Source organism: Protopterus annectens, chromosome 2.part1 (genome assembly GCF_019279795.1).
Source record: "Protopterus annectens isolate FY-2018-M chromosome 2.part1, PAN1.0, whole genome shotgun sequence".
Taxonomy (NCBI): domain Eukaryota; kingdom Metazoa; phylum Chordata; order Ceratodontiformes; family Protopteridae; genus Protopterus; species Protopterus annectens.
The window spans coordinates 1,897,058,382-1,897,130,470 of NC_056729.1; positions in this window are offsets into that span (position 1 = coordinate 1,897,058,382).

Consider the following 72,089-nt stretch of genomic DNA (forward strand, 5'->3'; position numbering starts at 1 on the left):
ATTCTGTTGAATAATATCTCTGATGTAAAGAGAATCTACTGACATTTCTACACACATCAACATCAAGTGTTATTTGACAAACAGGGATTTAAAGGGTTAAATGCCCCTTTTTCTTTAAGTTCATTTTTAAATTGATGTTTTAAATAGATTAAATTTAGTTCATTGATTAATTGTTTTAACATTTTGTACTTAACTGTTGTGATCCATTGGTACCATCATTCTGATGAAGCTTTTACGAAAGCGGAGATTAAACATTTTGTACGCTAAAAGTTGTGTTGGTTCTTCTGTCACCTTTGTGGAATTTTTGGTGTTTATATTTATATATAAGTATATATTTCTAAATATGTATATATATATATATATATATATATATATATATATATATATATATATATATATATATATATATATATATATATATATATATATATATGTTGTATCTGTTTAGATATTAATATATTTACGCACACTCATACATCTAGATGTTTGTATACATTCTCTGTACTGTTGCATGACTGGGGGATGTTATGTTTCTGAAACATCAGATTTATTTATATCTGGCATGGCCTAGTGGTAAATCACTTTGTCTATGGTGTGTAGTGTCCTAAATTCGAGCCTTGCAAAGGCTGTTTATTTTGTTGGTTGGCAGAACACAGGCCGTTGGATACAGAGTGATTAAGGCACTTTAAAGCAGTTGTAAGCGGGTTTGCATGGGTTTGAGTGGAGGTAAGCACTGCTAACTGCCAGTTACAGTTTCTTATACTCAGCTACTGAATTGGTTAACCTGTGTAGGCATTCCATACCCCCGCGCAAACAGGCTTAAACCCGCTTACTTCTGTTTAAAAGTGCTTACTCCCATGTACCCCTGCGCTAATTTCTTTAAAAGAAAAGAAAATGGGGTTGATAGGAAAGTGGTGAAAAAAGGGGCACAAAGAGGGTAAGACAGTAGGAAAAATAGCCAGGGATGTGCAGGAAGGGTGTAGGGAGGGTCCATAGCTGCCCATTTCTTCTACAGCAACACCTGTGCATATACACTGAATTTGGAGATAGATTTGGACACTCAAACACCTGGGTGGGGGTCAGGCCAACAATAATAAGTTGTGATGCCAATTAGACCAGATTATATGTGTCCAGTGGACACCTGTGCAAAATGGACAGCTATGTATGGGGTGAGATTTTTTGGGGGAACAGATTGCCCTTTTTTCAGGTGAAAGTGGGATGTTGGGCAGCGTAGTAGGTATATTTGGGGAGGTAGGTTGGGTAGGTTAACAGACAAGGCAAACAAGACACATACAGGGGCAGTATATGACATGTGGGGGGTAAACACCTTGGATGGGGAGGGATGTTTGGAAGTCGCAAGCCCATGAGTCCCCAAATGGAAACAGTGGGACTGAGGTCCCCACCCATGGGCAGTCACCACTGCAGCTTCACGGCCACAAAGGTGGCTGTGCTGGGGGCTGGGTAGGAGGGGCAGACTCACCCTCTATTGCATCACATGGCCTTCAAGCTGGTGTAGCTTATCTCAAATCTCCTTGTCAAGTTCACTGTGCAGCACGGCCCAGACCTGACAGCAGGTCACAGGTACCTCTCCGCCCCAGCTCCCATGGGGTGGCCGAGCCTCATCCCCTGTGGCAATTCCACTCGAAGGTGGTGGAGGGCCAACAGAGGAGGAGGTCTCATGCTGGGCCTCAGAAGTGCTGGTGCCCGGTGCCATGGCCAGCTGAGGTGGGACAGGTGGATCCACTGGGACCGGCCTTCCTATACAAGCTATGTTGTTGCAGTTTTAAGAAAGATATCGGTTAGTAATAGTCAACAGCATTCAGGATTAGTTAGAACAGCATGCATAGGTATTCCCATTAACCCAAGACACCAGATTTACAACAGTTGCAGAGCGAGCAGAACACATGCATATGTGGGACAACAGTGGCCATTACAACAGCATGCAGGTTTCATTGATAGTAACAGGCCACCAATATGGGAGTATTTTAACATGTCACACTCATATAACCAAATGTGAATATTTATGAATCAGTAGGACATATGTCCCAACAAAAGTTTGGAGTGTACACGTACCCATTGAGGTGTGTAATTAGGTTATTGGAGCCCATATGGTGGGGGTGAGAGAGATAGTTGAATTAACAGCTAATATACCTCTGTAGTTGTCACAACTTTCTTAGTCACTGCAGTGATCTGTCCCTTACATGCATTATTACATTACTCAATGTCCTTACTTTGTACAATGGTATGTTTGTAGATTAGCATCTACGTGGACTGTGTCTTACGTATAGTCTGCACCTCTTACCTGGTATAGCTGTTGAGAAATCACTGTTAACACTACCTGACAATTTCTACACATACTCCCAGATTCCATGCTTGTAGACAAGTATATAAATGAACTGTGTTGTACCTACAGTCTACATCTCTTACCTGTTATAGCTGTGGAGAAAATCTTTGTTAACACTACCTGACAAATTCTACACATACTCCCAGATTCCATGTTTATGTTATACACATACCTAACAATCTGTTATTGCACACACTCTGGTCAAGGCTTGACAGGATGCAGGTGTTAATGTGACATATTTTGAGAATAACTGTCATACACTTTGGGTGAGATGCTACAATGACAGGTTTCTTTTCATATACATTCTCTGACTATGTTCAGGTCTGACTATCAGTTATATGTCAGTAAAAGCTGCCTACATTTCTTGGATCATCACACTGATTTGCCAGGGGAACAGGTTACCGGGCAGCAGATTTGGGCCATTTATCTGGACATGCTGGACAGATCAAAACAGTTAAGGGGTATGACTATGCATACAGCTTACTACCTGCACATTCTGCCACAGTCTGTACAGTTGATGGTTATGAGTATGCTTACAGCTTACTATCTTTACATTCTAGCAAATTCTGTACAGTTGCTGGGTCTAATTATGCATACAGCTTTCTGTCTGAACATTCTCACAAACTCTGTACAGTTGTGGGGTATGATTATGCATACAACTTGCTACCACTCCCGGGATTCAAACCCCTGCTGTGTGTGGTAAAAATATTACAGTTGACATCACAGTACACTGTGCTATCAGGGAATTGGTGTGAAGCTTTCCAATGTTTTCTGTCTAAGTCTTCCTCAGTTGTACAATATGACTGACCTCTTGGGACTTCCAACATTGTTATACTGAACTTCCTACACATTTTATCTGCGTACAACAGTGTGGTTAACACTGCTTAATACAACAGTACTGTTTATAGAATGCAACACTACAACAGCATATGAAAGCAGAATGTACACAAGCACTCAAGGGGTTATACTTTTATTCACAAGATATGACACCTTTATTTCCACACAACCTATATGACAGTCTTCCTGCCATATTGCCTAGTTTATTCAGTACATCTTATACACAATACATTTTTATACTGGTACAATGCTTTCTAGAATTTTTATATTTATTTGTTATGACAGTACATGCAAGGTTATTACTAACCTGCCTTGCGACACAGCCTTTGCAGCCTACCAGCATGGGCTTGCTGGTTCACAGCCCGCTCATCTGCAGCTGTCAGAGAAATACAGTGATATTTAGCCATTACCTATCCATAGTATACATAATCTAGGCAATCATTATCTACGTAGTAGAATGAGTACTCAGTGCTGGAGCATTGGCTATCTGCTTGATTCTTGGAACCACTGCCCCAAGAGATCCCCCTCTGCTGCTTCAGGTCAGCATGGTGATGCCTGATCTGCTCACCAGTCTGGGGATACCACTGGCACTGGTGAGGTCATGGGCGAGACTGTCCCAGGCCCCCACTTTATACTGAGAGCCCTGGTACTGGCCCTGCAGTAGTCTCTGCTCCTGGTGTTTTACCAGGAGCCATACCATGAAGCTGGACTCCTGGGTGCCTCAGCTCTGTGCTCCAAATTGAGTGCCTTCCCCAACTCCAGCCATTCTTCCTACACTAGGGAGCTGCAACCAGTTATGGGAAGTATTTGCACCTGTGGGGTTTAAATGCACCTGCTTTCCTGCACTTTCCCATGATTGGATGGTTTTGAAAAGGCTAAACTATGGGCACACCTGCTTACCTAATGTTGGCATTGCTTAAAGGGGTATACCACTGGGCAGATTGAGGTAGCCTGCCTACACATTGCTTACACCAAGTAAGCTGAGCTGTGCAATGCTTAGCATTGCTTAATATTTAATCAGCATTATATTTTTCTTTTGGCATTTATTTATTATTCGTTACATGTTATATCTATGTCTGGTACCTGTGATTCATGTGTACGCACACTGTATGGGGTCCTGGGGACTTCAGCACTTTATACAATAACACCTCACATCTGGCCTTACTGCAGTACTCCAGTTTACATATTTATGTTATGCAGCAGGTTATACAACATCACACTGTACATAGATTCCTTTCACATGTTCAGTATGATTTTCTTATGGTGAGGATTTGTTTGTTGAAACCTCAATGTTGTGTACTGTTGTGATGGCTTTGTTCTTAATTACTGTGATTGTAATGTACAGGGTCTTGGGTTTGAGCCTTGCAGAGGCTGTTTATTTTGTTACTGGGCAGAACACGGGTCATTGGAGACAGAGTGATTAAGGCACTTTAAAGCAGTTGTAAGCGGGTTTGCATGGGTTTGCATGGAGGTAAGCACTGCTAACTTCCAGTTACAGTTTCTTATACTCAGTTAGCTTCTACATTGCTTAATCTGTGTAGGCAGTGCTTACCTCCGCAGAAACACATTTAAACATGCTTACTAGTGCTTACATATGCTTACTACTGCTTATTTGTGCTTAAACCTGCTTACTAGTGCCTTATTCATTATGACACTGACACTTCACATGTGCATTTCCTGCAGTACTCCAGTTCATAAATATATGTTATGTGTGGGTTTTGCAACAAAAATATTGGTTACAATGTGCTTTGCCATGCAAAATAGACTGTGCTGCAGTGGGACTCGAACCAGGAATGCCTGCTCGTTAGGCGAATGCTCTGCCCACTACACTATTGCTGTGCTGCTTCATTTGCATATATCTTCTTTGTTATCCTCTTCAACCTTTTAAGCTGCTTTAACCATAGCTAAGCAATGGGTACACCCACGCACCTATGGTTAGCTGTACTCGGATTTAAAAAAAAAAAATTGAAAGGGTTTCTTCATTTAATTTTTATGTATTGTTGCTGTTGTACACACGGCGGAGTGTTAGTGGAGATATGCGGACACCTATGAGTGGTCTCGCTCATTTCTTGCCACTTTCTGCTGTTCAACATTGCAGGGACATGTTTATTCTGAGAGCTCTGCTCTCAGACATGCCCCCTGCACTCGTACATTCTCCATGTTAGTGTACGAGCTCGGGCAGCGGGCCTTATTAATATGCATGGTGCACTGCCATCCTGCTCCTAAATGGGCACTTCCGTGCAGGACTAAGGTAGTCCTGCACAGAAGTTTAGTAAATCTGGGGGACTGTGCAGGAAATGAAGATCATTGTTTTAAATTTATAGTATTGGAAACTTTACAGATAAATGAAAGGGGTGGTGTGTGGTCTTTATTATTAGAAAGACATGAATTGAACTGGTAGCTATGCTTGAATGTTACATGCTGACCAGGTTTGAAAGGGGAGGTTTCAGTTAGTAGTATTTTAAAACTTAAAGCACTGGAGAGATGACTTGCTTGACTATTGAAATATGAATGAATACATATGGAACGTTTTAAAGCTAAATGTGCATATATGTTTATATTATATTTTATTGTATGTAGAGCTGCTGTAAAAAAAGATTTGTCATGGCATTTTTAATCATGAATTGAGTGGGGCGTGTGTCTTAGTATGGTTTTGTAATGATTGACAGTTTTAAGGGGTATATATTTATAAAGCTGAAGTTTTGGTGCTGAAACTTCTATCTGATGAAGTTTCTTTTTCTATGAAACAAAAGCACTTATAATTTTTTTATGAATACTTAGGGCAGGATTCACGAAGGCTTGCACAGAGTCTAAGAGTATAGTAAGACTCCATGCAGCCAACATGTCCGCCGAGCGATCCAGGAACAGCCGGTAGGGACGTGCAACAGTGCTCCCAAAACGAGTCCTACACGGACAGGGCTTGGATATGCAAATTACCTCAATTGCAGGTGAAAGCTATGCAAATGATGTAAATTTGTGATCCAGGAAACCCGAACCAGTCCGAGTAAGAGTAGTGTTATTTGCAGAAATGTACTCAGTTGACAACTGAGTACGGTTCTGCAAATAGCAAAACAGAGCCATGACAGGTCCAAAAAAGGATGCATCCAGTTGAGGAAGCATGCCAATGGCCAAAAATACAGCCATTGGCAATGTTCACTGATGCAAAATAAAAATAAAATAATTTTTTTTTCATCCTGATCCCCGGGGTTTAAGCATAGCGCAGTTCCGCGCAAATACGCTGCACTGCAAAAACCAGAAAATCAATAATTAAGATCCACAAATGTGGATATTATTGTTATTCTGAATTTACAATGCAAGGGAATGGCAGGCTGAAGACAACATGGAGGTTGCTAAGGGGGGAAGCTCAGTCAAAGAGATGTAACCAAGCATTAGTAGGCAATCCTATGCAAATTAGGGTTAGGATAGTGAATCGCAAGTTTACATAGCAAATGAGCACAGTCAGTGGAGTGTAGGAGTAGGATAAGGGGAGTAACAGAGTAGAAGATAGGTGACATCATGAGGGGGGTATGTATGAAAGAAGTGAAGCTCATTGGAGCAGAGTGGCATGTGTCAGCTGTCATTTACACATCAGTGGAAGAGGTGTGTCAACAGGTAGGCTAGGTAAAGACAAGAAATTGAAGGTGTATGCCGTGGATAACACTAAAGTTTCTTGTAGAAGTGATTGCAACGTGTTTGTGCACAGGTGTGCGCCTGTATATCCGAGTAAGACTGTGTGCATGCTTGTACGCCTGTGTGCATGCATTTAAGCCAGAGTAAGCATATCTAAGGTTGTTTAGAGTTGTGTAAGCACCTTTGCGCCGGTGTGTGTGCATTTTAGCAAGAATAAGCAAGTTTTAGTCAGTGTAAGCATGTGTGCGCGCATGTGAGCTGGTGTGCATGTGTTTGTGCTTGTGTGCACGGCGTTGTCCCCCTGAGGAAACAGAAAGGGAAAAGGAAGCACAACAAACAGTAGGAAGTTAACCAGGGAGTACTAGCAGAGCCAGCAGGTGAAAACAATCAGAATTAGCCAATTACACAGGCAGTACACTAGCCCAGCCCAGCCCAGCACTTAAAACTCTGCAAACAGCATTCCACTATGTTTCTCTCAAGAGACACTGCAACACTGCAGTAAGCTAATAGAAGTGAAAACTGAAAAAACTTTACTGAGACAAAGAAATGTTAGGGGCTGCCATTGCTGTTATAAGGCGACATATGCAACATGCTGAGGGTGGTGACAATGCGAATGCTGCTGGACAACCCACAGTGAGGAGATGGAGAAGAGTGTACAGGCCCAGGGTAACCTACCAGGGGCTACATGAGCTGGAGATAGTGGAGTGCTATAGAGTGGACAGAGACCTCTTGCAGCAAATTGTTGAGCTGTGCAGGCCATGCCTCACACACAGAACCAACAGAGGGGAACCCATCCCAGTGGAAACCAAGGTAAGTGTTGGACTAAGAATATTAGCAACAGGTACCTTCCAGAGACCAACTGGTGATATGATGGGGATATCACAGGCATCAGCATCCAGGGTACTGCACCAGTTCCTGGATGCCATGTCAGCACATGTCGGTGATCATGTATATTTCCCCAATTCCCATGAGGTATTGGCCAGCAGTATGCGTCTCTTCCAGCAAATAGCGGAATACCCTGAGGTAGTGGGTGCAATAGACTGCACGCACATACGCATCAACGCCATAATGAGGCACACTCACAAACACAAAATGTAATCAAGCGTGCGTTTGGCCTGCTCAAGTCATGGTTCCGGTGCCTGGACACATCTGGTGGAGCTTTGCAGTACTCACCAACTACATGTATCCAAATTGTCATGGTATGTGCCATGCTACATAATATGATCCTGTGAAAACAGCTGCAGAAGGAGCAGCATAGGGCCGGGCCAAACAGCCCCCCACCATTGCCAAGGCCATCAGAGGCAGAGCGTGACTCAGAGGAGGAACAACCTGTGCCTGCTCCAGTAGGCAGAAGGATGCGATCCCAATATGCTTTGGCCTTGGCAAAGAGGCAACGCATAGCACATACACTTTCTCAGTAGGAACCCTGGAAATGATACCTCTCTCTGACTTGCACAAATAGTAAAAGGGATGCCTAACTTGACACTACCTGTTTCCAAACATGTATAGGGAGTGCAGTATGTGCATCCGACATAGGCAGCCCGGCAGCACCACCTGAGGCATGATTGCCATGTGTTAAGCAATATAAAGCAGTGCTAAATAGCTTTCACCACCATTTAGTATATGTAAAGCAATTGCACACACTAACACTAGCACAACTGTGGTCAATGTTGAGCAATATTGGGCAATGTTCTGTAATGTTGGTTAACGTTGAGCAATGCTGGACAAGCCTAGTCTACATTGGGCATAGCTGAACAAATGCCAACATGCTCGTATTTGCTCTACTGGCCCTTAAGCAGTCTGGTCTGCTCAGTATAAAAATATAAAGCAGTGACAGGCCTCGAATCCAGGATACTGTGCACTACAGTCATACTACTGAACCTCTAAACTATGACAGTATTTCACTGGTCAGCCTGTATGAAGAAATGTTGATAAGTCTATGCAACGTATCTCATGGAAACCCTGCAGGCACAGCATAATCCCTGTCAAGGTATGACACAAAGGTGAGCCCTGCAGTAAGAATAGAACCTGATTTTCAACACACATATAGTATAATTGTTAATATTGGTCATGTTCACACGCATCAACAATGTAGTGGACTTCAGACAACAACATACTGAAAGGTCACACTGGGCATGCTCACACACGAATAAATGAGACAAATGTCAGGTAACAAAACACTGAAAGGACAGACTGGGCATGCTCACACACGAATAAATGAGACAAAAGTCAGGCAACAAAACACTGAAAGGACAGACTGGGCATGCTCACACACTTGAATAAATGAGACAAATGTCAGGCAACAAAACACTGAAAGGACAGACTGGGCATGCTCACACACTTGAATAAATGAGACAAATGTCAGGCAACAAAACACTGAAAGGACAGACTGGCCATGCTCACACACTTAGGCCATGTCTGAGTATAGCAGTGCCACACATATCCGGCAGTTGCATGTGTTAACACAGGAACCTCTCAGTATTCACCAATCTGCCATGTGCACACAGTTATATGACAACAAACACATATATAATATATTGGAACCCTGTCATAATAAAATATGTTCTGCAGATACTTAGGTTGTTCATAGAAAGTGTGAAAGCAAAGAAGAGAAAAAACCTGCAATCAGTATCATCAATAAACAATGTGCATCCCGAACATTACCATAATTCAATACCATAATAAGTATAGGTTGATACTAGCCTATCTGCCATAGGGCATGTATAAGCCTAGCCAGAGTGTGTTTGGCTTTCACAGCCCTGTTACATTAGTAGACTGTGCCTGTGAATAGTGGGTCACACAAGATAAGCCTTTTACGTTTGCTTTATTGTGCCTCTGTCCAGCAGGGACCCAGAAGAGATTCCAAGGGTAAACATACGATCACCCATCCACTCGTCAATATGTCTCCTGTAGGGGGTCAGTGGGGGGCTCAGCCTATGTGGGACTGGGATCCCATTCCAGAGTGAGGGGAGCATCTGTGATAGAAATGTGTCCCTCCAGCATGTCCTACAAATATCTGTGCTGAGGTGTAAGTCCCTGGAGCGTGTAGCTCTAAGAGATCCGGATATCCTAAGGTAGAGCATGTCCATTAATTCTGTGTTGGACATACCTGTAAACAACAGACACAGATCGCATCCGAGTAGGTGGTAAGCGACTGAGTAGAGCTGGAGTTACTTTAGCTGAACTGCACAGGGCATCTGTGTGAGTCCCTAGATCCACTTGGTGAGGTACTTTTGTGGCCAATACAGTTGCTGCAGGTGTTGGGTAAGGTACATCCCAAATGGGGCATTGTATCCAATCATGGGCCTCATGAGTATAGGGGCACAATGACTTTACTTGATCTAGATGTGAAACCTGTTGGGATAGGGAGGGCTATATAGAATGTCTGTCTAACCACTATAACAATGCGATTGTCAAAGGCAAGATTACAAACTACTCATGTCCCCATATCCCTAACAACTTCTACCATACTTAATGTATTAACACCTATGTGGTAATGTGTGGGCACTATGTGATTCCCAAAGGGGATGACTATGCATTTAATGGTATTCAGCTGTAGGCCATGGCTCTGGCACCAGTTATCCATCTCTGTGAGACCCTTTTGGAGGATGCTTGTGCCAGATGGAGAATCAAATATGGCACCCAGTTTGCAGTCATCTGCGATCCTCCTGTGTTAGCCTGTACGTCAGAGGAATATATACTGAACAAGACAGATCCCAGGATTGAGCCTTGTGGGATGCCATGTGTAACTGGTGTAAAGTCAGACATAGCCCCTGCAATACATACCATGTGGGTGCTATCCCTGATACACTTAGCAATCCATCTTGTGACATATGTGTCGATATCTAAGCTGGTGAGCTTATGTATGATGCCCGAGTGGGGTATTGTTGTGAAGGTGTATGCGAGGTCCAGGTAGACTGTGTGGACTACCTTCCCTATGTCTATGGACCTGGTAACTGTTTAAAGAAGTCGACCATGTTCAAGAGGCAAGATCTGCTCACAACAAAGCTGAATTGTGTAAGATCCAGTGCCTGTAGGTTCCCTATGTCTGTGTGTATGAGTACCATGATGATACGCTCCATAGCTTTGTAGACCAGGCTAGATAGGCTTATAGGGCAATAGTGTCTGGGGTCTGTTGTGGCACCACCTTTGTGGAGCGGGACCACTGTTGCTGTACACCATTCCTTGGGTACATATCCTGTAGTAAGTCTGATATTGAACAGTGACTTCATGTGAGGGTTATGTTCGTCATGAAGCTTGTGTAAGATGCAGGCCAGGACATCGTCTGGTCCCATTGATGCTGTGTTGTCTGCCTTGGAGAGGGCAGCACTCACTTGATCATCTGTGATGTCAGGGAGGCTACACTCTGTTGGGATGGACATTTGCTCATTAGGGGGGATGGGGGGGGTGACATTTGCACTGAAACTGTTTGCCAGGATGATGGCAATGTCTGTGGGTTCAGTGTATGTATTGTCATTTCGCAGTAACACACAGCATATCTGGGAGTTGGCACCCAGGTTCATGACATAACTAAAGAAGGCCTTGTGATTGTTCTCAGTGTGTGGTGCAATTTACCTTTCGAAGGGGGTCTTAGATGAATTCATGAGTGAACGTAGCTTCTTGCTAGTACTGATCAAAGATGCCTTCCCTTATTGGGATTGTGCTCTATCATGTAGTAGCCCCCTCCTTTTGTTGTATAGCTTATTTATGGCCGTGGTCCACCAGACAGGTCCCCTGCCTTTGGAGGAGTGAGTCTTGTTCTTATTTGGGATAGCACAATCCATGCATTCCAGTAGGTGTCAATAGAATGTGTTTGTAAAGGATTCAGCAGACTGAGCCATACTTATCTCTGTCCCAGGGTCTTTGAAGGATACCACCTTGGTTTAGAGGAGTGTGACGTATGCTGTTGGTAAGCACTTCACCGAGAGAACCTAGGATGGGGATGGGGATGGGATATGGATGTCCAGTGAGATAAATGTATGGTCTGACCTTACCAATGAGGGGCCTACCTGTGGTGTGGAACATGGAGTCCCCATGTTGGTGATGATCAGGTCCAATATGTTTTCCCCTCATGTGGGTGTGGTGACCAGTTGTGACATAGCATTTGTATTTAGAAATTCTAGCAACCATTAGGCGAGGGTGTTGTGGCTTGAGTATTATTCCCAGTCAATGTTTCTGTAGTTGAAGTCACCCCATATAATGGTGTTTGTAGAGACCATCATATCCTCCAGTGTTCCCAGGAAAGCTGAGTGAGGTTCCTGAGTTCGGGAGGGTGGTCTGTAGCAGGCTACAAACTGAAACACAGTTTTGCCCACTATTAGTTGCACATGTATGGGCTCTGATGCTTCCTGCAGTGCTACTAACCTGGAGGTGTGTGTATCTGTGATGTATACGGATACTCCCCCTAAATTTGTTGGTCAGTCCAAGTCTTGTGGCCGAAAAGCATGGTATGAAGTATAACTTGGTAGTACTGGTGTGCATTTGGGAGCCTGAACCAGGTGTCTGTTACTGTGCAGATATCGACATTCACCATACTGAGGAGAGTCTTGAGTGCATGCATTCTGGGGTCTAGACATCTGGTGTCGAGCAGCATTACCCGTACTTTCTTTTACCTTGTATTGTCCATGGAGGTGGGTTTGTCATTTGAGCCTTGCCAAAAAAAGGCACTGTGGGGGTGGCAACAGCCATAGCCAGTATTTGAAAGTCCAGGGGTGACAGGTGCAAGCTGTCCATAGCGAAGCTACGTGGCATGTCGAGCATGTCATCCCAGGCTGACAGACACTGGATCCCCTCTGAATGACACCAATATGTTAGCTAAATGTTACAATTGATCAGCTTGTCTGTATACTGTGCCATCATTCTTGGTGAGGGTAAGATGCTACACAAGGTCAGGGTCATACTGGCCTGGGTTACATGATCACAGACCTCCTCTATGTCCCTTGTCATGTAGTCCAGGGAGGAATGTCTGAGGTAAGTCACACCAGCATGGACAATGATGGAGCCATATTTGTATTTGCTTTGGAGTGACCAGAGTGCATGTTTGATGTGGCAGAACCTGCCACCTGACAGACAGCACAAAGTGTCCTTCTCCTTGTTCAGCCTGGTGAGTGTGACGTCAGTGTGTCTGACAATAGAGTCATCTATTACAAGTGTATTAGGTGTGTTTTTACCCCTAAGGGCAGTGACTGTGTGGCACACTGACTTTGTGAACCATGTGATATGTGGGCAATGTCGTGGGGTAGCAGTTGTCTGGGTGTCTGCTTAGGAGGTCTCTTCTGCTTAGGCAGATATTATGTAGAGCCTCCGAGTATGTAATTGTGTGATAATGTAGTTTGTTTGCTGTCGCTATAGGTCTATGTGTGACGGAGTTGTGGTGTGTGTGGTTACCTTCACCACCTGATAGACTGTGCTGGTGATGGGTCGAGAGAGCTCAGCTTCCCGTTTGTCTATATAGTTGCATCTCCCACATATATCTGAGTTTGTTGGCAGGAGGTGAGGGTTGTCTGTGTACGTAAGGCAGTTGTAACATTGCCTCAAAATTCCCATATTCACCAGCTGGATTGGAGAGTACACGTAAAACCAACCGTTGGACATGCCAGGATATTATAGTTTCATAGTTTCATAGTATAGTACTAGGCTATCTGCCCTGGGGCATTTGTAAGCCTAGCCATAGAGATGTGGCTTTTGCCACCCCATGAAATGGTACAAAAAAATGTACAGAATAAATTTAGAATACTGTGCCTCTGTCTAGTAGTGACACAATGAAGGTCCCCTTATATAATAGAATTAGTTTACTGTGCCCCTGTCTAGCAGTGACACAGATGTGACTCCTAGGGTAAACTTACGATCTCCCATCCACTCATCAAGATTTCTCTTGAAGAGAGTCAGTGAGGGGGCTCTGCCTAATATGAACTGGGATCTTGTTCCAAAGCATGGGAAGCCTCTGGGTTATGAATCTATCCCTCCAGCATGTCCTATTCATACTTGTGCCGAGGTTTAAGTCTTTAGCTCTCATGGTCCTGATGGATTTGGATTTTTTGAGGTGGAGCATGTCCATCAGATCCTGATTGGACATGGCCTTGTACGTCAGGCAGAGAACACCTCTGAGCAGGCGGTATGCTACTGAATAGAGCTGAAGTTTCTTTAGTCTGGCAGAATAAGACATATGTTGGAGACCCTTGATCCTCTTGGTGAGGTACTTTTGTGGTCTCTCCAGCTGTTGCAAATGCTGGGTGAGGTACATACCAAATGGGGCATTGTACTCAATCATGGGTCTGATGAGGGAGGAATATAGGGGTACAATGACATCCTTGGATCTGGATGTGAACCCTTCATGATAAGGTGTGCAAGGTAGAATGTTTTTCTAACTACTTTGGCAACGTGGGTGTCAAATGAGAGGTCGCTGTCGACTTGGGTCCCTAGGTCTCTGATTACTTTTTCCGTACTCAGTGGGTTGCTGTCTATGTGATAATTTGTGGGTACTTTGTTTTCCAAAGGGATGACTATACATTTTTTGGCATTTAGTTTAAGGCCATGACTCCGGCACCAGTTGTCCATTTCTGTGAGGCCTTTTTGTAGGCTGTGTGTGTCTGCTGGTGTATCGACTATGGTGCCTAGTTTGCAGTCATCTGCAAACTTCGTCAGCCACAGCCCTCACATGTTTGCTTTAACATCTGAGAAATAAATGCCGAACAAGAGGGGACCCAGGACAGATCCCTGTGGGACACCACTTGTGACTGGCTTTGAGTCTGACATTGCTCCAGAGATTTTAACTTTATGGGTTCTGTCCTTTAGCCAGTTTGCAACCCATCTAGTGACATAAGGGTTTACTTTTAAGCTGGCATACTCTCTGTTGACTGATCAAAAGGGATCAGTAGGGTGTTAAGTGTGTAAAAGAGTATAACAGGGGTTTAGTGCTCAGGTATGTTGGTGTGTTTGAAAGATTATCTGCGAAGGAGTCCAGACAGAACCATGACACTTCCTTCAGCTATGTCATACACAGCACTGTGCACACATATATGTCCTGAGTCAGGGCCAACTGTACCTGACTGACAATGCTGACATCCTGTCAGACAGGCCCATACATACATACCCACCTCCCACTGACAAATGTCCCTATCATCATACCATGAGATATCACATATAGAATGGGTAAACAACTCTTTCCAAAGCCGAAAACATGGCAGCAATTGGATGACATTTTTCCCGATATGTGTCATAAGTGAACTACAGAACAAACAGACCCTGCACCTGAACAGTCTGTTGAGCCACACCCTCTCTACAGGATCTGAAACTGTTGAATGTGTTACAGCAACATATGCACACCCCACAAGTGTTGGTGCACAACAGACCATGGGAACTATAGTCCTATAAGCCTATGACGTCTGATCTGCAAGGCTACTGAGTCCATCATGACTTGAAGTCATAAACCGAGCTATTGGAAGCCGACAAACACATAGCCCTACCAACTGTGGTATGATCATGGGCAGATCATGGTTCCCAAACCTGCTAGACTGTTTGCAAGGCAGCCACCCAGGACACACATCACTGAAGGGAGCTACACACATCCCACATAGACTCTGAGTAGCCCTTTATCAACATCACAGACACATGCTGTATCCACAAATTCAACAACCTGTGCATAAATATGTAGTGTCATATGAAGGAATGGAAATTTGTCCACAGAAAGATCACACAAGCTAAGAATTTTGGAGTCCAGTTCAAGCTGTTAACACCTGCTGACCCACATGGTTCATTCCTGGGATTGCATAAAACAAAGTGCACACACATTCCCATGTCCAGTCTGATGATGTCAGCATCCTACAAATATAGCAGGAGAAAATAAAACACCCAGTAAAACATATAGCGTGTCGTGTTGATGCATACCTCTGTAGTATCAAAACATAGGTAGGGGTTTGAATCCTGCGATTGTCCTGTGTGTGTGTGTGTGTGTGATTTCTAGTGAGAGGAGGAGCTCCCTTTTTGGAGACTGGGAAAACACATGAATAGAGGTAGATTCTTCTTTGGTAAGTCTGATGATATCAGCATCCTAGAAATATAGCAGGAGAAATGAAAACACCTAGTAAAACATATAACACGTCGTGTTAATGTGTATCTCTGTAGTATCATAACATAGCTAGGTAGTGGTTTGAATCCTGCAATCGCTGTGTGTGTTAGGGGGGTGTATATGTGTGTGTGATTTCCTTTGAGAGGAGTGCCCTTTTTGGAGTCTGTGAAAACACATTAAAAGAGGTAATCTCCTCTTTGGCATGTCTGATGATGTCAGTATCCCAGAAACACAGCAGTGGAAATGAAAGCTTCCAGTAAAGCATATAAAGCATCATGTTACTGCGGACCTGTCTAGTATCATAACATAATTAGGTAGGAGTTTGAATCCTGCATTTGCTGAGTGTGTGTGTGTGTGTGACACTGTTGGTTAATCTGTTGTGGGTTTTGCTTTTACAACTGTATGACATATCAGTAAAACAACAGTATGTGCATTGTACACTTCCGGTATCTGTGTGGCACATACATATATGTACACGTGACCTCAATTGTTATCTGTGTGGCAAATACATATATGTACATGTGACCTCAATGAGTTCACAGGTGTGAAGCCTGCTTTCTACACGAATACATCTGTTACCATTGACAGTTTGTGCTGTTGCTTCTCAGAACTTAGGTCACATATGTATGTATGTGTCAAGGCCAGCCAGTGTAGTGATCTGTGGCCTAGGTCATCTGTGTCACACACACCATGACAGTTTCTATAGAATAGTGTGAGTGAGGTTTCATGCCTGGGGTATATGTCAGACATGTTCAAACACAACACAGTCTGTCAATAATGGCCATTCATTACAGGTGTACAACACCTCCGTGGATATGCATACAGACCCCTTCATGCTTATGTGATTCACTGAGGGACATCAGCATACCTTTGGAAATGTGAATACCAAAGGACAGATGACATAACATGTGGCTTTATGTACACATTGGTACCCCTGCTACATGTTGTGGGCTACTAACAATGTGGTACTGTCAGGATACTATGTATTGTAAATGTGGATGACTATGCTATAGTTGGCTTATAGCTTTACAGCATGTGTTGGTCAACAGGTATTTGTCTGTATGATACCCTTGTGGAGGATAAGTGTGTCATCTGGAGAATGCATTGTAGGCCACTGTATGCATTACCAGACCTGGACGGAGATATCCCTAGTGTGTTTGCTTGTACCTGAGACGTCTACATGTCAAACAGGAGTGGTCCCAGGAATGTGTGGCGGCCAATACCACTGATTACTGGTATAGTATAGTACCAGAAGGATTTAAATGCTACTGTGCATCCTACATCTGTGTGTCAGTTGTCAAGATATCAGCTAATGATTGGGTAAAGTCAGGCTGTTGAGGTTATGTATACTACCAGTATGCAAAACAATGACCGATATAAACAGTATCACCCACAGCATAGTGTCAAACCATGTCATACACACATGTGTACCCAAGTTGTAACATATGTGTAGTAAAACGCATACTGGCCACTAATAGGAAATATGAGTGTTAACACTGTGTAATACAGGGCATGTCACCCTTCCCATGTGTCCACTATGCACATACATGCAGATGGTGCACCTCCACCATGTTCACAAATGTACATCTGAAAATCTGTACTGCACACATCACATACGTACCATCCACTCACCAACACATGCTGCCAGTACCGCACACATCAGCCAAGTGGCACATGGGTGGACAATACAGTACTGGAAATAACACTGGTGTAAACAATACTACATTGATAATCATAGCTTTAATGCATCATGCCTGCTCAGATATACCTACAAGGATATCAGTACACCTTGCTGTTGACAACATGCTAACATTGCTACATTGCTATTAGGTCACCCTGTGCATCAGCACCATGTAAGCCTGTTCCTGCATCACTGTCACAGATGACAGGAGGTGGCACAGTTTCATCATATGCACAGGGTGTGTTATTGGTTTGCCAGAGCCCGACAATGACCCATCCAATCGACATGTATGTGTGTGTGTGTGTGTGTGTGTGTGTGTGTGTGTGTGTGTGTGTGTGTGTGTGTGTGTGTGCGGGACAACAGTACATTATGGGTCAATGTTGATGTAATGTATGTGTGTATGTGTTAGCCCTAGGTGTTTGGTTTATGTGTGTGTGTCTGCATGCACACAGTTCCACTTTGTGGCTGCCACATACGGGTGATTGTGGGACAGCCACTGACTGTACCTGCCAGGCTGTACAGCTCACTGTCTCCGGCCATGGACACAGTACCTGTGCCTGCCAGGGGTGCCACGGACAGTATCGGGTACCAAGCCAGACTGGGTACTATCATCAGAGGGAGAGGGATGTCGACTAGACCCATGTCCCTGCTGGGACTGGCCAGAGCCATGTGCACGTGGTCGTCTAGGATGGTCTATTGATAGCCCAGCCCCAACATTGTTGGGGCTGGTACTGCCACTACGGGAGCGGCTGGGACTTGTGTGTCATCTGCAATGAGTGTCAGCTGATGATGTTGCTGGCATACGTCCATGTTGATGTCTCAGCCATCCTGCACTGTCCTTGCACATGGACATTACATTGCGGAGGACATCTAGTGTCTCCCCCCAACGTCAATCAATGACCTCGGTGTAATTACGGATGGCATCAGCAAGGTCACGGATACTGTCATTGATAGCAGTTTTGTGAGCCCTCTGCACCCTTAGTCCCTGCCTGGTGTACCGTTCCATATGTGCCTGTGCCTGCTTTACAGACCGGAACATGGCTGAGTTTGTGAGACCTGTGGGGGCACATCTGCCAGGAGCATTATGACCAGCAGTGCTCCCACAAGCACCCCTGGACATATGCCTATGTGGTACCGTTCCAGGTGTCTGGGTATGACTGCTGTGTGGGGTTGCATGTGCCATAGATACCACACTATCCTGGTCAGTGGCTGCTGTATGCTGTTCCTTCACTAAGGTCATTGGTGTTGAGGGATGTATCGGCAGTATGAATGTGCGCATAGATGGAGTGGACAGCTGTGTACTGTCGATTGGCGGACCAACGACAGACCCTGACAAACCTGCTGTGCCACTACACATGTGTCTTCATGCCCACTATTTGTGGCAGTGACCTCAGGTTCCCTGCTGCACTCATCCAATACCTCAGCACCTGTGAGAGGAAGACAGGAAATGCACTTCACAATCTGTACAGGATGTTAGCGCACATGCACACATGCACACATGAACACATGCACACATGCACACATACACTACTCAGTCAAGTTGACACACACACACCAACAGCAATACGGAACATATCCATTAGTGGTTGATGGTGGAGTACAGTATCACAAGCCAAAGAGTCCTGCCACACGTTTCAGCATGCAGAATGTGTGTTGCTCAACAGCATGCAGTGCGAGTGTGGAGAGTCCTTGTTGATAATAGTATACATGTCTTTGATGCATGTGTGTTGTTCAGTGATTGTCCTCACCTTGGAACACAACGTGTACATGGACACAACATTGCTATGCAAGTCTGGAACGCTTTCCAATGTCCTGTGCACCATCACTCATAGGTATACATACCATGGCCAGATGCACACAACTGTCATTTGTATAGCAATGAATGCTATGTGTAGTACTGTAGTTACTGTAACTGGATGTAGTGTAGTACCATGAGCCATCATCAGGCAGCATCATGTGGTCACTCAAGGCCACTAATGTATGTCACACTGGCAACTATCTTGCTGTACCTGACCTGCACCACTTTGGCTACATTAACCATTTCACAGCCAGTTGTTACATGGGTATGTAAGATGTTCAATAGGGAGCATTGCCTCACATGAATGTGTCGTCTGTTGAAGCGTGTCACACCGCCCCATGATAGTCCTCTATGCCCAGGTATAGTATGTGTGCTGTGTTGTTGACATTTGGCATACTGGAGTATGACCTTACAGCAGGTGTCTACATACACCATGTGTATCAAATTAACATTAACTGCATATGACAAAGTGGTGTATGTTGTGTGCGTGTGTATTGGCTCTGCCTATACAATGTCCACTACAGTGTACCATAATTGGTTGGGATGCTCTGTGTATTGCATGTGTTTGAGGTGGATACTCATGTTACTGGGATGTACATAGTCCCACAGAGAACATGCAGACCATGCATTATGTGTAAGTGTTTTACATGTGTATATGGCCTACAGGTCTCCTATGACATGCACATGCTATATGCTATATTAAATGTAGAACACTCACCAGCATGGGTGTGCTGTCTTGCTATCACACCAAAGGGACGTACAAGGATATGAGACAATTTGTCAGTGTCAACAACTATGGCATTGCTGCTGTGTGTTTGCAATTCCACAGTAGTACAAGAGGTGACAGTCTCAGGCATACAAATTATGTTCCAAATTATCAGTATTGCATTACACCAGGCTCCACATCTTCTGAATACACAGTACACATCTGGTAAATGCATGTTCTAACAATTGATCTAACAGTAGTCTACAGATATGCCATGTTACCTGCATGCTCTGTATCTACGTGCTGGGTGACACCGGCCTCCATGATGACACATGTCTGTTGTACTGCTTGTCGAGGAGCCACCACACTGAGGAGCAGCTCTTCCACTCTGGTGAGGGGGGGATGTGTTGGTGCACCACCACCTGTGGCAAGCTGTTGTCTGTGGACATCGGAGGCATGCTGCTGGACATGTCTGATTAAATCACTGCAGTGATGGCGTACCTGCTCATAAGTCCGGTTATACATGCCTACATCATTCACCCGATGGACAACATCCTGCCACAGTGCAGTGCGTCCATGCTGGTTCTGGCTAGATCTGGAGAACAGCAGGTTGTAATGCTGTACCAGGGCATCAAAGATTACCTCCTCCTCCTCAGGGGAATAGGCAGGCTTCCTGTTGTGAGACATATTCCTGTAAGACAATAAAACAGTCATTGTGAGCAAGTTATGTGGCACACTTAACATGCTAAAGTACAGACATCAATGAAATGCCATATATAGCAACCTATTGGATGTCAGTAGATACACACCTTTAATACCACATAGGACTGCTCAGCCCACAACTGCCTGACAGTGCCTGGCACATACTATATTCCAAAACATGTTCTGCACAGCAACAAAGTGGAACCAGTATGTAAGACTATACAACAGTACATGGTACACTCTATGTGACACAATGCACCATCTAGCCACCGGGGGTGTTTATGAAGCTAATGCATGCAGACATTTGTCATCCATTGAAATGAATGTTAAGTACAGTTTAAGTACTATCAGTACACCATGCTACTTGTTGATAGCAAACCCCTCAGTAACAAATGTGCACATTCATCACTATAGGTGGCATACTGCTGTAATACACTACACATGTTGCTAGATATGCACATATATCCTGTGACACACATACCACCAAGGCCATGTTACAGGCATACCCACACACACATCAGACATACCTACAGGACACATAGGTATGGCAACCCAGATCAGTTTTACCTGTGTAACATACAGTACTGTGTGTCAGCACCTACAAAACCTCATGCCTGAGGTTTGTAATGTGTGAGGAGTACAGGTAACAAACAAAACAGTGTGTCCAAGCAATGTGGATATAAACCATACTGTGCTGTTTAGGCCTACAGCCTCAGGTAGTACTACTGTTCATACAGGATTTGTATTCACTAGTGTTACCAATCAATAAGCATACATGTACTGCTTAAGCCTACAATGGCACACTCCGGTCAACACCATGGGACTACGTCACACCGTAATGCCTTACTACTTTTCCTGCCTAGCAATAGCATACGTATCCTTTGCTGGGATTTGAGCTACAACACTACATACCATGATATACATGGTTTCACACTAGGCTATCTCACATATACACAACTTTGACACATTCACCTACAGATTCACCATCACACCCAGTCAATCTCATATAGCAAGTAATGCAACAAGTACATGCGTGTGTGTATCGGGTCCTAGGTAGATAATAAGCTATTATCCGTAGGACCTGTGGAAGCCTAGCCATATGGTACCCTGCCCTTCCACATCCATGTAATGTAGGTTCATGTGCCCCTGTCATGCAGAGCCACAGTGGTGACTCCTGGGTTGTGTTTCCTACCTCACACACACTCATCATGATTATTCATGACAACTGCTAATGAGGACCTTCATTTGCTATTGATAGGTTGTTCGTTCCAGAGTATGGTATGTGTCTGAGATGATAATGTACCACTCCAGCATGTTCTGCTTTTTCACGTTACAGGGTTTAGATCAGTACAGTGTGTAGCTTGTATGGAGTGTAATCTGTATATATGGAGCATGTCCAACACCTGTGGGTTTGGCATAGCTTTGTATGCTAGGCAGAGGTTGCCTCTGTGTAGGCGGTATGTGACACAGTGTAGCTGTGGTTTTGTAAGACAGTCTGCATAGGGCATCTGTTTGAGTCTGGTAATACTCTTTGTGAGGTATGTGTCTGGCGTCTACTGTCGCTGTGGATGTCTTCTGAGGTATTTACCGACAGGGCCAATGTATTCTATGATGGGTGTTATGACTGATGAGTACAGTGGACACTGACCTCTTATTCCATGGATGACACACCTTTTCTGATGACATGTGGACCATACTCAGTTTACATGACTAGTGTGGCACTGTGATTATCAATAGGGACACTACTGTCCACCTTTGTCCCATAGTCTCTCATCACACTTTCAGTGTTGAGTAGACTACCACCTATGTGGTAGTTCATGGGTACAGGGTTTTTAACAAGAGGGATGGCAATACATTTATAACATTGAGCTTGGGCGTACATATGAACATCCATTGGTGTACATATAGATGTACATATAGGCACATATACAGTCCATCTTTCATGGTGGGAATACCAATTATGCAAAGGTTGAGACGGATGCAGTTATGTAATGATATTGCACAGCCTTGTGCAGAATGCATGGAAGGTAGTCGCAGCCCATGTACCTTTAGCAGGACACCCTATCTGGAAGACTAAAACCTGAGGAATCATACCCACAGCGTTTAAATGCCACAAGTCATATGCCAGCACAGTATGCTGTCTTGTTTGCCACACACTACCACCTACATATAAAAATGCACATAACAACCTGCAACAACATATAATTGTCCACCCTTCACAAACAGTTGCAGTATGTCCCTTGCTCTATGCACATGTTTAGATGCTAATTTATCAGACACATACATATCTCTCCATATGTGTGTGCCATACACACACAGGGTCCAGACTGTTGTAAGTCCGTACACCTCACGGATGACCTGTTGGGCCTTGCTACAACATGGACAGTTGTCACATGTGTGCATACAGTAATAGTACAGGGAGTATATATAGCTGCAAATGCTACATTACTATACTAGCCTGGTACAGGAGTTGCCAATGCTAAGCTACACATTATGTGACTATCATGCATGTCTTACTCTGTCACATCCAAGTTTATATAGGTGTTTGCACTACTCCCCCAAACTGCCATTATACACAGTACTGTACAGACCATAGATAACATGTTCAGATGTTCGACATATAATGGTGAGATACATATGTCACAGTTATGTCCCACTGCACACAGCTACACACTAATTTTCCATGGCAGTAGTTATGCATGGCATCACTGCATACATACCTACTGCTGCCACTTATGCATGTTTCTGAGTATGTACAGTACTATTCATAAACATCTACTATTTGCCGGTAACTACAATACCTGTTACTCACTGTCAGGTCCATCTGTGTATGCTTTTCAAGGTTTTTTTTTTATTTATTAAGTAAAGTTTTTTACTTATTAGTTATTATTGGTTATTAATTAAGTTTTTTTTTCTTAATTAATATATTTAGGTTTTAAAGAAGTAAATATAATATTTACTTAAGTAAGGTATCTTTATTAAGTAATAAAGTTTGTCAGTAATTGCTGACACGTGCAATGTAATGATTGCATGTGGGGATAGCAAGTACAATCTGCTTTTATAGGTATCTGGGCATGTGCATGTGATGCCCTCTGCACCAATTGGTGCCCAGCATTTGGTAAATGCATACAACCTGCTGTGTACTCACTGTCATAGGAACCCAATGCTATAAATTGCTAAGGTATGTAGGCATAGCCCTTTCAGATTTCCAGAGTGGGCCCATACTTGTCTGCTGTGGACACTGTTGTGTAAGTCAGAAGGTTGTTTTATTTCTTATATCTGAAGCTAGAGGTGTAGACAGTGATGTACATGTTGTACTCAGGCCTGACTGTTGCCACTTGCAGTACAGCGCTATCAGTGTAGAGTTTAACTCACCCCTACAAATGCTTACACAACATTTATGTGACTATGTAGTTTCTTTTCCACTCATATAATTAACTGCCATACAAACATAGTTATTGAAAAGTATTAGTTTGGCACATGAACTGTTTGTGAACTGTTATACTGTGAATATTAATGTAGTCACTTCTGCAGGGTTTGTGGTTTTATTGTTGACATTAGCACAGGGTTCACAGGACAACTGGACAATGCCAGTACTGTGTATGCCTACCTACATCCTTGGTAGACCCTAAACACACAAGTGTATTTAAAGTGTGGGGGGGTTGCTGACATACAGAGAGTAGTATATATTATTGTGTGAATGTTATCAGACTGGACTTAACGGATTGGTGTGTACCTGTTGGTTTATCAAGGCAGGTGATCTGTCTGTATAGTTCCCAACTGTGAACCTATCCAGATGGTAGTCAAATGTTACACTGTTATTCTATGTCTGTGCAACCCACATGTGTTTTCATCACTAGTACAATGGCATTGTTACAGTCAGTTGCTACCAGTACATGGCTACATCCTTTGGTGTTTCTGTGTTGTACTCCTACATAAGGGTATGCTTGTGGAAGTCCTACCACAGCTATTTGCAGTGTGTGTAACAGCAGATAGCTGCTATGCCTGTGTGTTTGTGCCTTTGCCAGGCCTATGAAACACTCAGATACATCTTTGCATAGAGTCAGGGATAGGTAGTTAAATGTGAAGTACACCTTACACATAATAGAGACAGTAAAAGTCTAGACTTGTGTGAAGCAGTGCATATGGACACGTACTCCTTTTATGAAGTACAAGCAGTGTCTACTGTTATTATTGTCAGTATTCATTGTGTAATACCCCACCTTTCTGACTGATGTCAGTACTTTTCAGAGGAATACAGAGGGACACAGCTTAAATATGTTTCACAATCAGGGACATCCCTGTTAAGTAGTCACAGTTGGGTAGTATGGCCTCTGCTCTAATCAGATTTGCCACTGTTTGTCCTGCTATGATACTGTGTGGGGGTTGTAAAGTGCCTCTGTAACTTTATTTGCTGCTAGAATGGCTGCTTCTCATATCACACTCATGTAATGCATTTCACAACAATTGCTGTAAAGATCCACAAAACAATCTTTGTGTTATGGCCTTCCTATTTTTCCTTTACATTCAGTCATTGAAATACATAATATATTTATTTGAGCACCAGATTATTGTGTATCTGCTGTGGCTTAGTGGTAATTCATGCAGTCTATTGTGTCAATGGTCTGGGGTTCGAGACTGGCCGAGATATTTTATTTTGCTGCTGAGCAGAACAAGGGCCCTGACATAGAGTGACTAAGGCACTTTTAAGCAGTTGTAAGCGGGTTTACTCGGGTTTGCGCGACGCTTAGCTAAGTACACACATGCGCACACTCGCTTAAACCCGCTTACTACTGCTTAAAAGTGCTTACTCCCACTAACCCTCACGCTAGTTTCTTTGAAAGAAAAGAAAATGGGGAGATAGGAAAGTGGTAAAAAAGGGGGCACAAAGAGGGAAAGACAGTAGGAAAAGAAACTCAGGATTTGCAGGATGGGTGTAGGGAAGGTCCATAGCTACCCATTTCTTTACCAGCAACAGCTGTGCATAAGCAATACATTTGGAGTGAAATTTGAAACCTTCCACCCCTGGGAGAGGGGTGAGTACAACAAAGTATGTTGTACTGCCAATTATAATTATCAGTTTACATGTCCAGCAGACATGTGTGCAAAATGGGTAGCTATGTATGGGGCGTGATTTTTTTGTGGGTACAGATTCCCCTTTTTTTTTTCAGGTGAGAGTGGAAAGTGAGGTTGAGGAAGTAGGTATATTTGGGAAGGTAGGTTTGGGAGGTAAACAGACAAGACAGGCAAGCTGCTTACAGGGACGGTGTATGACACATGGGGTCGGGGAACACAATTGATGGGGATGGATGTTTGGAAATCACAAGCCCATGAGCCCACAGATGGTAACAGTGGAATTGAGATCCCCACCCATGGGCAGTCACCACTGCATCTTCACAGCGGCAGGCTCACCCGATGATGATGCCACTCTCTTTGAGCTGGCATAGGGGATCAGCGAAGGGTGACAGGTGGCCTTCTCTGCCCACCACTTGCATGGGGGATGAGCCGTTCTGTGATTAGTGTGTTTAATTACAACATACAACAACATCCAAATTAGTTGTAACAGCACAGCAAGTAATAATATTTAACCCAATACAACCAGGTTCAACAGTTGAAAACAAAAGCAATAACACATACATAAATTGAACGACAGTGGACATTCCAACAGCATGCTTATAATACTTAGTCTACACTATATTCCTATTATTGTGTATATATGTATCCTGTTTTTATTACACTTGGCAGCATGCATTAGGTTGTGTAATGGGTTTGGCTAGTTCATTATATACCTGACCTATATCTGACATACTAACTGTCCAGGATGCAGATGTTACTGCTACATATTTATTGTTGTATTTATATTTCTTTATCTACATATGTGGATGTGTTCACATGACATTTTCAGTTCAACTTGTACAGAACCCTGCATTTCTTGTAGCACACTCACATTTCTGGGGAACAAATTAACAACACCAGCCAGTAACTGACTGTTGAGGACTGTATATATGCTTCACAGCTACTAGCACTTCCATCACCCACTTTAGATGGGACTGTCCAACTGTGTGTTGCCAGCACTTATTAAAACAGTACTATTTGTATAATGCAAGGGTACAACAACATTTCAAAGTAAGTGACACAGACACACTCTGGGTTTATACCTTTATTAATTACATTACACACTTTTCCACAGGCTCACTCCTTTATTTGATATTACAGTGCATATGAAAGACATATTCAAAACATATTATACCTTTATTAATAGGTTAGAACACTCTTTTTCAGGCTCGCTCACTTATTTTATATGATAATACCTGCAGAGATATTATTCCGGACATATTTTACCTTTCTTAATGGGTTTGCTATGCTCTTTTTCTGGCTCTCTGACTTATTTCATATAACAGTACATGCAGAGGACTTATTCAGGGCATTTTATGGCTGTATTATTGGACTACAACACTTTCTTTCAGGCTCTCTCCCCTATTTTATATAACAATACATACAGAATAATCACTAACCTGCCTGGTGGCGCAGCCTTAGCAGCCTATTTGCATAGGCTTGCTGATTCACAAAACGGTCACCTGCAGCTGTGAAGTAAATGAAGGGATATTGAGACATACCTATCCATTATACAGAATCAATTATCATTTCTTACATACTGCATTCCATGGCTACCTACTCAGTTGTGGGGCATCTTGCATCCCATGGGCCTCCTGTATCCATTGGTTCAGTAGGTCCTGCTTCTGTCTCTTCAGGTCTGCATGGTGGTGATGGACCTGCTCACCAGTCCGAGGAATGCCTGTGACACTGGTGAGGTCATGAGCTAACCAGTTGCAAGCCTCTGCCTTGTACTCCATCCCTTGGAACTGGCCCTGCAGGAGTCTTCACTCATGACAGTGGACAAGGAGCCAAACCATGTATTTCGACTCCTCGATGCCCCAACTTTGCACTTGGAAGTGTGTACCCTCTCCAGCACCAGCCATTCTAACTGCAGATGTGAGCTACAATCAGTTATGGTGAGTATTCCCGCCTATGGGGCTCAAATATGCCGCATTTCCCGCACTTTTTTGTGATTGGCCGTTTTTGAAAATTCTCGGCTGACTGCAGACCTGCTTAGTAATGGTTAATCTACCATTTATGAGTATATGTATGTTAACAGTGGCTGTTTATCCTAAGCTGTCATGGCTTAATGGTTCAGTACTTCGATTATGGTGCACAGAGTCCTGGGTTCGAACCTTGTCATTGCATTTTATTTTACTACTGTCTAGACAGGATAGGGGGTGTGGCTGTGTTTAAGCAACTTTGCTCTACATTGCTCCACGTTGCCCTATGGTGCGCTGGTTGGTGCGGCGCGCACCTCCACGCAAACCAATTGCGCTGGGTAAAGCGCTATTTACCTATGGGCAACTACATTGTGCTGGGTAAAGTGCTATTTAGCTATGGGCAACTACATTGCGCTAGGTAAAGCACTGCTTAACTGCAGGCAATTATATATCCTGATCCTTTATAAATATATATTTTGTTCACTGATACATAGGTCATTTCACTGCATTTTAGTAAAATTGTAATCATATATGTTGGGTATTATTTCATATAACTAATTTAAAACATAAATAGGAAGGGGAGTGGTGGGACTCGAACCGTGAATGCCTCCTCTTTGTGCGAACGCTCTACCATTACGCTATTGCTATTTGGCGTAATTTGCATAAACATTCCTTCTTATGCTCTTCCATGTCGGGATTGCTAACTGCAGCTAAGCAATGGGCACACCCACACACACACGCGCAAATACGAGCAGCTATTTCAGGAATTAGAAAAAATAAAATTAATGTCTTACTTTTTATAACTGCGCTGGGGGTTTACAATGTCAGGGAGTGTGGTGTTAAGTACATGGACATTTGAGCGGACTCGCTCTTGTGTGTTTACATTTTGCATTTCGGACACTTGCAGGGGCGTGGACATTTAGACTACTCGGCAGTCGGTCATGCCCCCTGCTTTCCTGCACGGTCCGTGTTAGACTTGCAGTTGGGTCAGCGTGCCCTCATGAAAACTCATGGCACGCTGATGTCATACCATCCAACTGCAGTCTCTGAGTAAGACTTATTTAGTCTTACACAGAGGATTCGTAAATCCGGGGATAGTGATTTGTACTTGCCAAGGTTACTGTGGATTTGTTCAGATACAACATCTGTGTGGAAATACTATGTTTGTTTTTGCAGTCCATTTCTAACATGAGTGAATGAATCAGCTTGGTTTCTTTCCTGGAGGCAGCTGGACTTTTCCATTTTGTGAATGGGTGTTCTTCGTTTTTGTATTTTGTTTGTTCTACTTTTTTCATTTTGTTCAAAGGAAAACTAAAGGAGATTTTCCAGAAAGTATAGCAACAAAGAGGATGGGGTAGAGAAATCCAAATGCATCAAATACAAAAAATTGATATATACATTTTCTTTCATTAAATTGCACCAAATATATATGAATTAACAAAAAATAATTAATTGATTTGAGATTTTTTTGTGAGGAAACTCAGTTTGAGTTTTTTTGTTTCAGGATGTGAGCTCAATTACAAAACTATGTAGTATTTCAAGCACTTATAAATCCCTGATCCATGCCACCGTTGAACTGTAATGATTGTATGAATTCAACATATGTAATATCAGTATGTATGGGAATTATATAGAAAATGAACTGCGGTGGTGGTGCTGCAGTAGCATTGTCGCCTCACTGTAAGATGTCCTGTTCGATTCTCAGCTAGAACGTCTTCTGTGTGGAGACATGCGTGAATGGGCGTACCTTTGTTGAATGTTGTGCATCAGGGCCGGCAACTCAGCATGTAAAAATCTACTGCCAATTATTAGCGGACCGGAGTTCCGCTGTGGCAACTCCTAACCGGGAAAAGCCGAAAGACTCAGGCTGAGAAGTTAGAGCTGAATAGACTTAGTGGAGAGAAATCTGTACGAGTTATGAAACCTGATAAGTGGGGCGGTGTGGTGATAATGAGTAGGGTGGACTATAATGGCAAGATGAAAGAAATTGTAGCAACTGCAACATATGAGCTTAGTTCTTTAAATCAGTCGAATGGTGCCAATAGGGCAATAAAAGGGGCCTTTCCAGGATTTATTCATTGAGGGCAGTATCTCCAGTGAGGAATGGATTTTTTTGGATGTCCCTTTTCCTATGATCCCAACAATTTTTGGGCTGCCTAAGTTGCATAAAAATATCCACCAGCTACCAATGTGTCCAATAGTAGACACAAGAGGGTCTATCACATGTCCCATAGCCAAATTTATTGATATTAAATTGAAGGATTTGGTGATGGAGGACCCATTTGTTTGTAAAGACCCATGGGAATTCTTGAACAAAATAAATAGAATGCAGTTCAAGGCTGATTTTATTTTCATCACTGTTGATATTAAGGACTTATATTCTGTGATTCCACATGATGTAGGAATCGAGTGGTTTTGAGAGTATTTAGTTGATAAAGGTATTCCACAAATGCAAATTAATGTTTTGGAACAGTTGTATGTCTGCTTAATACCTTTATCACATTTGAGAAAGAATTTTATATACAAAGAAGCATAAGTTTTTGTTTAATTTAAGGATCCATCAATACTGTCATCTTTATACACATTTTTTGGATGACATGTTTTTTTTTATTTGGGATGGCCCTGAAGAAGTAATTCCTCAATTTTTGGATTATATTAATAGTAAAACATCTTTTTTTTAATTTACACGTGCAACAGGTGAGGAAGAAATTGCATCCCTGGATGTGTTTCTCTCAAAGGATAGAGTAATTAATTGATTTGTTTCCAAGATTATTAGAAAAGAAACATGCTCTAACACTATACTGCATTTTTCTAGTGCACACCCCTTTAAGCAAAATTGGGCTGTGGTGAAGGGTCAGTTTGTCAGGGCAGCAAGAATGGTGTCCACTATGGAATTTTTCTTGGAAGAATGTGACCTTCTGAAAGCTATATTTCTTAAGCATGGCTATCCTTGCTGACTGATGGATAAAATTATGATGGAGGTCTGTAATAAAAGAGAAAGGGGACATTTTGCACCCAATTTAAAAAGAGGTACCAGTTTATCCAAATGATGTAAACCCTATCGGCCTGGAATTGATTTTGTGAACTGATAACATTGATTTGGTCCTGTAGGTAAAAAAGTACTGATCTGGTGTATAAGAATTCTTTCATCACCAGATTTTGTGTTAATAGTAGGCAAATAACTAATATACTGATGAAAAGCTAACAAATCGTAAAATTTGATAAAGATTTAAGGAATTTTATTACTGAAAAACCTATTATTGTTTACAGGAAAGGGATAAATCTGAAAAGTGTGTTTGAGAAACTGGTGGTTTCACAGACCAATGGTACTATGAAGAAGAATGGTTTTTGCTCATATTGTTTGTCAGTAACAGAGGCTTCAGAGGTAGCCATTAATGGGTGTAAGGTGAAATTGTGAGCAAAATTTGTTTGTCAGAAAGGGTGGTGTACCGTCCCTTATGCTGTTGTTGTGCATGTTTTTATATAGGTAAAACGGACAGGAAGCTTAAGTTTTATATATATATATATATATATATATATGGGTCTACTTCGAATGACCGAAACGCCGATTCGCCGACAGTGAAATCACCGACACGAAACGACCGACAACGCAGTTGACCGACCTTCGAATCCCGACAGGCGGAAGACCGACAAGACCTGGTAAGTGAGGGATTTAGGAGTAGGGCGGACAGGTAAGTGTGCAATACTCAGGGATGTAGGGTTAGGGTGTGTGATAGGTGAGTGTCTTAATGTGTGGGAGCTAGGGGGTTGGGGTGTGTAAGTGAGTTAGGGTTAGGGTGCAGGTAGGAGTGGTGTGACATTAGTGTGGAGCTTGGGGTTGGGGTGTGTTAGGGTTAGGGTGCAGGTAGGGGACCTTAGGGTTAGGGTTTGGGTTAGGGCTAGTGGATATGTGTTGTAGTGTACTGTGTTGTTTCCGTGTAGTGTGTCGGTGTTATGGTGTTCGGTGTTTCGCGTTGTCGCGGTGATTTCACTGTCGGCGAATCGGCGTTTCGGTCATTCGAAGTAGACCCATATATATATATATCTATGAAGATTTGCGAAATATTAAACTTAAAAAAGAGATAAATGCCCTGTCAAAACACTGTGCAGAAAATGAAGGACATTGTTTTAAATTTATATTATTGGAAACTTTACAGCAAAATGAAAGGGGTGGAGCACGGTCTTTATTATTAGAAAGACGTGAATTGATCTGGCAGCTCCACTTGACTGCTATATGCTGGCCCAGTTTGAACGGGCACGTTTCGGTTAGTACTTAACTTAGTAGTATTTTAAAACTTAAAGCACTGGAGACATGACTGGCTTGACTACTGAAATATGAATGAATACATATGGAACCTTTTAAAGATAAATGTGCACATATGTTTATATTATATTTTATTTTATGTAGAGTTGCTGTAAAAAAGATTTTCCATGGCATTTTCAAACATGAATTGAGTGGGGTGTGTGTCTTGATGTTGTGACATGATTAACTGTTTTAAGAGGTGTATATAAAGCTGAAGTTTTGGTGCTGCACTTTTATCTGATGAACTTTCTTTTTGTATGAAACAATAGTTCTTAGCATTTTATTATGAATAAGTACTGATTTGTACTTGCCAAGGTTGGATTTCTTCAGATATAACTTCTGTGTGGAAATACTAAGTTTTGTTTTTGCAGTCCATTTCTAACAGGAGTGACTGAATCAAATTACTTTCTTTCCTGGAGGCAGCTGGTTGGGACAGAGGAATCCAAATGCATCGAATCCAAAAAGCTGATATGTACATTTCCTATCATTAACTTGTACCTAATATATATGAATTACAAAAAAAAAAACACATCTCTCAAGTTACCACTGTTAACATACATAAGTGAGATGTGGATCTGACCCACCCATAATTAACACCTGTATTCTGAAATGCAAATCATTAACACAATGTATGTAGACCAAGATACAACAGTGATATCTGACAGAAATGTACATATACAAATACAAAATGCTGATCAGACATTCCTTTCAGTATTAGGTGATAAGTGAAGAAAGCAAATATATTGACAGACATTGTCCATGACACAGATGGTCAGACATCCAAAAATGTTGCTCATCCATATTTCCCACATCTAATGCATTAGGAAGTCTGATGAAGAGGAGCCTTTAACTTAAACAGCATGATAACTGAAAAGGAGGGGATTTCAGCACACAGGAACCTTCACAATGTGGAAGCTCCGCCTTAATCCACTTCAACAAGTATATGAAGGGATGCTTGGAGAAGCACACATTAAGAACATGTAATACTCAAACTGCTACCTTTGACCTATATCAGTTATCATAGCTACTGCAGTGATTTATGAAAGTTAATACTATTCAAAAACCTCTGTTTACTGCTGTTAACAGTAAATGGACTACATTATGAAAATATGTATACTCATCCCAGCATCCGTCTCTACTTCTAACATTAAAGGAAATATATTCTGAAAATATGTGTATTCATCCCAGCGCCTGTCTCTGCTTCTAACATTAAATTAAATACATTCTGAATATATGTATACTCATCCCACAATCTATCTTTACTTCTAAGATTAAATGAAATGCATTCTGAAAATATGCATACTCATCCCAGCATCTGTCTCTACTTCTAACATTAAAGGAAATACATTCTGAAAATATGTGTACTCATCCCAGCGTCTGTCTCTGTTTCTAACATTAAATGAAATGCATTCTGAAAATATGTATACTCATCCCAGGTTCATAGGTTCATAGGTAGATACTAGGCTATCTGCCCTAGGGCATTTATAAGCCTAGCCAGAGTGTATTTGGCTTCCGCCTCCCTATTAGATTAACCTATTGTGCCTCTGTAAAGTAGGTCACAGAAGGTACCCTTTTAAGATTATTTTACTGTGCCTCTGTCTAGCAGGGACACAAGAGAGATCCCAGGGGTGAATTTGCGATTTCCCATCCACGCGTCCAAATTTCACTTGAAGAGGGTCAGCGAGGGGCTATGTCTAACATGAATTGGGATTGTATTCCAGAGTGAGGGGAGCCTCTGGGAAATGAATCTGTCCCTCCAACATGTCCTATTTATTTTTGTGCTGAGGTTTAGGTCCCTGGAGCTTGTAGCTCTAAGGGACTTGGATTTTTTGAGATGGAGCATGTCCATTAATTCTGGGTTTGACATGGCTTTGTACGTCAGGCACTGAACAGCCTGCCTGTCCCAGCATCTGTCTCTAGTTCTAACATTAAATGAAATGCATTGTGAAAATATGTATACTCATCCCAGCATCTGTCTGTACTTCTAACATTAAATGAAATACATTCTGAAAATATGTATACTCAGCCCAGTGTAGTTACTGCATGAACATCTATCTCTGCTGCTCTTAACACTACATTGAGTACATTTTGAAGCATGCATACTCACCCCAGCATGCTCTTAGCTGCTTCTATTTCATCCTGTGCGGCTGTATGTTTCCTACAATGTGTTCAGGGATTACAGATGGAAAAAGAGTCCTGTCTAATATCTGTAGTTGGCAATCAGTGGCGGGTTATATATTTAGCTGAAATAAGTCATCTTATAGTACACAGGTGATGCCAGCTATTTTACGTCAACCTCCCATCAGCATAGAAGGTCATGGTTATAGTGCCCTATGCCATTGCAATGGTCACAGCACAGCTCCCAGTGAATAGGATGCGAGTAGCATGGATGACAGGCCGGGATAAACTATTCCATGTTTCAGTCCTATACTGAGTCTCTTTATAGCCCTCCTGCTGGAGCCTCTGGCTGTAATACTTATAGGGGGTATGATATATGTTTGACTCCTACTGAGACCACCCTCTGCACCCTAAAAGGATCACTAACCTCTCCTTCTCCAGCCATGTTTTACCGTGAAGAATCTCAGTCAAATATTGCAGAAAATTTGTACCTAAAGCAGGTTTTGCATGTTTCATCTAATGGACCTTGACAGGACCCTTATCTGTGTAATGCATGTCAAACTCAGATTATGTAGGTGCTGTATTATTATAGTTCACAACAACACATTAAGGTGTGAAAAATTGCCATCTTGTATCCCTGTGTATTCAGTTATGAAATCAGGCGCTACGGTGACAGGTGACTGCATTTACAGATGCTTAGATATGGAATCATGTCTTAACCATCTCATGCACAGTGCAGAATGCAGAGACCCAGACATGCACTCAGCATCAATCAATCAAATCTGACCATGACATTTAGCAGGTGTGATCTGTGTGCAAATTGAGAGATTCATAAACAGTAATGAAGTGATTCTAATTAGCATAATCATCTTACCCCAGATAGGAGAAAATACATTATAAGAGCATGGTGGTAGACAGAGCCATAATACTATGGGAAAAATATACAATGGCCGTTTTTGGAAGCTGAGAAAGCTGAATAGCTGCATATTTGAGCAAGCAAAGCTGTGACACTGCTTACACAAGTTAAGTGGGACTTATTACAAGTGTATCTTTTGTAGGCATAAAAAGAGGTAGGTTTGTCAAGAAGTGTGTTGGGGATTTTAGTTGAGAAGAGGATTGGCAGGGTAAAGTACTGGGGCTGAAGCTTTTTTAAGCATATTATGAGGCGAACTCGTCAGCTCATAAATGGGAATGTCCTTTACGTTAGACATGTCACTTGCATATTTATATCTCAGATTAATGGTCATGTCAGCTTGCTTATTTACAATGGTATAGGTGCCTATATAGTATATAGGTGCATCAGGGGTTCATCATCCACAGTCGTGCACACAAATTACGGAAATAAATTGTTACTTATCATTTTTAGATTTCTAAAACTCAGTTGTAGGTATACTTTTGGTACTGGATCACATTTACCTTCAATATTTTGTGCTTTGATATTTAATGGGTAATTCTTTATTCAGTATAAGTACTGTGGAACTCTCCCCATCTGATGATGGAGGATCTGTGACCTCTGATATTGATGGCAGGGATGAGATGGCACAGTCACGGAGTACAGAGTGCATGTTGGACTCAGGAAATGTGACCACTGAATCCTCAAGAACAAAGTGTCTGTGTCTGCAGATACCCAGGCTTCCCACACCTCATAGAGAGGGCAGGTTAATGAGGACACTCACAATTAGGGAAGTGTGCTGGCCACCAGTAGGCACATTTCAGTATCTACCTCTAGCATTCATGTGCAGAGAGGTCCAGTCAATGTAGTAGGTAATGGTGCTCACTGGAGGTATAATTAATGGCCCCTCTGAAGTTGGTGTGTCACTCATTGTCACCCAGCGTATGTGCATGGCAGTTTTGGAGGACTAGACTAGGACCACCACAGCCATGGTTGAAATAGTGAGGATGATGGCAGAGACAGTGAAAATGATGGTGGAGATAGTGAGGATGATGGAGGAGACAGTGAGGATGATGGAGGAGATAGTGAGGATGATGATGGAGATAGTGAGGATGATAGAGGAGATAGTGAGGATGATATAGGAGATAGTGAGGATGATGGAGGAGATAGTGAGGATGATGGAGGAGATAGTGAGGATGATGGAGGAGACAGTGAGGATGATGACAGAGATAGTGAGGATGATGGAGGAGATAGTGAGGTTGATGGAGGAGATAGTGAGGATGACGATGGAGATAGTGAGGATGATGGAGGAGATAGTGAGGATGATGGAGGAGATAATGAGGATGATGGAGGAGATAGTGAGGATGATGGAGGAGATAGTGAGGATGATGGAGGAGATAGTGAGGATGATGCAAGGTGTCCATGATAATGTACAGGAGTGCATGTCCCATATGTGTGATGGCTTGGACAGACTCACTCACAAACTGAAACATGCATTGTCTTGTCCGGCTTGCCTGCCAGGAGTGAGGGGCCATCCAAATAGCCATTCAACTCGTAAATGCACAGATCATAGCTAACATGACCATAGACAACTAACATCTCACTTTCAAAGTGCAAGTACTTCCACGATGACCTCACTTGTGGCGGAGTCTACACAAAGAAGACAATGTCCTGGTGATTGTGGCCTCATCACTATGGCACGTCTATTAGCAGACATCACTAAAAGTCATGTAGCACATCAGCAACTAGCAAGGGTCATGTTACATCCACAGTTGCTCCCAGTAGAACCATGCCTCATGAGTGGTCTTGTACATGGGATGGTGAAAACTCTGTCATGCATTCCTTGGACCTGTCCATTTCATAGAGCTGGAGTGCTTTAAATTCTGCTGAGGCCAAGCAACACAACACTAAGTACATCACGCACCTCCACTGACACTAACCTTTCTCAAACAGAGTCACTTTAAAGGCCTGTCTCCTCCTAAATAATGAGAGGGCACACAAAATCACAATGTATTTTCATACTCATCTGCAGTCACACACTTCCCTGTGAAAGACATTCCCTTTTGTTCTTCCTTCCCCACCTGTTGAAATGCTGATGATTTTGCCCTGCCCTTTGTACATTGTTACTTCTGTTACCTGCATCTGATCCACAGTGTAGCCAGCCTGCGTATGGGTATGCACAACATGGTGATGGTTTTGCATGCTTAATTATTAGTGCAGTGTATCTGTATGCCTAATATACAGACAGTGTCATATGCATGCAAAAGCTGACCACACTGTGTACATATACACAGACAGGTGTTGGACTTGCATGCATCATTATTACTGTAGTATATCTTCCTTACGCTGGTTTACTTTGTACTGATGCATTGTGCAGTCTGCTCCTTTTTGCCAGTGCTATGACATACTGCATTCTGGCATGATCATCCCACCACAGAATTCTCATCTGACCTAGCCTTCACTTCCTAATGGGCTGGGGACTGCTGCTCCTATGAGTGACCATCTGCTGTAACTGCTTCCTAAGTATAATATTGTGCAACATCACACACACTGTCCATATTTTTGAACATGTGCAAGGGTCATACTGCTGAGAACCACCAAACAAATCCAGATGGGGAAAGTATACCTTCAGCAGCCCGAACACATATACAGTAATGGTTCTTATTTGCAACTGTGCATGATTATACCTATGGTCTGTTTGATTTTTTGGATTTCTTATGAATATTATGAGCCAGGATTTTAGAGCATATCCAGCAACACCAACAAGATGTCTCTGTAGAAATTCATCCCTTGCAAACTGTTGGTATAGCCCACAGTTGTGCCATATGTGGGAGACATGATACCTACCGCAGTGGTCTGAACACACATTGTAGATGATGCCCTGTGCAGTACAAACCACCTGGAAGTTGATGAAGTCATAATCTTTGCTTATTGCTGGGGAAGGTATTAGCTGCCCATATAAGTGTAGAATAATCAGTATATTGTATAAAAGAGGTGGGACCTATGGAGGTATAGATTCATAGGTTCATAGGTTCATACTAGGCTATCTGCCCTAGGGCATTTATAAGCCTAGCCGGAGTGTGTTTGGCTTTCGCCACCCATTTTAAATTAATTTTGCTATGCCTTTTTTTGAGGTTAGTATACTGTGCCTCTGTCTAACAGTGACACAGAAGTGATAGCCGGGGTAAACCTACGATCTCCCATCCACTCATCAAGATTCCTCTTGAAGAGAGTCAATGTGGGACTCTGCCTAACCTGGACTGGGATTTTATTCCAGAGTAAAGGGAGCCTCTGGGTTATGAATCTCTCCCTCCAGCATGCCCTATTTATTTCAGTGCTGAGGTTCAAGTCTCTCGAGCGCGTAGCTCGATGGGATTTGGATTTTCTGAGGTGCAGCATGTCCATTAATTCCGGGTTGGACATGACTTTATATGTCAGGCACAGATCGCCTCTGAGCAGGCGGTATGCCACTGAGTTTCTTTAACCGGGCAGCATATGGCATCTGTTTGAGCCCTTTGATCCTCTTGGTGAGGTACTTTTGGGGTCTTTCCAGTTGCTGCAGGTGTCTGGTAACGTACATCCCAAAAGGGGCATTGTACTCAATTATGGGCCTGATGAGGGATGAGTAAAGAGGCACGATGACCTCCCCTGATCTAGATGTGAATCCCTTCATGATTAGGTGGGCTATATAAAATGTTTTTCTAACCACTTTGGCCACGTGGTTGTCAAATGAGAGATTGCTATCAACTTGGGTCCCCAGGTCCCTAATGACTTCTTCTGTACTTAATGGATTACCACCTATGTGGTAATTTGTGGGCACTTTGCTTTTGCCAAAGGGAATGACTATACACTTTTTGGCATTTAGCTTGAGGCCATGGCTCTGGCACCAGTTGTCTGTTTCTATGAGGCCCTTTTGGAGGATGCTTGTGTCGGCTGGAGAGTTGATTATGACGCCCAGTTTGCAGTCATCTGCGAACTTGGTCAGCCACAGTCCTTCCGTGTTGGCCTGTACCGAGAAATATATACCGAACAAGAGAGGTCCCAGGACTGAGCCTTGTGGGACGCCACTTGTAACTGGTTTGGAGTCTGACATGGCTCCAGCAATTCTAACCATGTGGGTTCTGTCCTTGAGCCAGTTTGCAACCCATCTAGTGACATAGGGGTTTATATTTAAGCTGGTGAGCTTATCTATAATGCCCGAGTGGGGTATTGTATCGAAGGCTTTTGTGAGGTCCAGGTAGGCTGTGTGGACCACCTTCCCCTCATCAATGGCCTTGGTGACTGTTTCAAAGAAATCGACCAGGTTTAAGAGGCAGGATCTGCCCTTAACAAAGCCAAACTGGGTAGGATCCAGTGTCTGTAGGTCCCCAATATCTTTATTTATGAGGTCAATGATGATCCTTTCAATAGCTTTGCAGACCAAGCTAGTCAGGCTTATGGGGCGATAGTTTCCAGGATCCGTTGTGGCACCACCTTTGTGGAGAGGGACCACTGTTGCTGTACACCACTCTTTGGGTACATATCCTGTAGTAAGGCTAAGATTGAACAGTAGTTTTATGTTTGGGTTTAGCTCTTCTTGGAGTTCATGTAGGACGCAGCTCGGGATACCATCTGGTCCCATTGATGCTGTGTTTTTTGCTTTGGAGAGGGCGGCTCTTACCTGAGCATCTGAGATGTCAGGGGGGCAGCACTCTGTTGGGATAGATATTTGTCCTTTTGGTGGGGAGAGGGGGGAGAAGTTTGCACTGAACCTGTCAGCTAGGATGTTGGCAATGTCTGTGGGCTCGGTGTATATTTTGTCATTTTGGACTTATTCTGAGCATATCTGGGAATTTCCACCCAGGTTCCTAACATAACTAAAGAAAGCCATGTGATTATCCTTAGTGTCCTGTGCAATTTTTCTCTCGAAGCTGGCCTTAGACGATTTTATGAGTGCCCGTAGTTTTTTGCTAATACTGATCAGTGATGCCTTCCCTTTTTGGGATTTTGCTCTATCATGTAGTAGTTTCCTCCTTCTATTGTATAGTTTGTTTATGGCTGGGGTTCACCAGACAGGACGTCTGCCTTTGGAGGATTGGGTCTTGGTTTTATTTGGGATTGCATGATCCATGCATTCCTGAAGGTGTTCATAGAATGCATTTATAAAGGATTCTGTGGTCTGGGCTGTATTTTCCACAGGCCCGGGGGCTTTGAGGGATTTCGCCTCGGTTTTGAGGCGTGTGAAATTTGCTTTAGAGAAGTTTTTCACTGTGGTTTTCTGGGCAGGGGGTGGGGTTGGGATGTGAATATCCAATGAGATTAGTTTATGGTCTGATCTTACCAGTGAGGGATACACTTCTGGTCTGGAGCATAGTGTCCCCATGTTGGTGATGATCAGGTCCAGTATGTTTTCCCCTCTTGTGGGAGTGGTAACAAGTTGTTCCATAGCATTTGAGTTTATAAATTCTAGGAACCTTTGGTCTAGGGTGTTGGAGCTAGAGTAATGCTCCCAGTCTATGTTTGGGTAGTTGAAGTCGCCCAATATAATGGTGTTTGGAGAGACCTTCATATTTTCCAGTATTCTCAGGAAGGCCGAGTGGAGTTCCTGTGTTTGGGAGGGTGGTCTGTAGCAGGCTATAAACTGGAAGGCAGTTTTACCCACAGTTAGTTGCACATGGATAGTCTCTGATGCTTTGTGCTGTGCCACCAACCTGGAGGTGTGGGTATCTTTGACGAATATTGATACTCCCCCTCCTTTTGTGGTTTGGTCCAAGTTTTGGGGCCGAAAGGCATGGTATGAGGTATAACCTGGTAGTGCTGGGGTGCTCTCGGGAGCCTTGAACCAGGTTTCTGTTACTGCACAGATATCGATATTCTCCATGCTAAGGAGAGTTTCAGTGCGTGCATCTTGAGGTTTAGACTTCTGGCGTTGAGTAGCATTACTCTTAGTTTCTTATCCCTTGTGATACCTATGGAGGTGGGTTTGTCTTTTGAGCCTTGCCTAAAAAAGGCACTATGGGGGTAGCAAGAGCCTTTGCCAATATCCGAAATCCCAGGGGTGACAGGTGCAAGCCGTCCCTAGCGAAGCATCGTGGCTTGTCGAGCATGTCATCCCAGGCTGACAGGCATTGGATCCCCTTTGAATGACACCAACACTTAAGCCAATTGTTGAAATTGATCATCTTGTCTTCATATTGTGGCATCATTCTTGGTGAGGGTAAGATGCTACTCAAGGTCAGGGTCATACCGGCCTGGGCTACATGCTCAGAGAGCTCCTCTATGTCTCTTTTCATGTAGTCCAGGGAGGAATGTCTCAGGTCATTCACACCAGCATGGACAATGACTGAGTCATATTTGTACTTGCCTTGGAGTGACCTGAGTGTTGTGTTATGTGGTGGATCCTAGCACCCGACAGGCAGCTCACCATGACCTTCTCCTTGTTCAGCCTGGTGAGCGGGACGTCAGTGTGCCTGACGATAGAGTCACCTATTACAAGTGTATCAGGTGTGTTGTTTAGCCTTAAGGGCTGTGACTGTTCGGCACACTGGCTTTGTGAGCTATGTGTTGCACGTGTTTTGTTTTGGGGTAGCGGTTGCTTGGGTGTCTGCTTTGGAGGTCTCTGCTGCTTAAGCAGATTTTTATTTAGAGCCTCCGAGTATGTTTTTGTGTGTTTATGTGTTTGATTTGTTGTCGTGGTAGGTCTATGTGTGATCACTGATATAGATATTAAAGAGGAGGGGACTAAGAAGGTGGAGACTTGCAGTAGTGGAGAGAGTATATTCTGCCATTTTACACATTGGAAACTGTCAGTTAAATAGTTATTGATCCACAATAATGACGAAGGGAATAGTCCAAGTTGACTGTTTATATAGGAGTTTAGGATGAGAAACTGTACTGAAGGCTTTTGACAGGTCAAGGAATAAGGAGGAGATGGGGGGAAATAGTTGCACTGTGTGTTGGGAGGAAGCCATGCCGGGTGGATGTGCTAGCAATGGATATAGAGGATAAATTAGGTTCAAGTGGGGATGCTGGAAAGGCAGTAAAGAAAGTGGAAGTTTGTATACTGTATGGAGAATGCTGGTTTATGGTCTAATCTGTTTTTTGAATTGCTAGCATTTGGTGTTATTGAGAGGGTGGAAGAAACACTGGATGGGGGTGAAGAGTTTTTAGTTAGGGAGATAATGCTTTCTTTGAAGTAGATATTGAATAAGGTTACCATTTCAAGTGGAGAGCAATTATGAGAAGGGCTGTGTTCCTTGTTTAAACTCAGACGTAACAGGGTAAGTAATGACATCCATAATTATCTGATTCAAAATTCTCTATAAAGTTACAGGTTACAGGGAGTTTTAAGTTTAAGACATTCTTTCCAACCTTTGTCTCTGTTAGACACCATAGTTTTTTCTGGGTAATGAGCTGTGGTACATGGTTCATTTCCAGTCTTTTTTTTTTTTGTGAAGTGGAGTGTGCCTTGTCTAGTGGAAATGTTTTTGGGACAGAACTATTAAAGGCTTTCAATGTACCAATGTAGGAGTCTATATTGAATTTAGAAATGTTTTAGGTTGTTTTAAATTGGTAAGTGTTAGATTACTGCATGGTAATTCTATGGGTATAGGCTAGAAGATGGTCACTAAGTGAGTTTGGAGAGATTGCAGTGGTTGTTAATTTACTAGGTCAGAGACCAGTATCCAGTCTAGAACTGCACCTTTACTGTCAGTATAATTAAATGTTGTGTGTGTTTTGATAAGTTGTGTGTAACCATAAAGGTTATGTAAGGTTTTGCCAGTCAATATATATATCTCCTAGTATGATTTTTTTCATAAAGTGCATACTTATTTGTACAGGAGAGGATTTCTTCTAAAGTTGGTATACTATTTCTGGGTGGGATATAGACTGTAACAAAACACAGCTGTTTTTTATTGTTAAGCTTTAGCAGTGATACTAATATTTGGAATTTTGAAAGTTTGGGATGTTGTGTGAATAGGGAGTATGATTGTATGAACTTGGATAAATTAAGGTAACCCCTCCTGCTTTTCTGTGAGGCCTATCAGCTCTGATAATACTGCAGCCTGGAGAGAGTATTTCAGAATCTTTAATGTTAAGCTTAAGCCAGGTTTCTGTGGTGGCAAGAATATCAGGGTTCTGGAAGGTTTTGTTTAACAGTATTTTAAAAAAAAAGGAGACATATTAATATCCTTAGGATACTGCAAGGTGAGACAGCTGTAAAAGTTGCAGAAGTTGTGCACATAGTATGGTGAGAAGGGTAAAGGTAGTAAAGACTAATCAGATCCAGCCTCATATAGGCTGATTTTGATTCTAAACCATGATTATAAAGTGTTTATGTCTACAACTGTTAAAAGAATGGCAAGTGTGATGCCAAAATTGATAGATATGGATCAATGTGGTGGGTCTATATTATAACATCAAAGTTCGTAAACATCGAATGTTATAATATTGAACCCTAAACACTGAAATCTGCAAACATCGAACAGTCAGAATAGCGATTTTTTTCCCCAAGGAAAAAAATCACTATTCCGAGAAACATACACACAACACAAACACACACAAAAAACAGCAATCCACACACATACACTTAAAATCCTACACCTAAACCTAAACTAAACTTTACATACACTACTAACTAACCACTTACCTTAACCCAACTCTAACCCTAAGGTCCGTCACTATCGCACACTCACCTCACCCATGCCCTAACCCTAACTCACCTAACCCGCCTCCTAACCCTAACCTACACACAACCGCACACTTACCTGACCCGCGCCCTAACCCTAAGTCACCTAACCTGCCCCCTGACCCTAACCTACATACAATCGCACACTTACCTGACCACACCCTAACCCTAACGTCCACACAACCGCACACTAACCTGACACGCTCCCTAACTGTAACTCACCTAACCCGCCCCTATCCCTAACCTACACACAATCGCAAACTTACCTGAACCCAACCCATAATGTTCCAACATATCAAACGCTGAAAACAGCGAAGCCACAGCAATGGCCCACCAAATTCTTTCCTTGGAAAGAATTCGGTGTCCTGCACATTCGCTGTTTTCAGCGATCGACATTACTGGCTCAATATTATAACATTCAAACTTTATAAAATTCAATGTTATAATATAGACCCCAATGTGGTTTTGTGGAGGACAGCCAAATGCTTGACAACATTATTAGAAGAATAATGTTCCTTAGGAAAGCAGAATATAAGAAAATACCACTGTTGTTGGTGGGTCTTGATGCAGAGAAAGCATTCAACAAAGTAAGCTTGGATTTTATGAATAGATTAATGGAAGCATTTGCAGCCCCTGATAAAATTATAATGTTGATTAAGAGGATATATGAGGGATCAAAAGTGAAAATGAAAGTGGATGGGTTCCTGTCTGATAAGTTGTGTTTGAGTATAGGAACTAAGCAGGGGTGTCCTCTTTTCCATTTATCATTTGCATTATATTTAGAACCACTGGCAAAGAAAAGAAGGGACCCAGAAATTCAATGATATACTCGGTATGGTAGTCAGGAAAACCTGGCTTTATTCAGTGACGGATCCAGGAATTTGCAGAAGGGAGGGAGCAGTCTGGATAGCTGACTATCAGGGTTGAAGCAAGAAAGTGGGACACTTAGTTTGATGACTGTGATAAGATCACCTTAAAAAGCTCTGACATCATGTTTGGAAAGACATCACGTTACATTCAGTTATACATGATTTTACTGTGGATGTGGTAGCAGAAAAAAGTAATTCCTACACAGCACATCTATTTTCAATGCATACCTGGAAAAAAATTGTTGACCATACCAACTCACATTCTCCTTCCATGGCATAGACTATTAGTCGGCATATGGACTGTTATAAACTTGTAAAGAATCGCACTGAAGGTGGAAACAACCACATTGAAGTCTACTTTGTTGTTATGAAACATAAAATATATACCAGACACACGTTAGATAAATTAGTAAAAGCTTCATTTAATTGAGCAGAGCTCCACGTGGTCCTGCAGAGGGGTCCTGGCAACAGAGAACTGAAAGAAGCGACCACTTTCCAGATTTAAGTATTTTTTGGCTTTTTTTATCTGATTGTCCTCTCTGGCTTTCATTTAACTAGATATAACTGTTTTTGTGTCTATCTGCTGATTTCTGAAGTATCTGCACTTAAAAGTAGCATTTTGGTCGACTCTGGTCGATTAATACTGTTTTTTTGTTAATTTAACTGCTGAGGCTGCCCACTAAAGTGTGCTAGCCTGTGTAAATCGATTTTACTGTTTGCTTAATTGCATTTCTGTGTGCTTTCCTGAAAAACAAAAACAAAAAAATACTCCTTGTTTTCCGCCTTTGCTCGACTAGTTAAGACCAGTATACAGGCTTTGCTGTATTCTGGGCTGTGTGTAGTTCCTGTGTTGGCCATTGCCTTACTTGGATAGAAGGAAGTTTCTGAGCTCACCAGTGGGAGTGGGGAGCCTTGAGCAGCCTATCTGTCCCTGGGGGAAGTGTCCTCAGCACTTGAGCTGTAAATCATTGGTTGCTTTGGACCATTTCTAGCTCTTTTCAAGTTCCTGTATAAAACACGGTTGGGCACATAGCGCAGCGGTTATACAGGTTTAAACTATTTCTGGCTCCGCCAAGTCTGCTCTTCAATTTTTCCCTTAGAAGCTCTACTCAGTCTATTTAGCTGTATATATTAGCACTTGTTTTCGAAACTTTTATCCTTAGCAAGCACTCATAATAAAATAAGCACTCTTACCCTAAAGTAAGCACTACAGGCATCCACTACCCCCTGTGAATACCCACTTCCCTTAAAGGCACAGCACTCCTTATAATATTCTAGTATGTCGAGTGGTAGACCACTAGCATCCTCTCTTGTTCAGCTGGTTAATCTGGGAATCTTAAGACAATGTTACAATTGTCTCATGTACACAGACAACCCTCTCCTCCTTCCTACTAACACATATACTTGTGAGAGATGCAACTATATAGCCAGACTGGAGGCTGAACTCTCTCAACTCAGGACTGGCAAGACCAGACAGGAGGAGAAGGTACCCACACCCAAAGCAAAACCGGTCACACATAAAACCACCACTACTACAAACCAAACACATAAGAACACAAAGACATACTCGGAGGCTCTTATAAAAAACTTACCAAAACAACAGAGGCCTCCAAAGCAGACACCCAGAAATGCACCCCCACAAAACGCAACACCTACAACACATACATCAAGCAACAGGTGTGTCACACAATCACAGCCCCTAAGGCAAAACACTATGCCAGAGACATTAGTAATAGGTGACTCTATAGTCAGACACACCGGATTACCAGGCTGAATAAGGAGAGGGTAACAGTGAGCTGCCTATCGGGAGCAAGGATCTGCCACATTACACACGCACTCAGGTCACTCCAAAGCAAGTACAAGTATGATTCAGTCATTGTCCATGCGGTGTGAATGACCTGAGGACTACATGAAAGAGACATTGAGGAGCTCTCCGATTATGTAGCCCAGACTGGTATGACCCTGACCCTGAGCAGCATCCTGCCTTCACCAAGAATGATGCCTCAGTACAAAGACAAAATGATCAGTTTTAACAATTGGCTTAATCACTGGTGTCATTCTAGGGGATCCAATGTCTGTCAGCCTGGGATGACATGCTGGACAAGCCACGCTGCTTCCAAAGGGATGGCTTGCACCTGTCACCACTGGGCTTCGGATACTGGCCAAGGCTCTTACCACCCCATAGTGCCTTTTTTAGGCAATGCTCAAAGGACAAATCAACCTCCATAAAAACAAAATGGAAAAAATTAAGGGTAATGCTGCTCAACGCCAGAAGTCTAAATCTCAAGATGCAGGCACAAGCACTTCTCAGTATGGAGAACATCGATGTCTGTGCAGTAACTGAAACCTGGTTCAAGGCTCCTGAGAGCACTCCAGCTACCAGGCTATACCTCATATCATGCTGCCTCAAGTTCCAGGCCGAACCACAAAGGAGGAGGAGTGTCCATTTTCATAAAGGACACCTACACCTCTCGATTGGTGGCTACCCATGAAGCATCAGAAACCATACAAGTTTTACTCACCATAGGCAAAACTGCCATACAACTGGTCGCATGTTATAGAACACCCTCCCAATCCCAGGAATCCCATCAAGCATTCCTGAAAACACTGGAGGATATGAATGTCACACCAAACACCATCATATTGGGTGACTTCAACTACCCCAACATAGACTGGGCCCACTATTCTAGCTCTAACACCCTAGCCCAAAGATTCCTGGAATTCATTAACTCAAATGCTATGGAGCAACTGGTCACTTCTCCTATGAGGAGAGATAATATACTTGACCTGATTATCACAAACATGGGATCCAAATGCTCCGCACCAGATATAAACCCCTCACTAGTAAGATCTGATCATAAACTGATCACGTTGGATGTACATATCCCACCCCACCCCAGAACAAAAGACTACAGTGAAAAACTTTTCAAAAGCTGACTTTGCGCTCCTTAAGTCAGAAATGATATCCTTTAAGCCTACTGGGTTAATGGAAACCACATCCCAAAATGCTGAATCCTTCACAAAAGCCTTCTACGGACATCTCCAAGAATGCATGGATCAAGCAATCCCAACTAAAACCAAGACCCTCTCCACCAAGGAAACGCCCAGTTTGGTGGACCCCGCTATAAACAAACTGTACAACAAAAGAAGGAAGCTACTGCAGGACAAAGCCAAATCCCACAAGGGAAAGGCTTCCTGATCAGCACAAGTAAAAACTACGTTCTCTCATAAAACATCTAAAGCAAACTTTGAGAAAAAAGATTGCCAAGGATACCAAAGACAATCACAAGGCCTTCTTCAATTATGTCAGAACCTTGGGAGGAAATTCTCAGATATGCTCTGAGTTAGTACACAACGAAAATTCACTGACCCTACCGACATTGCCAATATTCTGGCAGATAGGTTCAGTGCAAATTTCTCCCTCCCTCACCCCTAAAGATGAAGTAATTATCCCTGCTGAATGTAACCTACCTGTCATCACAGACATACAGGTGAAATCAGCACTCAACAAAGCAAAACACAGCATCTATGGGACCCAATGGTATCCCGGTTGCGTGTTACGTGAACTTCAAGATGAACTAAACCCGCCCTAAGAACGCTATTCAATCTTAGCCTCACTACAGGATATGTACCTGAACACTGGCACAGCAACAGTGGTCCCACTCCATAAAGGGAAATTCTACTGACCCTGGTAACTACCGCCCCATAAGTTTGACCAGCCTGGTCTGCAAGGCTATGGAAAGAATCATCATGGAACTCATAAATGGCGACATTGGAGATCTGCAGACCCTTGATCCCACCCAGTTCGGTTTTGTAAAGGCAGATCCTGCCTCTTAAACCTGGTTGACTTCTTGAGACAGTGACTAGTGCCATCAACGAGGGCAAGGCTGTCCACACTGCCTACTTGGACTTGGCTAAAGCCTTTGACACGATACCACACTCTGGCATCATAGACAAGCTCAGCAGCCTAAATGTAAATCCATATGTCACAAGATGGGTAGCAAACTGGCTAAAAACAGAACCCATAAGGTCAAAATTGCTGGAGCCATGTCAGACTCAAAACCAGTCACAGTGGTGTCCCACAGGGCTCAGTCTTGGGACCACTCTTATTCGGCATTTACTTCTCAGATGTGAAAGCAAATATGGGAGGATTATGGCTGACAAAGTTTGCAGATGACTGCAAACTGGGTGCTATAGTTGATTCACCTGCTGACACACACATCCTACAGAAAGGTCTCACTGAAACGGACAACTGGTGCCGGAATCATGGCCTCAAACTTAACGCCAAAAATGTATAGTCATCCCTTTGGGAAAAACAAAGTACCCACAAATTATCACATAGACAATAACCCACTGAATACGGAAGAAGTAATCAGAGACCTGGGGACTCAAGTCGATAGTGACCTCTCCTTTGACAACCATGTTGCCAAAGTGGTCAGAAAGACATTCTACCTTGCCCATCTCATCATGAAGGGATTCTCATCCAGATCAAAGGAGGTCATTGTACCTCTATATTCCTCCCTTGTCAGGCCCATGATTGAATATAATGCTCCATTTGGGATATATCTCACCCGGCACATGCAACAACTGGAAAGACCCCAGAAGTACCTCACCAAGAGGATTATAGGTCTCAAACATGTGCCTTATCCAGCTAGATTAAAGAAACTCCAGCTCTATTCAGTAGCATACCGCCTGCTCAGAGGTGATTTGTGCCTAACATATAGGGCCATGTCCAACCAAGAACTGATGGACATGCTCCATCTCAAAAAATCCAAATCCACCAGAACCAAAAGATTTCAACCTCTGCACAAATATGAATAGGACATGCTGGAGGGATAGATTCATAACACAGAGGTTACCCATACTCTGGAACAAAATCCCAGTTCATGTGAGACAGAGCCCTTCATTGGCACTGTTCAAGAAAAATCTCGATGCATGGATGGGAGATCGCAAGTTTACCCCAGGAATCACCTCAGTGTCACTACTAAACAGAGGTATAGTTTACTAAATAATGGGTGTCACTACTAGAGAGGCGCAACTATATAATACGGGGTGGCGGAAGCCACATCACTGTTGGCTAGGCTTATAAATGCCCCCGGGCAGACAGCCTAGTACACTACTATGAAACTATGAAACTATGATGTACCAAATAAACTAAACTCATAAAACTTTCCTTAGCTCGCCATTATGTTTTTGGATTGTTTACTGTTCTTTTTCTAGGTTTAAGCACAACTAATTATCTTTAACAAAAGTTCTACTGTACCTTTCCTCTTCTTTGACAAATTCTGGAGTGAGTAAAGGAGGGGGAGGCAATGCTGGTCTCCAGGAGTTCAAAAATGCCGGTTGTCTTCTTTCTCAAGTCAAAGTTCAATGAAACTTGAATTGTTTTTAGTTCAATGTTTTCCAAGTTCATGGCCATCTGAATTTGAGTAATTTCTTCTTCCAACTTGTGGTCTTTGTCAGTGAACTTCTGTCCTGTTGAACTTTCACTGAGCTTGGATTGCAGTCACCGCAACTTCAGCACTGGGGAAATAGTTCTAATTTGGAGAATGCAGTACTTTCTACAACTGTGTTTTATAATTGGAATAGACTGTGTAGCAATTACCATTGTTGGGACTTGAATATAAGCTGACAATTTCCAATACAATTGCTGCTACCTTGTTTTCCACAGCTGCTGGCAACTTAAATGCAGCAGTGTTACATTATCATTTTGCCAGATTTTAAAGAATTCAACTGATGGTTCAGCCTTAAGAAAGCTTTCTGTGTCCATTTAGCTTCACTGTTCAGGAGGTTTGGCTGCAGTTAGAGAACACATCATTGTACATGTTAGTGATGTTGGTGTCCTGGTTAACTTAATATATTGTTTTTGGAGTAACTGAGTTTTGCAGTGGTACTACTCTGACTGAATTCTGTGATCTTTTCTCTTCTGTTTGTCAGGTTTTCTCCATTTTTTCTTCAGTCATGTCCATTTCTATCTGCAAGTTTCCCTTAATACAACTCATGTTCCTGAACATCTGTTCACCTTTTGTTGTCTTCCATTTCTTTGCATTGCTCATGTATACATCCCTCCTGAACTTCTCTTGCTATCATCTATCAAACTCTGCATTAAAGTTTTACATAATGTACCTGCTCTCATTATCTTTAGAGAGCCTTCTTTCCTCAGCCACTTCTAAAGCCTTCACAGACAGTCATTTTGCCTTCTTAATCTTCTTTCTATTTAGAATGTTTTGCAACTTCCTGGGTAATATTTCAAACTTCTGTCCATAGTTCATGTACTCTGTCCAGCATGCCTAATCCCTGACTACTGGTACTTCTCTTACTTTCTATGCTGCCTGTGGAGTAGAGGACTTCTGTGATGGTAGTACTGACTTCTCTGATGGTACTTCTATGAATTGTTATGTTGCCTGTGGAGTGAATGACTTTTGATGGTAGAGCTCTGATTGACTATGTTGCCTGTGAAGTAGATTACTGGTATTTATCTTACTTTCTATGTTGCCTGCGGAGTAGATGACTTCTCTGATGGTAATACTCCAACTTAATTAGTAGTCTGACTTTGTCAATATGTTATACCATCTAAAGATATGTAGAAAAACTATACACAACAGGAGAGAAAGTCTAACAATTTTTTTGTGAATATAACACAAAATTTCATGATGGCCTCTTATGTTCTCATACCGTACTGTAATATATATCACAAGCTTCATCATACTATTGTTCGATTCTTAATTAAGCAGATTAATAAGTAGCATTCTTCTTGGATGTCTTTCTGCAAATAAATTGATTACTGAGGAGTAGTCTATCAGGATGTCCCTATGCATGAACAGCAACACTAAACTGTTAAGGCGCTCTTGTCCCATGGTACTCCGGAGTTCAGACTTTATCAGTTTTAAGGCTGAATTAGTCCACTCTACTCCAGCAGTTGTGACTGGAGTGAGCAAGAGTGTATTTAATACAAAGGAAATGTTTGGGAACATTTTGACATTTGTTTGTGAATAGGTCTGCTTCAAATCATTTGGCAGTGCAGAATTGTGCGATAAAGCCTCCCATGTCATTTTCCACAGTCTGAGCTCTTGGTGGAATGTTGTTGGTGAAGGCAAGTCCAAAAATTTTTTAAGTGAACAATCTCTATATAATGTTAAGCTGTTCAAGTTTGATGGAATTAGTGAGAGTCCTTGAATAGCTGTTGATGCCATTGTAGTGAATCATCTGGACAGTTCATGAATGAAGTGATCCAGAAAGGGAATAAAAATTGCTCTTCGCCAGTACTCTTCTGAAGTCTCTCCAGCCACATTGTTCCTCATAGTCTGTTTACTACAGACACGTGGAAGGGGTAATTCAGTATTACTGCAGAAGCTCCCCATTTCTGACATATCTCTGAAGATATTTCTAAACTCATTCTCAATGTTTGCACAAACAGCCTGCAGCTCAATAAGCACACAGCGGACTTGCTCATATGCATACAATATGTCTTGTGACGATCCTTGCAGAAGTTTGCTAGGGGGCTTAGTAAAGCCAAACAAGAACCTTGCTGACTGGAAGGAAACAATAAAGCAAGACTTAGTAATTGAACCATAAAGTCCACTGGCATCTGTCAAAGTTTTTCCATCCCACTGTGGCACTCTGTTATTCATAATATTGTCTAAACAGTGAAGGAGTGCTTCATACATATGATAGAAGTCATCAAAGGCCGTATGTTTCTCCACCCATCTGGTCTCACACAGCAACTTAAGCTTTTGTTTTTCTATAGGTTTATAGGTTTATAGGTTCATACTAGGCTATCTGCTCTAGGGCATTTATAAGCCTAGCCAGAGTGTGTTTGGCTTTTGCCACCCAATTTAAATGAGTTTTACTATGCCCTTTTTCAAGGTTAGTTTACTGTGCCTCTGTCTAGTAGTGACACAGAACTGATCCCCAGGGTAAACCTACAATCTCACATCCACTCGTTAAGATTCCTCTTAAAGAGAGTCAGTGAGGGACTTGCCTTTTGCTGTAAGTTTATGTACTGCACTGATTCCTCTAGACATCTTTGCCTTTTTTGGGAGTATTTGAAAAACAAACCAACTTCCATCAGTTTATTTAACATTATTCGCACTTCTGGAACTTGGCAAGCCTTTGAAAGTACAAGGTTTAACTGGTGGCTAGCACAATAGAAAAATGTGGTACTTTTTCTTGAAACAAAGCTGCACAGCCTTTCTGTGCTCCAGCCATGTTTCCAGCACCATCGTACCCTTGAGCTTTGCAGTGCTCAAGATTCAACGTTAACTTTGTTAGGCATGTGACCAACTTATTGCATATCTCCTCTCCAGTCACAGATTCACAGGCAATAAACTCTTTGAATCTCTCCACAGGATGGCCATTCTTCACATATCGTAGTACTACTCCAAGTTGTTCCCAGTTGCTTATATCTGCAATTCCATCTGCTTGGATGGAATAAAAGGGTCCAAGAGGCTGTTGTTTAATATCCCTTATTATCTGCTGTTGAATGTATTCTTTAATACAGTCTAGCAATTCATTCTGTACTGTTTTTGAAATATATGTTGCATTCTTTTGGCATATCTGCAAGTGGGCTTCTAACTCTGTCACCGGCATCAATTCGGAAATCAACTAGAGATCTGAAGTTTCCTTTGCTGGTTGTACAGTCAGATGTGCAGTCATCTCTATGTCCATGGAGTGCTATCCCTTGCCTTCCACAGTACTCCAGACACTTTATAATAGAGGTTAGCAGAGCTCTGTTTTTGGCCACTTGCAGCTGTGAAGCATTTGAAATTGCAAAGTCCACTCTTTGACTTGGATTGTCACTTGTGATTCGGAAAGCATGTAATTTTGCCTCAGATTTCTTGTGGTAATCTAATTCTGAATGTCGCTGAATATAAGCTGTGGCATGCTTCCAATTACAGTATGGCTGCTCAATGAATAACTTTGCACGTTCTGTCTGTGCTGGTGTTGGAAATAACACACAGGCTAAACAATGCAGCCCATCTTGTTTCACTGAATATGCCAGAAAATGAAACTGGTCTAGCCATGACAGCTGATATTGGCGAAGGGAACTTCCTGATTTTCTTCTTTTGTCTTTGAAGGCTTTGAGTGGGAAAAGAAAACCGTCATGTGGTTTGCGATGATTTATGACAATGACTTTCTCCTTATCTGCAGCATTAGTACATGTGATGTACTCACTAATATCTGTCAGTGAACACTTTGTGGCACTGACTTCATCCAAATGCTTATTACTGACTTCACTAACAGTACTTCTCTCACGTTCTATGTTATCTCTTAAGCTGCTGACTTCTGTGACAGTACTACTTTCACTGACTTCTCTGATGACACTACATTCATTTACCATGTCTTCTGTGTCAAACACACATGACTCTCTGACTGCTGGATAAAAAAACAAAAACAAATATCAAGATGAAGATAACTTTTTTAACAGTACAACAAATACGACTACATTTTCCTCCATTGAATAGCGTACTGTTACACACAAAAAAAAAGTTTCACTAACGAAAAAAATAGGGAAAGACTCTCTACACTGGATGCCTGCAAACCCACAAAAGAAATGCAAAGTATACAACATGGATTATTAAGATGTTCTATCTCACCGATGAGCTCCTGCCTTCATATATGACTTTTAGAGTACAGTACCTTTCAGTTCATTTTCCATTACATATCTGACTTTCCTTTCAAGACTAAAATCAGTAAAACTTATGAATACCCTCATTCATAAAATCCTAGACAAATACTTTAGCACAGGAAATAGTGCCACACACATCTGAACTATCTAACAATCATCCTGAGAATAAGACATAATTCTGTACTTTGGCACTACTCTCACCCACAAATGACTTATCCTCAGAGACTGAACGTTCTCCGTGTTTTATGGCCTTTCTGAAACATTTGAAGAGAGACTGTTGATGTAGTTCTCGCTTGGCTATTGAAGACATGGCAACACTTTCTCCTGACATACTGCAGCTCATTTCAATACAAGAAATAACTGCTTCTGTTATCTAATGTACAAAATAAAACAATGTCAAGTACTATGGCCACAACAACATGTGTTCATTATGCTGAAGAAAGAACGCATATAAAACGCTTCACAAATGAATGCACAAATCTGATCTTTGCTTTGGCATGTTGCAATTGCTTTACAAAACTGTCTCTGCCTGTGGGTGCTATACTTCTATCAGCCTTCACACATTCTGGCATTACACAGCATTTTCTGGACAAATGAAGGGCATAGGTCAAAAATGTAAGCATTTTGTAAGCAATGAAAGATATCACAATGTACAAATAGCAATGCTAAGACTGGGAAGTCTTTTTTACTGTGATAATTCCACATTCACAGTCTTTCTATAAATGTTACTTTCCCAAATTGCATATCTTGAGACTGTATATCCCAGAAATATATTGTTCAGTTTTGTTAACCTGACATAAGCTGTAACAAGACAGCAAGAAATTCTTCTGAGCACATGAGCCCTCAAGCCTGTGTTGGAGGGAAGCAATCTAGCTTATCAATGGAAGTGGTAAGTACTAGGTAGTCTATCTACCACAAGATCTAGGTACAGATTCTTAGTTTTAGCACTTGAATTTGCTTGGTCATGCTCAGCACTTGTTTAGAACTTGTTGTTAGCACTAAATAAGCTACAAATTACTACAGCACTCAACCTTCCTCTTCACCTAGAGGAAAAACAGTTTTTGTACTTACTTTCCTCACTTGCTTAGAGAAAAACAGCTTTTATACCCACTTTCTTCACTTGTCTAGAGAAAAGTAGTTTTTATCCAGACATGTCCAAGGGTCAGCTCCTAGTGTTCTCTCCTGTCTATCTGATTAATCTGGGCATCTTGAGGCAATGTAGCAATTGCCTCATGTACACAGACAACCCTCTCCTCCTACCACCCAACACCACAACCTGTGAGAGATGCACTTATTTAACCAAACTGGAGGTAAAGCTCTCTCCAACCAACACTGCACTTGACAGTCAAGAGGACAAGGTAAACACTTGCACCACACTACACTCATCAGTGCAGTTACTGAGACATGGTTTAAACCCGTGGAGAGTATCCCAGCAGTTCCACACATTTAGACCATCTCTTGCACAGGAAGGAACAAAAAGTGAAGGAGTCTCAATTTATATCAAACATGAACATAGTTAAACAGTATGGCACACTTAAGCCTCTCTATGTCTAACTTGCAGTAAGCAAAGTCCCATACCATATCTTGGCAAGTGATAGATCTCCCTCCATGACCTCAAGCTTGCGAGCCCAGAGATTTCTGGAATTTATCAACACAAGCATCCTGGACCAGATGGTCTGTATGCCATTAGGGGTGCTAATGTCCTTCACCTGATCCTCACAAATATGTGGCAATGTTACCCCCTCCCAGTGTAATGTCCTCACTAGTCAGGTCAGACACTCGCTGCGATTACTGTAACCTTACTAAATTAAGTTTACTTTTAAGACATGGTCCTCGTTTCCTGGTTTTCAGCCCTTATTTTTTTTTCACTTTTATACCCAGCTCATGAGAGCTGTAAGAATATGCACACACACACACACACACACACACACACACACACACACACACACACACACACACACACACACACACACACACACAGTACATCATCACTCATTTAATTCACACAGCTGTGCAGATGTTCGGTGCCTGATTATATTTTATCATGCATGTACCTACTTGGGATTTACACTTTTTTCCCCAAAACTGCCCCGGCAGCAGTGTCTATCACTTTCTTTATCATACTTTTGTTTACCAGCATACCTTGTACCATGCAAACCAAAGAGGGTAAGTTTTGCAGTTAACATTTCAGCTTTTGTTTTTACTTTTAAACATGGGCAGTTGTCCCTGGGTATCTGTAGTTGTGGATATGAAGAAGTTGCACCACTTATAACACTGTGACACTTTCAGAATTTTGCTGATAGTGATTTAGGTGTTCTGAGCCTGTAGTTAACTTTATTGGACTTTGAAAATAGCCTAGCTTGAGTGGGGCACATGCTTTCGTCATGTATCCAGCCTAAAAGTCACTTACAGTTTAGTCTTTTAGAAATTACATTTCTTTTCTATGATATGAGTTATGACTGAATTTTGGTTGGACCCCCACTAAAATTTAGTAATGGAACGGAAATGGGACAAATGATAATTATGTACCATGTCTGGGCTGCACTGCACTTTAACAAATATCAGCATGACTGCGGTGGTGCTACGATGGTGTCCTCTAATGTGATTTGCTTAAATGTAAATGTATTGATAAAAGTAAATGGGAAATTAGTTGGAAATGATTGGTATGCATCAGCCACTAATCTTACTTCCCAAGCTAATTGCTTGCTCATTTAACGTGTCATTACCGCTCCTTTTTATGATGTGCTCTGGTTGCGATATTGTGTGACTAAGAATCAGTGTGGGTTGCACCGTGACAGTGAGAATTGTGTTTTAGGAAGATGTTGGTGACTTGCACTGTTGCACAAGCCAGGTATATGGCAAGTCATATTTACTGTTAACCTTTTCACAAATGCATGCCAGTATTTTGTTCAGGACAGATACGTTTGCTTTTTAGCGCTTTGCATAATTGTATAGATGTCAGTATATTTACACAACATTTGGTTTCGCATTACTACTACCTGGATGCTCAAGTATCACTTGATAAACTGCTTTCTGTTCTCTTAGCTCTTAATTTCCCACCTGCAGCATCAGGGGGTAAATCCTGAAACAATCAGGGGCCATAAATATATATATATATATATATATATATATATATATATATATTAGTACTTTTTAACTTGGGATATTGACCAAATTAGAGAATGTGAACTAACATGCATTTTCAGAAGTGAGCTACAACTGTCACCAACCAGTCTTTTCTTCCAGTTACCAGTTTTAGGGTTAATTAGGAGGGAATGCAAAATGTTGAGCAAAGAGTGGGGATAGTTGAGAGAACAAGTATTGCTGATTCATTTTCTAAACTTTTCTTGTGCTCTGATTTGTAAAACTAGTGTTTTTTAATCAAAATTGAGAGGGTTATAATTAAAAAGTAGTGTTAATATCATAGCTTTAGGTTGTTTTTGTACAAATCTGGAACTGAATACTAAAAATTTTAGACAATGCGGTCAGTATTTTAAAAACTTGGCCGACCTTGAGTATTACTTTGCTGAGAGGCATGTGTTTGTCTACAGTTAGCGTATCATTGCTGAGGACTGCTTGAGGTTTGAGCAAAAAGTTGTCAAATTTATTGATGCTCTGAATTTGAGCAGCACACTTAATGAAACAAACAAAAAAAGACCATCAGCTATGTGTTTGGAATATGGTTTTAGGGTGTGAGTGGAGGCCGTGCCTTAAAATGAAACTGGACTTTGCAACAATTTAGAAAATGCAAAGCGTGCTAAGCGGCATATGGGGCTTGGAACAATACAGTACTGGGTTTGCTGTGTTAATCTAGTACACAGTAGCTTTGCGTACAGAAACTGGCATGGTTATAGAGAGTTTTACAGATTTCCAGTTAAATTACACAGCTACTGGTATTAAAGAAACTACCATATTCATGTAGTTTTAATGTTTATTTTATGAGTCGTTACAAAGGAGTCGCATGTTGACCAACACCAGGTAGGAACTGAGCTTGCACAGGAACAAACCAAAGGGTAATTGAAGCTGTGTATGTGAAGACTACTCAGTTTTAAACTGAGTAGTCTTCACATACACAGCTTCAATTACCCTTTGACGTACAGTCACTCGGCATTTCGCTGACTATGCTTTGGTTACCACGCACACTACCTGTGATACGCATATACCATTGATGTGTTTAAGACAGTAAACAGAAATAAGGAAGCCAGCTGTCAGTGTGCTTAATATTTGGAGCTGGGGTTCAGCGTAGAGTACAGAGCAATCTACAGGAGATAGGGTTACCACCTGTCCCACTTTGTGAGGGACAGTCCTACTTTGGGCAGTTGTGTCCTGCAAAAAAATTGTAAAAATGGCAAATGTCCTGAGATTTTAGGACAAAATTATTTCCTATATTTTATGTGTAATAGTTGCATAAAACAGTTATGCTGTACCTGAAACACCTAAATGTTATAAGAAATAGAATAAGCAACTAAAATGCTACAAGAATAAGCATTTATTTAGGAAAAAATGTGTGGTTCTGTCCTTTGTACTGACCATGGGTATGTTTTGGCCTGTAAAGTCTGATGTTTGTGCCAAAAATATCCCACTTTGGGCATTTGAAAATGCGGCAACCCTAACACGAGACTAATAACTTATTTTAATGAGGTGGGTTAAGAAAGATGACATCTGACCAGTTTTACTCTAAATGGTATTTAAGTCCAAAGACAAGAGGGTTGGAAGTGTTCAGGAACACTGTGATCCTCCATATGAAGACAAAACGATGGCGGTAACCCCTCTGGAGGAAATTGGAAACATTTGGACTAAATTTACGGCAGCTCACCAGGTCTTTTACAGCATGTAAGTACTCACCAGTAGATATGGGAAGAGGACTAAGGCGTTTGATAGAGTGAAGCTCTACATTACCAAATTTTGCATCCAATGTTTTATTTTCACTGTCACGCTGTGAACCATGCATGGCCACCTTTGGCTGTTGGCTTTTTAACATTATTTTTGATTTACTATATGAAGATGGAGTAGAGAAACTGCTGATTGATAAATAACATGTAATGACTGTAGTGGGTTAATTTCTGTGATTGGTGATCGCATTACTGTTTGTTTAGTCGCGAGTTATGTACTACTTGGCTGAAGGAGCAGAGGACTGCTGTTTATTGTGGAAAAGGGTGAGAGAGAGTAGTACTTTGGATACTCAGTCCACATAAATTATTAATTAAATTATTAATGAAATTATTAATTTCTTGCTAAAGGTAGAACAGGGGAGCGATGTTTGTTGTTGGGCGATTGGTGCTTGTCTGGGACTGGTGTAGCCAGATATTTGTACTTCTCAAAGTTAATTTTGCAGCCCCACAACTCAGCTATTTTTTTTTTTTTTTTGTACTCAACCCTTAAAATGCTACAAGACATCTAGGAAGGGAACACGTTATTTTCAACTGATATTTAATATAATAATTACACCTGTTATTCTAGTGACTGTTTATGTTGAGGTATTAAAATTTGTCCCTAATTATGGACCTTTGCCTCATTAGTTTTGTCTTTCTCTGGAATTATTGCGCAATTTGGTTAAGAAGTATGGTCAGCGTTTAATGCCACCGTGCTCTCAACGGATGTTATACAATAACACTCCTACGAGAGTATTCCCTGATAAGCATTAAACACAAATCACATAATTTTCAAAAAAGAAAATTCACTCGGCAAGCAGTATAAACAAGTCTGTCGGTCAGCTGATTTCATCGATCGTCATTCTCTTTAGGGCCGATGTTGTCTGAAGCATGCACGCCTGATGATAATTTGTATCTGTCACTGTACGATATGGATTAAACTAGGAGTTTAGCGACTGGATTGTTTTGTGTTATATGTGCCATGTCTGTAGCGCTAACTAGGTACAGAAGAAAAAGCTGAGAAGTAGAAAAAGGTGAGTTAGTTCCTTTTTGTACCTTTGTGGCAGTTGTCCAGGATGATATTGTTATTTTCATGTTGTGTTGGCCTGCATTCCTTTCATTGATGTTTGCGATTACCTGTTTTGATAGTGTTATAATGAATATGATGGCATTTGACAGCAGGTCAGCGAATTGTCCCTTAGAGCTGAATTAAGCAGACGAAAACGCAGCCCTTCTGTTACTTCTCCTGGTTTGTCTGAGCATTGTAATAGTTGTAGATGAGTGCTGTGGCTTGAATGGAAAGAAACAGCAACAGTGCATGTACCATGCTGTTTGAAAGCAGGTGTTTGTATATACTGAGTCTAATATAATGTAAGCTGGATGCTTTTACAGGAAGTATGTTTGAGTTGTCGGGTAAAGAAGTTTTGGCAAGAAATGTCTGCTTGTGCATAAGAGATGACATCCTGAAAGTTTAGTTGGATAGCAAGCGTCTGTGAAATGAACATTGGGTGAAGTGTTGCAGTGTGTGCGTGAGTGTAAATATATATCTATTTACATAACATTCAGTTAAGAGAAGGGAGTTTAGGGCGATCTGCCTTAACAGCACAACTTTCCAGAGGGCTGAGAGGAGACTTCTAGCATCCTTGTTTTACAGTTGTACCTTTTTAGGCACAGTCTTTGTATAGATAGCATCCCTCATCCATACCTCTCAATTTCTTGCTATAAGAATTCTGTATGGAGCCAAAAAAAATGGGTGGGTGAAGACAAAGGCCCCAAATCAGGGACAGATATTAAATATTGCTCTTCTTGTAAGCTTGCAAAGTTGACGGAATAACAGGTTGTGCATTAGCCTGTGTTTTCTGAAGTATATGAGGTCTGAATAATCTAGTTTCTGTCATTATTTAGTGACTTCAGTCTTTGGTGATTTGCTCAAAAACATGCATTATTTGAGGAATATACCAAAAAAAGTTGCTAAAATCTGGACTCCCCACTGAAAATTGGTGTTAGCCAAATTGGACATTCATGGGGAAATAAAACCATAAGTAATGTTTAGATAAGTTTTGAAGTTCTTATCACTGTAAGAGTAAGCCTATTTTAGAAATAAATTGACGGAGTCCGTGCGTCAGATCTCCATGTGTTGACCTAAGATTCTTAGAAAGACTTCAAAAGGCAACACGCAAGAGCATGCACGTGGGGAAAAACTAGTGCAGATCATACATGGCGCCATTTTTTAACTACAATCTGCCAAGGCATCTTGAGGGATTTTAAAACCGTCGGGGAACTTAATTATTAATATATTATTTGAAAGAGCACACACACTAAGGAAAATCATATATTACTTCAATGAATCATGTTCCACATCTGCGTCTTCATGCCACACATTACCTCATCATTGCCTTGCATATTAACAGTAAATTATTGCATTATGACAACTATAGATAAATAAAGTTTAAAACTGACAGACTCATACATCTAAGCCTAGTTTTAATTGTAGAGTGGAATGTCAAAGCCCTCTCTGAGCTTTATAAGTTTTAATTATGTTTGTCTGTGTGTTACACTGTAATACAGTATAATGTCCTCGTACAAACAGTCACTCAGTGACTTAGTGCAAAATATTCAACTTTTTAAATATTGAATAATCAAACTGGCTCTTTGGTACAAAAATTAAAAAAAATACCTCTCACAGACTTGTTGAACGGAGTTTGTTGCTGGAGTTCAGAACTCTGCACAGTCACTCCTGACTCACTTATAATAATTATTACCACAAGTTTCACCCAACAGGATGCTCTTTGCAGTTTTTATCAAAACGCGCCTAACTCAACTACAACAGAGAATTATTTGGAGGAGCAATTGAGGAGATTATAAAATCACCTGACTCTGCAACCTCCAATCACTTCTCCAATGTATTTGAGTTAGGCGCGATTTTTCACAGCATTGATTGGTTGAGGAAACCGAACTGAAAAAAATGTACAGTACTGTCCACATTATTTTTTTTTGTTAACTGTCGTGGAGAGATTGATCATAACGGACTCCATATTCATACATCATAATGATTTTGTCTCCATGACAGTTCAAAAAAAAAAAAACGTAACTTGAAAACGGACAGCATAAAGGGTACAAAAAAAAATAGTTCTAATGGATAAAAGGAGGTGGCACGTGCCCCTGCACCCATGCCTAAATCCGCCACTGTTATTTGCAGATGATATTATTTTATACCTGATAAAACCAGAAAAGAACATTTCAGTGTTGTGGAACATTCTGACACAGCTTCAAGTCTTTTGGGGATACAAAATTAATTAGGATAAAACAAAGGCATTAACTATAAACTATGTACCCACACATTGGGTCAGCAATACCCATATTTATGGGAACAGGATAAAATGAACTACTTAGGAGTATGGAATAAAAAGGATTCTGTTATGGCAGCTAAGGATATGTGGGAAGAGACTAAACCAAAGATAATATAAGAACTGAGAAATTAGAAGCTCTGTGTTATGGATATGGATAGCAAGATACAGGCAGTGAAGATGTTTTTAGTCTCTTTAGTTTTATACGCAGGTCAGGCATACTTTTATCAACCAGAGTAGAAGTTGTGTATAGCAATAATAATGAGATGAACGATTGTATCTGTGAGGGGAAGACAGCAAGAGTCAAGTGGGATAAGCAGATCATTCCAATAGAAGAAGGTGGTTTGGGATTACCTGATTTGAAGGGGAACTTCAGAGCTACACAGTTAAGGCTCTTATACATAGCACAAGCAGAAAAATATAATTCAAAGTGAAAAAGGATGATAACGAATCAGGGGGAGTTCGAGAAACAAGAAGAGACTGGGATTTTGGATGCAGATTCTTAAGGAAAACAACAATAACCATACACAGCATTATACTCTTAAAGTAGCAGAACGCATTCTAAGAACTAAACCAACACAAGGATGGAAAATGACGATTCTGCTGCTAGGGATGACTACAATTAGGAATGCAGACAATAGGCAGGACAGGGCTAGAATTTACTGGAGAAAACTAGCAAAGTGACCAATGTATTGGGAGCAAATGATTAGAGAGAAAAAGGTAGTAGAACAAATAGAATTTATTTGGACTGCAGCCTAGAGATTACCTTCCCTATCAATAATTTATATCAGAGTATAGAAAAAAGAGAAATAAATATGGAGATTCTAAGTGAAAGACCAGCACTGGTCAAGTTTTTAGTAGACTCTAATACAGAAGCTGATGTTAAAAAGGGATAATTAGTTGGGCATATAAAATATTGAATGATAATTACAAGAATCAATCAGAGGAGATTAGAAAGGATTAAAAAGAGAGACTGGATAAGTAATTCACAAAGAAGCAATAGGGGGATATATGTATGACCCCCGAATATGCAACAAAATCTAAAAGATGTAGGATCTTTGCTTGGAAATGTTTACATAGATATTTTATACCCCAAGAAGACTCCAAATAATTTTTCATCAGGTGCATAACAAATGTTGGCGGGGTGATGGAGAAGAAAGAGATAACTGGGAACATATTTTGGGAGTGTAATGAGTTGTCAGACTAAAACTTCTCTGCAGACTACTCTATCAGAAATACTGGGTAGCAAATTGGTGTAACTAAGGAAATTATTTTTTGAGCTAGGATACAGAATCAAATTGCCTAGACATAGTAAAGCTTTGCTGAGTTTAATTATGGGGGCTGACAAAAAGCATTTACTAGAAAATGCAAATCAAAGTCTAAATCAAGAGTACTAGAAGTAGTGAATATAGTAATAGACATAAAACAATTAGAAATGGAATCTCTAGAAAAGGCTGGGAGCAAATTATATAGAAAAAATGTGAAATGTAGGAGCAATACATTTAGAATAATGTTTTGGTGGAGTTAGGTTTAAAAGAAGGCAGGATTTAAATGAGCTATGTAATGTTTGACTGGCAATAACTTGATAGATTGTAAGTTATGCATAATGTTTGCAATTAAATATATGTCAGTATGGTTTGTTTTCATTTATATAAATGTATGATTGCGTATGTCATAAGTGATAATTATGTAAATAAGATTTTTGATGAAAAAAAGAATATTCAGGCATGTAGCTATGTAATTTTTGCAAATGCTGTGGAGGTTGACAGTGACAATATTAATTTTTGTAAGACAAGTGGGGGGGCAGATGGGTGAGGGTTTGATGTGCTTGTTTTATTAGTGTGGATAAGTGGTTGATGTTATCTATAGCTTCCCCCCAGCCCTACCTAATCTCTAGCCCTGTCCACGCCAACTGCACCACATCATCAGCAATCTAGTTCCCATTTTCATCATGAGGTTGGGGTGTTCCATCAGCTGCCACCACCTCTGCCAATTCACTGCTACTCACCTACCTACCTCAGCAATTATGCCCAAATGTTGAGATCTTCTGTCATGCAGTCATCTTGGCTGCAGGTCCTCACTTCACCATGCCTTCTTCCTGTGTCTCCCAAATCTTCTTTACCAAATCATCTTCTGCTTTCCTGCGTGGGCCTGACTAATGTAATCTTTTCTCCCTGAGCGTCTTTACAATTCAGTCTACATTAGCTTCTGCTCTGAGGTCCTCATTTCTTCATCTGTCCCACAGTCTACATCTAACCACACTTCTCAAGTACTTCACCTCAGTTACGTCAACTTCCTCAACTGCTTTGCATTCATTGGCTAGATTTCTGCACCATACAGAAGCGCTGTTCACACTACTATTTTGTGCACCTTACTTTTCATATTGTTTGGCATTCTTCTGTCATACACTACCCCAACACTCTGTGCCAACTAGTCTCATTCCCTCTGATTGTAGCTTTGATGTCCTCATTCAGACTTCTTTTCTCCTCAACCACCCCTCTCAGATCCCCAAAGCTGTTAATCTGTTTCACTATTTCCTTTCTATCTCAGTTTTCAGCTACTTTTCATTCCATTTGCTACTGTGCTATTTGTCTTGACAGCACTTGTTTCATTGCAGGTGCTTTTACTTAGCATTCCAGTCCTTTATGATTTGCTGACATTCCTGCTCAAAGACTCCTTGTACTGCTAAATCATCAGCATACATCTGAGTATGACAGCCATGTTAATCTGACTCCTCCCCCAACCCATTTGCTATTGCAGTCCATTACCAGCAGGAATAGGACTGGACATGGAGGTGAACCCAGATGCACCTCCATTCTGACTGGAGACCCTCCGTAAAGTTAAACACTGTTTGTAATTATGTCTTCAGGTCCTTCTGCACTAATTTTACCAATATCTGTCAGGAATATGAACTACTGTAGGACTGCAAAATTTTGTGGGACTTGTCATAGGCTTTTTCCAAGTCTAGGAATCCCATGTTAGACTCTTTCCTTATCTCTCGTCTCTTCTCCACTGTCTATCATACTGCAAACATTAGGGCAGTTGTTCTGCACCCTGATGTGAATTTGAATTGCTCATCTCCCAGCTTACTTTCTAGTACTCTGCATTGTCGTTTATCCACAAATTTCTTCAGCAATCAGCCCTTTCATGGAGTGCAACAGGAGTTTTAAACCTCTGTACTGTACTCAGTTGTGATTATCTCCTTTGTTAGTCTACATACTGGCACTAGAATGCTTATTTTCTAATCATCTACGATGCACCTTTCTATCCATACCATAATAAGTACCCGCAGGAGACATTTCTACCCTAATTCACCCAACATCTTGGGCCTATCTGCTATGACTTTAGCTCAGACTGCTTCATTTCTGGACTTCATTTTCCTCAGCTCTCTTTGTACGTTTATGGTGTGTTTTTCTTTCTCTTTCTTTCTGGCTGTGGAGAGGATGGTAAAGCTTCTGCACTGCATTCTTCATTCAGGGATTGTTGGAGGTATTTCTTCCTTCTGCTTTTGATATCATCTGGACTGGTGAACACACTGTTGCTGACATCCCTTATGAATGCAACCTTCTTTATCCTGCTGCCATTGCCTTGTAACCTGATAGTGTTTCTTTGTGCCACCTGCTATGAAGATGCTATAGTTTCTCTCATGACTTTTTCAATGCCATTTATGTCCACTCTCTTGGTCTCTTATTTAGTCAGCCAGACTTCCTTCTTATCCTCTTCCATCTTTTTTTCCCCACTTCTTCCTGCATTCATTTTTCCTTTTGATGACTTCCCAGACTTTTGCATTCTGCCATCAACTCTCCTTATATACCTTATTTCCAAACCTGACTTGGCCACATACCTGTTACATGGTCTTCATACATGCTGTTTTGAAATGATGACGTTCTTCTTAAATTCCAACTATTTCCTCTTCTTTCAGTGGTACTAGATCACTGTAAATTTCCTTGGATTACTGTGCTTTCTCTCCAGTCAATTGTTAGGTCTTTAGCCTAGTCTCTGTTGACCTCAGAGTCTCCTCTGGTCACTACTTCCAGCTGATTGTGGACAGCAGTGGTTTATACTGTGTGCTGAATGTTTTGCTGGGCTTGACTTTGTAATCTCTGATGCTACCCCAATACATGTTCAAATCATGCACTCTGTCAGCCCATATTTGTTGAGACAGATTCCCCAGACCCTGCTATACACACAGACACACTTCAGTGGCAACCTTCTATTTAATATGTTCATCAATAAACTTCATACTGCTACAACACTTGCCATCAAACAATATGCCAACAAGACAACCCTTATCTGCTCTGCCTTATCCATAACAAAATTACAGTAAATCACTCAAAAATCTTTGGCTGACAATGAAAAATGGCTAAGAAACTTGCTGTTTAATGCCAAAAAATCAAACGTTTGCTATTTACTCCATAACAACACCTTAACACAAAGACACATTTCATGTTACCTCAAGTAATGATACACAAATGGAAACCATAATCTATAAACTACTTGGAGTCATAATAGATGACAACCTCAAATCTGATCAACACATACTTCATTCTATGAAGAAACTCAGCAAAAACTTTGTTCTCTCTATGGGGCTAAACACTACCAGACAGATCAAACAAGGATTACCTTAGCAGCAGCATACCTTCTTCATTCTTTAGTATATGCTTCCCCATTCTTATAAATATCAACACTATGTATAGAACTAAACTAGCCATCTGTTACTATAAAATAGCTACATTTTCAACCAACCTACCTTATAAAACATACCGCTGCCTTACATTTAAACAATTTAACTGACTTGAACTCTCAAACCAGTTGACATACTCGCAACTAATCATTGTCCACAGCCTACTGTAGTCTCTAGAAGAATGTCCATAATTACAAAATACTCCACTGTACTATTCACCCAGTAGAAACCTTCACTCAAGCAATAAACTTTTAGTATGCATCAGTAATACAGTCAGCACTGTTGGAGACTATCTCTTCTCTCATTATGTGTCAAAACTCTGGAATGACATCCCCATACAATTAAAACAGATAGAAGACTTAAATAGATTCAAAACTTTGCTTAAAGAGCAGAGCTTTACTCAGATTACTTTTCTCCCAACTCACATAGCACCTTTGCTTTTCAATCTTTTTGTACCTTATCGCTTCTCCTCATACTGCCCTTATTTCCTAAGCTCTTAGTTTTCCACCTTCACTCTCCACCACTAACTACAATTCCTCCTCTGTCCATTTGTCTTCCATTTCATTTCTCTTTTCATATATCTCTGTTATCATTTTTAAGCTACGTTCTACCTGCCTGTCTGCAAATTACTACCAAACTCAAAACAACCTCAGTTTGATATTTTCTCTGCAGCCATCATCCTATAAATACATTAATTGTTACTGTATACTGTTTCTCTAGTCAATAATTAAAGCATTTATATTAATTTCTCTCTTGTTGTTTATGTTAAAATGCTATGTTCATGTAAGAAACATTTAAATGATGTTAAAAGTCATTTAAATAAGTTTAGGCATAGCTGTTTTTACCCTATAATTATAAATATACATCATGTGCAACTCAGTTGTGAGGCCTCCACTGAAAATGGGTTTTACCCAGTCAGACTTTTCCTGGTCAACAAAGACAAATAAATATCACCATTAACCAGGTCAAGGTGATAGTGGACTAAATCTCCTACTAAAACTGTGTCCTAGAGCAACAAAATCAAGACTTCATCTACTAGCTCAGGGGCTCTTTAGACTGCATTGTTCCTTTTACTTACCTCTCTCAGCAGATTTCTGGATGTATAAGTTAAATCACTGATTGTGTTTTTTTCTCTGTCTCTTTGCCAAGTTTTCAACCCACTTCATTCACCCTCTCTAATGCTCAGGCTCACTCTGCCTACCGTACCCCCAATTCCCACACATCCCCTCTTACTCTACAGTTATACTTCCACAGCATCACCTACGTATTGCTCAAACCAATGCCATCAGTTCCCTCCAGAAGAAAACAACCAATAGAATTGCTCCCAATAGTAACACCCACTCTTTTTACTACACAAGACTCTCTCTCAGACTGTCTTAATCCTTGCCCCCTATAATTGTTAAATTTCATCGCTACATCCAACCCAGTACCCTCCTAAGATTTTCTAATCCTTATTTACTGCAAAGATAAAACCCAAGTTAAATAAGATGCTCCTAACTCAGATTACTTTGATATTCCTCCTCACTCTACTACCCTTCAACACCAATTATCAAATCCACCTGTTTCAAATTCTTAGGACTTTAGCCAGTCATCTAATATCAACATCTATCCAGCCTGCCTTTCTCCAAAACACCCTATCTCTACAAACAGATCATATCTGATTTATTTATCTATAAGTATCTGAAACCTATATATCAAAATTTGTGATCAAATACCAAACTGAAGCCAAAATATAATTGGCCATATTCTTCCCTCTATAAAATATTAATTAAAAAAAATTAGAGGAGGTATTCACCCACATCAGGGTCCCACTGCTCATAAAAACATCACTTCCAACCCCCAAATAAAATAGTCACCTAATATATCTCAGCAAATAACAGAACCCAAACTCACCTTACTAAATATGAACCTAAGACGTGTGTACAATAAAATGCATGACACACATACCTTGTGACGTACATTCCTCATGTAGTCATAGCAGAAACCTGATTAAAAAGGATAATAAGATCCCCCCCCCGGGGTGGGGGTGCAATATACTCAGGCATCACAGGCAAAACAAGTGTGCAGGTGGCAGGAGCGGCCCTAGATCACCCCCCCCCCCGGATGCAATATACTCAGGCATCACAGGCAAAACAAGTGTGCAGGTGGCAGGAGCTGCCCTAGATCAACTGGTGCCCTAAGCAAAAGGGCTCCACAGTGCCCCCCACCACACTACCTGGTGCCCCCATCCTGGTCTACCTACACCAAATAAATACTGGAAAAGCATGCCTGATAGGCTGGTGCCCTAGGCAGCCGCCTAGTTGGCCTATGCCTAAGGCAGGCTATGGCAGGTGGTGTAGCAATCATCTATAAAAATTCCCTAACCATCACCTTACTTACACAGGAAATACCCACATTTAACGATGCTGTAGTTCTAATAACAGTCATAAAAATCAGCAATAGGAAAACTGTATGTTTAACAGCACTTTATACACCACCAGAGAATAACACTGATAATGCTAAAGGCATCCTGTATTGGATATCCCAACAAATTAATCATGAAACTATAATACTTGGAGACATAAACATAAACTTCACAACTCATAAATTTCACTACCTGCACCGACTCCATAAACTTGTACAACTTCAAACAATTAATAACCATACCTACTAAATTAAATAAAACTTCAGACAGCCACTCAACATTAGACTGGATTCTTACAAAGAAACCGGACAAACTGACAAAAGTAGGCTGCCTCTCAGAGAGCATATGTGACCACATATCAACATATGCTATTAGAACTCAACATGACCTAGATAAACATATTATTAATAATTAAATATGAAATGCAACAATTTCAGCAAAGATAGTTTCAATGAAACACTAAAACAATATAACGAATGTACTTGGAACAATGCTACTAGATACTGCTGTAGAATGCTTTAATAACATATGCTCACAGATCTTAAATAATCTAGTACCAGTACGTAAGAGTAAACTCCAACTCCACACCATGGCTGACAAAAGAAGCAAAAAAAAATCATGACAAAAAGAGATAAAGCCTGGATAAATTGGTATAAAAATAGAACTCAAAATTACTTCCAGCAATTTAGACATCTTAAAAATCTTGCAAAACTCCATTTTAAACAAAATAAGCAAAGATACTATACCAGCCTACCAGACAAACATAAAAACAACCCAACCTTTTTTGGTCATCACTAAATAAACTACTCCACCCTGGCAAGACTACCACTCCCTCTCCAAAAACAGACAATACAACAGACTATATCCCCACACAGTTTAATTCTTATTTTATGCAATCAGTATTATCTCTCTTAGACACTAATACATCCCCACAATCTCTCTACCCCTGTCCAGTCAAAACTACCCACAACTTTTCAGTTTTAGTCCAGTACTTGCCTTGCTCATACGGAAGTTGATCCTTAAACTAAAAACTACTTCCATAGCTGTAAACCAACTACCATCGGACTAGCTAAAAATGGCCACAAAAGTCATAGCCTTCCTTGTGTTCATACTAATTAATAGGCCCATAGTAGAAAATTATCTCCCATCACTGTGGGAAAAAACCTACATAATACCACTTCACAAAGTTGGCACATCTACGTAATAACGATTAATTAATTAATTAATTAAATTAATTAATTAACAACTACAGACCGATAGCTACTCCCCCCCCCCTTTCAAAATATTAGGGAAATACATCCATATGCAGCTGATACAATACCTAACCTAAAATAACCTGCTCTTCAGAATCACAACATGACTTTAGGCGCCAGCACAGCATCACTACTGCTCTATTACATTTTACCGATGTAATAAAACGACATAGAAACAATGGTCTGCTTGTGTCCACCATGTTCTTAGATGTGTCAAAGGCATTTGAGACTGTCTAACACCAGTGACTGCTCATTCAACTCTTCTCAGTAGGACTTTCACAATATCCCTTGTTGTGATTTCTTAGTTACCTATCATAGGTTCATAGGTGAATACCAGGCTAACTGTCCTGAAAGGCCATTTTAAACCTAGACAACAACCCAAGGTCAGAATTAGACACCGTAGCTTGTGTTTATGAGGCAAAACTGTGACCATTATACCAAATTCATCCATCCAGAAGGCAACAAGTCATTAAATGGAAAAAACCTACTCATCCTTTCAACCAGGTGTCCCTCATGGCTCTATCTTGGGTCCTCTCCTACCTAATATATTTATTAATGACCTTCACACCTCCACTCACCATGCTAGTTTAGTTCAGCAAGCAGATGACTCAACATTAATATGTGTAATCTCAACAATAAATAAGCTCCAAGATATTACCCAAAAATATTTCACCTTTGTAGAAACTTGATTCAAAGAATCAAACCTACTCAACCCCAAGAAAACTAAGTTAATGCTTTTTACCTCAAAAAGTTGCCAAAATCAAAAGCAATTTTTTACCATAAAGTCAGCAAATAATACTGTTTTTGAAACTGTAAATCACAGTAAACTTTTAGATATCATAATAGATGGCAATCTTAGATATGACCAGCATTATTGAACACACTTAAATATACCCACCAGATGCTAGGGGATCAATGGATTCTTTGCAGATATTGAAAAAAAATAAAAAATCTCTAGCCACCATCTTCTTATTGCCAACTCTCTTATATGTCGCTCCTATCCTAACAAACTTATACAATAGCTGAAGAAAGAAACTGGGTTACTTGCCTGCAGCACAATGTACCGACATCTCCATGAAATCGAACTCACCTAAGTGGAGGGCCTTACCCCCCACCCCCCACCCCTAATTATATATACCAACGCCAAGATCGCACTACAGTGGAGAAAAGAGCAAAGTTTTGTTGTTGGCCAACTGCATCTTTGCCCTGATAAAATTCAGTGAATCACTTCATTGATCAGGTGTCGA